The 72089-nt window shown below is 32.5% G+C and overlaps 3 protein-coding genes across 4 annotated transcripts; 1 reads left to right on the forward strand and 2 right to left on the reverse strand.

The window, feature by feature from the left end:
* Positions 1–6793: 6793 nt before the first annotated feature.
* LOC107937864 (aconitate hydratase, cytoplasmic) lies at positions 6794–15103 on the reverse strand. Its single transcript, XM_016870854.2, has 20 exons — positions 14536–15103; positions 14046–14150; positions 13740–13900; positions 13542–13634; positions 12730–12915; positions 12372–12533; positions 11771–11915; positions 11523–11665; positions 11380–11436; positions 11167–11246; positions 10968–11043; positions 10180–10365; positions 9905–9972; positions 9676–9794; positions 9407–9528; positions 9191–9289; positions 8611–9090; positions 8347–8445; positions 7853–8095; positions 6794–7074 (listed from the first exon to the last, which is right to left on the reverse strand). The coding sequence occupies exons 1-20, from the start codon at positions 14831–14833 to the stop codon at positions 7006–7008; spliced, it is 2991 nt and encodes a 996-aa protein (XP_016726343.1). The 5' UTR covers positions 14834–15103; the 3' UTR covers positions 6794–7005.
* A 14134-nt stretch (positions 15104–29237) lies between these two features.
* LOC107937852 (autophagy-related protein 8C-like) lies at positions 29238–31721 on the forward strand. The gene is made up of 6 exons (XM_016870842.2): positions 29238–29376; positions 29495–29542; positions 29834–29889; positions 30033–30085; positions 31160–31278; positions 31376–31721. Exons 2-6 carry the CDS (start codon positions 29506–29508, stop codon positions 31468–31470), a joined length of 360 nt encoding a protein of 119 aa, XP_016726331.1. The 5' UTR covers positions 29238–29376; positions 29495–29505; the 3' UTR covers positions 31471–31721.
* A 1276-nt stretch (positions 31722–32997) lies between these two features.
* On the reverse strand, positions 32998–58030 carry LOC107937861 (importin-9). 2 transcript variants are annotated; one of them, XM_016870850.2, is made up of 33 exons: positions 57700–58028; positions 56341–56402; positions 55843–55935; positions 53937–54108; positions 53231–53346; positions 52778–52864; positions 52564–52680; positions 52429–52492; positions 52193–52335; positions 51505–51552; positions 51345–51413; positions 50297–50372; positions 48951–49081; positions 48605–48664; positions 48412–48481; positions 48177–48241; positions 48030–48091; positions 47823–47946; positions 47683–47740; positions 47455–47567; positions 40437–40514; positions 40278–40340; positions 40051–40146; positions 39851–39960; positions 39093–39282; positions 35155–35269; positions 34429–34541; positions 34240–34317; positions 34079–34144; positions 33755–33883; positions 33602–33658; positions 33434–33514; positions 32998–33302 (listed from the first exon to the last, which is right to left on the reverse strand). In XM_016870850.2, the coding sequence occupies exons 1-33, from the start codon at positions 57824–57826 to the stop codon at positions 33252–33254; spliced, it is 3084 nt and encodes a 1027-aa protein (XP_016726339.1). In that variant the 5' UTR covers positions 57827–58028; the 3' UTR covers positions 32998–33251. The 2 variants fall into 2 exon arrangements, 1 of the variants encoding a protein (XP_016726339.1); XR_001694782.2 differs by lacking the exons at positions 32998–33302; positions 33434–33514; positions 33602–33658; positions 33755–33883 and having other exon boundaries at positions 34111–34144; positions 34240–34307; positions 57700–58030.
* Between the last annotated feature and the right edge of the window lie 14059 nt (positions 58031–72089).

Consider the following 72089-nt stretch of genomic DNA (forward strand, 5'->3'; position numbering starts at 1 on the left):
ATTTTTATATTAAAACGATAATCATAATTTCATAATAAATGTTCCAAATAAAACATTATATCATTTATAATTCAACATTTATCGATTGTAATCGGGCATGTGATCAATTTATACACGATTCATTCATATATTACTCCTCCTCCTCCTCCGCCTCTCCATCCACATCCTTAGTATAAATAACACACTTGTAAGTAATATTATCTATAATTTTTACTATTTACTTATATGAATATTCAAGCTGTCCATCTGTGTCATAGTCACTAAATTATTTTTATCTTGAGCTACAGAACTCAAAATTAAGATCCGGTAATTTTCCCTGAAACTAGACTTACGTATCTTCTTACCATAAAATTTTCAGAATTTTTGGTTTAACCAATAAGTACAGTTTATTCTTTAAAGGTGCCCCTGTTTTGTTGTTTGACAGTTCTGACCCTTCTTCACTAAAAATTAATTATCTCCTCGTACAGGATTCGAACAATATTCTCATTTCTTTCTCTTGAAAATAAACTCATTCAGGATTCTAAACATATGAATTTAAGCCCCTAATTATTTTTATCCAATTTTTTATGATTTTATAAATTAAAAACAGGGGAACCCGAAATCATTTTGACCTTGTCTCACAAAATTTATTTATATTTCATGATTTACAATTCCATTGCTTACATCGTTTCTTCTATAAGAAAATAGACTCAATAAGCTTTAATTTCATATTTTATTTATCCTCTAATTAGATTTATTTAATTTTTGGTGATTTTTCAAAGTTAGACTACTGCTGCTGTCCAAAACAGTTTTAGTGGAATATGTTGATTTCCATTTTGCCCGAAATTTCACAGTTCATACAATTCAGTCCTTGCTCAATTAACCCCTCAATTGAGATAATTTTTCTCAATTAATACTTTATTATATCATTTTAAACTACTTCATAACCCTTGAAAATTATAATTTTAGCACTAGACTTTATTTCCAAACTCTTTCACAATTAGGTCCTAAAATCAATTTCCATCAATTGTACTTAATAAAATCATCATATATCAAAATTTAAGCTTCAATTATATGTTTATTCATCATATAATTCCAGCACTCATCCATAAAAACTTTAAAAATTAGCCATGGAATCAAAAACTAATGAAATAGTAAGCTGGACCCAATTGTAAAAGTCCAAAAACATAAAAATTTCAAGGAGAAAGCAAGAATTGAACTTACATGAAGCTAGAGTATGAAAACCAGCCTGAACCCTCCTCCATGGCTATTTTTCAGCTGATGAATATGAAGAGAAATGAAGAGAATTCTAGATATTCCAATTTAGTCCCATTTTTATTTAGCTAATTTTGGTAATTTTCCAAATTTGCTCTTATTTCACTCATTTCCTGATTTTTCTCAGCTATTGCCGCCCAAAATATCTCCTTTGGGCTTATTTTCACTTTAGGTCCTTCCTCATTTGACAATTGAGCTATTTAATCATTTTAGCAACTTTTACACATTTTCTAATTTAGTCCTTTTTATTTAATTAACCATCCAAACGTCAAAATTTTCTAACGAAATTTTAATACTATTTTTTTGACACTTCGTAAATATTCATAAAAATATTTATGGCTCAGTTTATAACACCGAGATCTCGGTACCTCTTTTTCTCAATTTCTTGACCAAATAAATCTTTATAAAACACAATTTACTATTTCAAAAATCTTTTAAAAACCACATTTGACTCGTAAATATTAAATAATATAATCTACGAGTTCATTTGTCGAATTTGATGGTCTTGAACTCCTATTTTCGACATTGCTGAAATTCGGGCTATTACAAAGTCCTTTTCTCATAAAATGGGGAATTTACACTTTAGCCACTATACTTTCCACCACTATTCAAATTAGTCCATACTTTAATTTTCCAACTTCACACATCAATACATATTCATGTAAAAATCATAAAATTATTTATTCAATTTCACCTCCTTTCAAAAAAAGTCAATGCACTTTAATCCTTCAACTTTTACAAATTTTTAACTTAGTCCTTACTAAATTATACTTTCCCTTCAAACACTTAATTCATTCTTAAAATAATTATCTTTTCTCAAAGCCTAAAATTTTGGATTATTACATAAACGGTATTATATTTCAATATAATCAGATGTTATATATAATGTATTGTTCACTTAATATATTTAAGTTTTGAGGGGGAAGTTACATAAACGATCACAGTTGCAATTGCAAATAATGCATTTGAATAACTATAACTAGAATTGATCATTGTGAAGCATGATCAGATTGATAATTAGAATATTTCCAAACCTTTACCATAATAAATATGTAAAATGTCGACATATAGTAGGACATAAACCAGAATAAATATAAATCAAGAACCTACACATGGTTTTATATAGAGTGAAACTCGAACCTAGGATCTTAAAGTTCTCATGACTTTAACTTTTCCATTAAGCTAAGGCCTTGTTAAAAGATGCCAACTTTATCAGGAGAAGTCTGCAAAGTGTTATTTGTTGGGAGATGACAAACCCCTAAGCGAGTTTATATTATTTTTGGTGGGGGGTTATCTCTCGACTCTAATGAGAACTTGAGTGCTTGAAGAACAACGAGTTTACAGAAAGAGAGCGCTTCATCAAGTGCCCAATAAGAAAATATAACATTAACTTTTAAGATAATTCTTTTACTATTATATCTTAATCAAATTTTCTATTAGAATCTTCTTAATAAATAATTTAATAAAGGTTAATATATAATCGAATTAAATATAATTTAAAATATTTAATTTTGATTGAATTGAAATATAATTCTTATGAAAGAAGCAAACTATATTTAATTATACATCATTTCAATATGCAGTTAAATTTTCATTATTTTGACGTTAAAATAGATAGGAAATATATAAATAAATAATAACAAATGGCATAATTATTTTTATTTAAAATTTGCTTAATAAATAGATTTAAAGGAGTAATGAGATTTTATTTAATCATAAGTAGAAAATTTTTAAACCATAGAGATAAATGTATTTTACTTGAGAAGGTAAGTGTCTTTTACCCTTAATTTATATTTATTTTAAGTGTTTTAATGAGTTTGTATCACGAATCAATCGAACACTAATTCAATTATAAAATTATTAAAATATTTTTTTATATGCAAATTAACTTTTATTTTATAAGAGTATTTTTATCTCTTTATATAATAAATCAATAAAAATTAATTATAATAAAATTTGAATTTAAAACACAATACATGATAGATAATTAACTTTATTATAACTAAAGCATCAATTAACTATATATGGAATTTTATTAAATATATTAGTTCATAAATATTTTTCACCCATATTATTTCTGTATGATAAAATCATTAAAACCATGATATTATTCTACAATTAATATAAAATTACTTTAGATAATCATGCCTCAAAGAGTATTCTTAGATTTGTACATGGGTCGGACCACCTGACTCAAGCCAAATGCCAGCTCTAAAAGTTGGAGAGTTTGGGCAAAAATATAGGTCCGAAAAATGGGCTTGGACAAAAAAAAGAGGTCTATTTAGAAAACGGGCAGAGTCTCGGGTAAGGTTTTTTTGGCTCGGGCCTAGCTTAGCCCGCCCGAATTTTGAAAAAAGAAAAACTATTGTTTTGCTACGTTTTTCTATTATTTTCCTGCTGTTTTGTTGTCATTTTACTATTATGTTCTACTATTATGTTGTTATTATTAGATATTTTATAATTCTTGTATTATTGTTAATTTTGCTATTATTTTAGAGATATTTATTTGTTAAATTGCATACCAATCTTAGTATTATTTAAATATAAAGACTTTTTTTAAATTTATTTCAATTTATCAGGAAATATTTATTTTAATGTTCTTAGTGTTTTTGATGAATTATATTTTAAATTTTTTATATAAAAAATAAAATAAAAAAATTTAATATAGGTGGGTCGAGCCAAGCTCGGGTTTTAACATTTTTATCAAGCTTGGACAAAAATTTTAAATTTATTTTTAGATAAAATTAGGTCCAAACCTATCAGTCGAGGTTAAATTTTTATTAAGATCCGTATCAAAATGGGAAATTTTATCAAGTAGGTATCGCTAACTACAAAATGTTTAGGAATATACAATTTCCGTTTAAAAAAAATCAAAAGTCAAATACATAAATAAATGATGCAAGAGTAATGATTTTCCTGTTGAAGTCAATGCTGAAGTTTATTGATGGACAACTCCATAATAATTATGCTATTTAATAGCTTAAAGTCTTCTCTATTATAAAAATGAAAAAAATCATTTTTATTATATTTATATTTTATAATTTGTTTTAAGGTATTTAATATTTATAAAAATTATATATTAGTAATTTATATTATAATACCTTAGAAATAATTTATATTATAATTTTGATATATTTATATATTTATATAATGACTTTTGATATCTATCCAATTCAATTATAAATTAAATAAAAAAATAAAAAAGTTGAATGGTGCTATTTAAAAGGGGATGGTGTTTCACACTTTTTTTTTTTAATTTTAATTTTTCAAGATATTCATGTGTGTTTGGTGATTAATTTTTTGCTTTCTAGTGACTCTTAATGGTTGACTTTTTTTTTCTTCTTAAATTAAAAAAAAAAACACCAGTGCACAACTATTTAAGTAGTTTTTTTTCTTTTGGTAAAAGATATTCATCTGAAGTGCACTTATTCCTATAGTTTTAAGAATTTCCTTTTATCCATTAGGTTTGAATAAAATTTCATAAATCACTTAAAATTTGTTTATTAAACAAATTTCAAATATAATTATGCCATTATTATTTGTTTATATGTTTCCTATTTTTATTCATTTTTAGTAATTTTAATTACAATAAAATAAAAAATTAATTACATATTATAGCGCTATAAAATTAAATTTATTTACTTTTTTCATAAAAAAATATATTTAATTTCAATTAAAATTAAGTATTTTAAATTTATATTTAATTCAATTATAGATTAGCATCGAGATGAATTCAATTTATTTTATCTAAAATTAGTCAGTTTTTATTATTTAGAATGTTTTATGGAAAAAAATTTATTAAAAACATTATAATATAAAAATTATCTCAAAGTTAATATACAATTAAATTAAAATTTAAATAGCTAAATCTATTTACATAAAAATTATTAAAAAGAAAAAAAGTAAAGAGAAAAACAAAATATAATTATCATTGACCACTTTATGTTTTTTTAAATAAACTTACAATCAATGAGACCGCAACTTAATGGTAGGGTCAATGCCTTAAGAACTTTAAGATACTAAGTTCGAGTTTCACTTGTATAAATCATGTATGTGTTCTCAGTCCATATTTATTCTTATTTATATTCCATCATATTTAGATATTATATAGATTTATTTTAGTTTAATCATTATAGTTATTCGAATTTATTCATTGTAATTACAATCTAACCATACCTGTAACTTCAAAAAGGAAACTTACATATAATAATTTAAAAAAAAATATGTTATATTTAACACTATATTATACTAAAATATAATGTATTTATAATTTAATTAATAGTAATTAAAATATTTTTATAATTAATTAGAATTTTTTATTATTTTCAATTGAAAATACATGTATAGATTTATTATGGTCTGTCTAATTGAATTTTATGATAATTAATTATGATTATATTTATTCAAATGTATTATTACTAATTATAATGTGATTGTACTTATTTAATATATGATAATATTAAAATATAATGAAATTTATAATTTAATAGTAATTAAAATATTTTTATAATAATTATATTTTTATTATTTTCAATTGAAAATTATCTATTATATATATAAAACCCTAAACCATTATGATCTTTATTCTTCATTATATTAATTGTTATTTTAAACTATTATTTATAAGACTTATCATATATATGAATAGATAATTCTAATTTTATTAAATTTTTAAATATTTGATTAAATAAATTTATTTAATAAAAAAAATTATCACACTTATAAATAAGAATTCCGATTATATTAAAAGACTTTTGTTAATAATTTTTTAATAAAAAATAAAAAATTAAAATTTATATTGAATTATTTATCTTTATAGTAAAAAATAAGAAGTAAAAGTAAAAATTATATTACCTGAGTTTTAAATATCAAAATTTAATAATTCATATAATAAGTAATTATATATTCCATATATAAAATTTTATAAATAAAAAGTTTATATGCTCCAACATAATATATTCTATTTATATTAATTATATATTATATATCAATTCATTCACTATCAAAAATAGAAAATCAAGAACCAAGAGGTATCAATTTTTAAGTATGATAGTCAATTAGGGAATTGAATATGGATGCCAATTCCAATTGTGTGGCCTTTGCCATATACTCAACTGAAAAATCACGTTGCTGTGGATGTCCTTTCGGCCTTTTCTCCATCTACTATGATTCTTTTCTTCTTCTTTTTTCAATTATTATTTAAATGTTTGCAGAATGCATTATTTCCAGCTTTTTAATTAAACGTCTGGTAATATAGTATCGGGTCAGTTTGCTTTACTTTTTCGCTGCATACAAGTACACTATGCCAGAAGTCTTCAAAACATAAGAATAATCTCCACCATGTGCAACCCAATGAACGAACAGCCACTCCAATCTCAAAAATCCAATCATGGTTGACATCAAATTTGTGCAGTAAGATGATCAGTTATCTCGAGAGTTTAAATTCATGAAAACAACATCATTATTATATTTAAATTTCAACATCCTTATTATGTGCAAACTAGAAGATTGGTTAATGATTTTGTGTGCAATATCAATATGCCGATGGAAAAAATTGACTGCATTTCTCAAAATACTAATGTTGCTTCTTCACCAGCAGACACAGCCTGTCTGCAAAACTAAATTGAAGGGGGAAACTACCAAGTCCCGGTAATGGGAAATTTTCGGTTATTTGATAGCCTTATTTTTATTTGCATCTCACATTCTACATTTGATGGAAATCTTGGAAAGGCAGGCTCCCAACCCATGGATTTACTGCTTAATCAAGTTTCTGATAACATATGGAAGTATACCACCATTATTGAAGTAGGCCAATTCAACCTGCAGTTTCAATCACAAGGCTCAGTTTTAGTATTATAAAGTCCCAAAAAAAAACAAAAAACGTATAGCATATAAACTTTTTAAACTGTTCTCACTATGCTTACATGCAGTGGCGTTTGATGCAAGGAATACATCAGTTCAAGGGAATCACATCACATCCCAAGCATTAATTTGCTTGGAGTACAAGATAAATATGTACACTTTCCATCAGTAAGTTGCCAGGCATAAAGATACAAGGTATGTTATTTGGATTTCGATGTGCATTGCATGATTATGTGTCCTAAACAACTATGCTTTAAAAAAAAAAAAGTTTATCTATATATTTGGAAGGTCTTTGAAAGATCATATTCTGATATTCATATCTGAATGTATTGGACATGGATTTTGGATGGAAACTTCAAGAAAATAAAGAGTTGAAGCAACACAGCAAGATTGGAAATAAGTAAACTTTGATTTCTGTAGATAAACATGTCATGTAAGGACTAAGGAATTACCTTACTCGGACTAAAGGACAAGTATTAAATAGGTTGTTTCTTAGATGAACATATTTAACTTTTAATTTTTTTTATATATTAAAATATCTTATTTTCATATTCATGTCTGAATATTTGTCAAAACAGATGCTTAAAGAAAAAAAAAAAAAGAGAGTAACGTATATTTCAGACAAGGAAGAATGTTGAAATGTCCAGGCAGTGATAATCAGACAATAGCAGATTATAAAAGACATGTATGATGGATTACGTTTGTCATAAAAAATTATTGTGAAACCATTTATTACCTCAGTGTCGAAGCGGACAGTGCAGGTGAAAGACTTCCCATTGTCAGTTGTGACAGTCACATCTTGGCCGGGTCGTATTTCATCTATTTTGCGTGGGAGATCAATGGTGTAACGCTCGTGACCTGTTAAACCTAGTGTGTCCGCGTCCTCACCAGACTTGAAACAAAGTGGAATGATTCCCATTCCTACCAAATTACTGCGATGGATTCTCTCAAAACTTTTTGCAATTACCGCTTTTACTCCCTGTTCATACAAAACATTAACACGTTACTTGAATTCGGGACTAGTATCAGATATAGATAAATGCCTTATACAAGAATGTTCAGCTTTTCCTTTCGTAGATAACATCCCATACTTATATCGAAATATGTGCTGGACATGAATACATCATGAAAACTAAAAAGTCAGAGTAACATGGTTACTAGAGAGAAAAGGACAAGCACAAAAGTAAAGACCAATAAGAATTTCCTCATTGTGGCGAAATCAGGACTTACCAATAGCATTGGGCCTTTGGCAGCCCAATCTCGGGAGCTACCACTTCCATACTCAGCTCCAGCCAAAACAATGGTGTCGTGTCCTGCATCTTTATACCTCTGCAATTACATGCCAATCAAAACCAAAAATTTGATTGTAAAACTAACAAGAATGGACTAGTTTCTCTCTAATGAAAAACGGAAAATGATATGTAGTTGTTTCTATTGAAAAACAAATCGGTTTTATGTTAAATTGTGGTATACATTTAACATTGAAGAACTTACCATTGCTGCATCAAATACATATAGTTTCTCTCCTGTGGGGACATGTATTGTCTTAGGTCCAACTTCCCCATTCAACAGCTTATTCACAAGGCGAATGTTAGCAAAAGTTCCCCGAGCCATCACTTCATCGTTACCACGACGACTTCCATATGAATTGAAGTCCTTGCGCTCCACCCCACGGTTAAGTAAGAATTTTGCAGCAGGACTGTCCTTATGGATACTTCCTGCTGGCGAAATGTGATCTGTTGTGATGCTGTCACCAAAGTTCAGTAAGCAGTAGGCATCCTTTACACCATGGGCACCAGGTGGCTCCATAGTCATGTTCTTGAAGTATGGAGGCTCATGAATGTAAGTCGAGTGGGGGTCCCATGAGTACATAGTGGAAGAAGGCACTGATAGCTGATTCCACATGGGATTTCCCTTTGTAATAGCCTCATAAGTACTTTTGAACATATTCGGCAAGACACTGGATTGAACAGCCTAAACAGCAGAGAAGCCCTAAAATATCCTTAAAATATACACTCTTACCATCCTTATATGCATGGAAGTTGACATTTTATGCAAATTTTAGGGCGTATACCTCTGCAACTTCTTCAGTAGATGGCCAGATATCCTTAAAATATACACTCTTACCATCCTTCCCTGTTCCGATTGGCTCCTTATCGAAGTTAATATCAACCTGGATCATCACATTTTGAGTTGTCATCAGATTATTTGGATCATATAAAGAGAATATTAATCTTGATAAATATTTTACAAATAAAGACATCACTAATACTTATTAGATATTAAGTACCGTGCCAGCGAGGGCATAAGCAACCACTAGAGGAGGTGAAGCAAGGTAGTTGGCCCTTGTTAAGGCATGAACACGACCCTCAAAATTCCGGTTCCCAGAAAGCACAGCAACTGCTATAATGTCTGTATACCATTAAAATTAACTTCAATTAGTAAGTGGAAAAATGATCATTAAATTTGGAAAAGGAATACCGCTTAACACATTAGAACTAACACAATAGTTCAGTATTTACGAGCTTATATTATCCAAGTTAAATTTTATAATGGTACCATTTTCTGAAATAGCAGAGGCAACTGATTCATCTAAGTCTCCTGAATTTCCAATACATGTTGTGCAGCCATATCCAACAATATGAAATCCCTGCTTATTCAGATATTCTTGCAGCCCACTGGAACAAATCCAGAATTAGTTACCAATTATCTCATAATTATGTAGAAATATTCTACAAATGTTATCACTCTAAGTCAAGTTTAAACACATCTGGAAACTAAGGAATACCTCTGAAGTAAATATTTTGTAACAACTCCTGAACCTGGTGCAAGGCTCGTCTTTATCCAAGGTTTGACCTGAAGAATAATTATGTAAGGAAATTTTTATGCACATTTATATTAGCATTCGTGTAGTTCTACTGAAGAGGAAGAAAAAGAGAGAAAGGGAAGGGGGGGGGGGGGAGGAAGTAGAACTGGAACTGTAAGGGAGAAAATAAACGTGAGCAGGAGAGATCGATGAGAAGGAAAGAGTAGCAAAAACATATAAACAAAAATTTGGCATACCTGTAAACCAAGTTCACAAGCCTTCTTTGCAACAAGACCTGCCCCAAGCATGACACTAGGGTTTGATGTATTGGTGCAGCTTGTAATTGCAGCAATCACCACACTACCATGTTTAAGCTCTGCTGGCTGCCCGTGGAATGAAAATTTTGCTACTTTGCCCTGTGCCTCTTTTGGCACGGCAAAGCCCTACAACATGGTAAGACGTTCATCAGAGTGTTCAAACGTTTTAACCGAAGGTCATACTGTTAAATTTACATATGAAAGCAGAGTTCGGATTAAACTTGGATTATTTCACGTCCTTTCCTACCTAATCTTTTTTTTTTTTCCCCCTTATTTTTCTACCGAGTGGTTCACATTCTAATTGCTATAGTCACCAGATTTCTAGAAAAGCGGACTATAAAGTTCCAGAAGATAAGAGAGGCAAAAGTTCTAGAAAGAATGAAAAAAGAAAGAGAGAATTTAGCCATGTGAAGAATCAAGGTGGACATCTTGTTCTATGTCAGATTCGTGATAGAAGTTTGAGACCAATTACTAAGTTAGTCACATAAGGAAATTATCTTATATGGAAAGTTATATAAAAAACGCATCAATCAAAGATACTTAGTTTTCCTGATCATCATAGTTTATATCAACTTGTTACGTGCTTTGTTCAACTAACCCAGGGGAAGTTAGAGAAACAAACTATCAAGCAATACACAATAATTAATTTTGTAAGTAAAACAAGAAAATGTGCTCTAATCAAGACATAGATGATGAAAACTTGGATATGCACCCAGATCAAGACTCACCTTGAAACCAACTTTATTATTAAGACACGAATTCCAATCAGCCTTCATTTCTCTCAAAGGAACTCGATCATGAGGTCTGAAAAGATTAGAAGTAATTACCTCAAATTAGTACAACACATCAAATACCAAAGAAAAACAAAGTAGCTAATGCTCTGAACCTGAACGAAACAAATGAGAAACACTGGCACAGAAGGCAAACCTCTTAGGTCCCGAAATACAGGGTTCAACTTCCGCAAGGTTTAGTTCAAGATATGAAGAGTAAACTCTTTCTTGTTGGGGCTGAAGTTGGGAGAAAAAAAGAAAGAGAGAAAATAGTAGAAAAGAAGTGATTAGTTATATCCAAATACTAGTAGAAAAACTGGAAGCTGACAATCTTAAACAAGAAAAATTGAAGAAGAAGAAAAGTTCTTGCCTCGTCATAGTCAACAAACATATTATTTGCACGGAGATATGATTCTATCATTGCCACCTGAATTTAAGGAAAAGGAAGTCAGCTAGTGCTTCAAATTAATAAATGCAGATCAAGCCAGTAATATTATGTAGTAGAAGACTCACTGTTTCATCACTTCTGCCAGTCAATTTGAGATATTGCAGAGTGACGTGATCAACGGGGAAGAATCCCATGGTTGCACCGTACTCAGGAGACATATTAGCAATGGTAGCTCTGTCAGCCAATGATAGTTCACCCATACCATCCCCTACAAAATTGTACAAAATAGAGAAGTAAAACCTTATATAAAGAATTCGAGAGCCACACAAGCAAGGAAAAATAACTTCAGATTAGCCCCATGAGAAGTAATCACCATAAAACTCAACAAATTTGCCAACAACACCATGTTTCCTCAGCATTTGTGTCACAGTCAGAACCAAGTCAGTAGCTGTCACACCATTTCTTAGTTTTCCAGATAACTGGAATCCAACAACACCAGGCAAAACCATGCTCATCGGCTGTTAATTTCAAAATAGACTAATCAGAAAAAATGCAAATGATAGAGATTTATATTCAAGCAAATGAATAAGCACAAGAACAGCCTTTTTGAAAGAAAATAAAAATAAAAAGTTGGATATGTACAAGCATTCATAAAATGCAAATTGAAAGAAGCTAAAAAGAAGCCACTAAATAAAGGCTACAAAAAAGTAATCGAGACAAAGATCACATGCAGAAACAATCAAATTAATGAGGCAACTTGAGTTCAAAGAGACTTCACAACCCTGCAGTGAAAGTTTAGATTCACCTTTTAACCATTCATTTTAGCACTTCATACCGAAAAATTAATTTGTTGCCTTACTAAGCAAAAAGGAATCATGTTCTGCTTACAATTGAGGTGCAGACTTTAACTAGCAACGATCATCAACAGCTTTTTTCCAAGGGTAAAAATATTGGTGGCCTATGGCATTACCTACCTGACCAAGCATGGCGGCCTCAGCTTCAATACCTCCCACTCCCCAGCCAGCTACTCCTAGCCCATCTATCATGGTTGTATGAGAATCAGTTCCAACCACACTATCAGGATAGAGAATGCCATCGGTGTTGAACACGAGCCGACCAAGATATTCAAGATTAACCTGAAATGTTACAGTGTCAGCTCACTTGGCCACCATATTCACGTGATTTAATGTCCACAGAAAATTCAACATAAAGAAAATTGTAAACTTCTTTGTTTATGACTTATATGCATGCAATAAATGAGGATATGTTCACCATTATGTCAAAAGCATTTATTGCATATTGTACACTAATTATCAAATTAACAAACCATACCTGATGCACGATACCAGAACCAGGAGGAACAACAAGCATGTTACGGAAGGCAGAAGATCCCCATTTAAGGAATGAAAATCTTTCCTTGTTTCGCTGAAACTCAAGCTCCATATTTGCTTGCACAGCATTTTCTGATCTTGTTACATCAACTTGAACTGAATGATCGATAACAAGATCTACAGGAACCTGAATACTAGATATTTTCAGCAAAACATAATAAAGATAGAGTAGACATACAAACTATTACAAAATTCCCAGGCATGTTGTAATTGAACATTGGGCATTTAAAACTACATATCATTGAACTGATATCAGTTAGAAATTTCTACATAACGGCCTATAGATGATATACACAGCAATAAGAATCAAAAAGGAAAAACAAGATGTCTCGTATTAATAAGCTTATGTTTCCCGAAGTCAAAGGGGAATGTCAAATACGGGTGCATTTGACATGGGTAGGCTCAATTTTTTCTATATATTTTCATATATTCGGAGGATTATACTGCTCGATTATGTGTCAGACACAGGAGCCGATAGGGGTACTATAGGGAAAATGAAAAATCTAAATAGAATAGCTAAGAACATGATAAAAAGCAGTAGGAAATGCTTGCACACTAACTAGAAATTTGATTTGTAAAAGTTTTCTCAATATTGACACCCTTAATACCTTATTAAGCCAAAAATATGTAAAGATTGCAACCTTAACCTATATAACCTAGAAATTGCTCATCCCTCACAAAATAGAAAATGGTAGACCGAATTTTCAGCACTCTTTGAGTAAACATTCATGCAAATGATATAAACAAACACACCAGAGGATTAATCTTGCTTGTATCACTGCCAAGCTTGTGCATAGCATCACGCATACAAGCAAGGTCGACCACGGCTGGCACTCCGGTAAAATCCTGGCAACAAAGCAGAATGGATAAGAGATATAACAAACATTATTTATTTCTTTTAATGAAATAAGTATATGCATATATATATATATAAATAGGTTAAACAAATACCTGTAAGAGAACACGAGCAGGCTTGAAGGGGATCTCGACTTGCTTTGGTGCAGTATTTTCCCAATCAATTATTTTCTCAACATCTTCCTTCTTTACTTGGAAGTTATCACAATTACGAATTGCAGATTCAAGCAAGATTCGGATAGAGTAAGGCAGTTTATCTATTATATGTACAACAGAAACAAGGAACACATATGATCAGTCACACAACTAACCGAAACTGCTAGACTGGACACAGGCATGAATTAGTATATCAGTCATCAAGTGAATCAATATTATATGTATAAGCTGTACGAGAAAATTTACCAATCCTTGGGTCGTTGAGCGCAGGCAAGCTATAGAACTTTCCAAACTCACCGCCACTAGGCTTGGGAAGACTTGTCAAAACTGCCTTAAACGGATGTTCAGCGGCTGGAAATAATAAAAAAAGTTCATTAAATAAACACTCTCAGCTGATCAATTTTCAACTTAATTATCAGTTTTAAGATACTTCATAAGATTAAAATCTGGTAAAAATGATGCTAGATAAATATCCTTTAACAATCGTTATGCTGATACAAATTGTCCTTTTGATCCTTAAAGTATGAGTGATAATTTAATTATTATTCGGCTAAAAAACTATTCAATTTTTTTAAAATTTGAGACTTCTCATTATTGGAACTTAAGAGGTTGACAGAGACCTTAACTAATCGAGTTAAATTAATAAATCATATACTAAGCAGTTCAATGGAAGCTAAATATGGGATTCAAAAATCAAGCAAAAGAAACAAACTCCGAAAGTCTGGGAGAGTAGTACCCATGGTAGCAAACTTCCTCTGTAACTGTTCAATGATGGGGTTAAATGCTCTGATCTCAGAACGGAGGTTAAGAGGAGATCTCCAATCGAGACGGTGGCTCCACCGCGGAACAGAGCAGTGGAAGGAGCGAACGGCGGTTGAGGTAAGAGATCGTCGGTGGTGGTTGATAACAGAAAGAGAGGCCTGATTGGTGGAAGTGAGATTCCGAAAGGAAGAACGAAAGAAGAGAGTTGGAGAGTAAGCGGAAGCAGCTCTTAAGAGAGATGAAGAAGGTGAAGATGAGGCCGTTACATACATGACGTCGAAAGATCAATATCACACGGTTTAACGGGCACGAATTCACTTAAAAATGGCAGTAATCAGGAGCAGAAGATAAGGAGATGATTCAATGAATGTAAGGAACCAAACAGAAATTCATGGCCGTTTCTGGCTTTATATCGTTAAAACATGAATCAATGAGAAAGGTAACAGCGTGTGGAGAGAGAGAATGAGGAAAGAGTCAACATGTAAAATCGAGCCGAGCCGAGGTGCCGGTGTTCAAATCCAAATTTGGGGCTCAAAAAGCGATTTCTAATTAAAATTTTATTTCTGCATGGAAAAATAAGTTTGACCCTTTTTTTTTTTTAAGCTCTCAAATTTGAGTAATTCAAAACTCTTTACAATTAAAAAGGCTTTATGTATGAGCATATTTAGAATATCTCAATTTTTATTATAATTAAGGAAATATATTATTTATTTTTTGTCTATAATTATAATTGTTTTTTATATAATGATGATGGCTAATTTTGGGATAAATGAACATTATTTATTATTTATTTAAACTTTTACAAATATATTTGATGCATAAATACAATTATAATTTTAAAAGTAATTATGAAACATATTCGAATAAAGGGACGGACCTTGAGCTGCGTGCCCACTTTCTAGAACTGATCTGGCCAGTTCAGATGCAAGCTCCTCCTGAATTTCTGGTCAAGAATTAATCAGCTGCAGTAATGTTTAGGAACGGTTAGCACCAACAAATTTGATTGTACCAATCATACAACAATACCAAACAATGCGATGATCTGATGGTTGTCCATCTAGTTACTGTAGGGCGGACGTATATGCAAGTGGAGCCAATGTTTGAGAATTATTGAACTTTCAAATCAACGTTTACGATTCGCCATTAAGGACATTTGGCTTCTTTATTAAAAAGGAAAATCTGGTCGTGTAAATGGACCTTTTAGGTTGGGAGGGACCAATCGCAGTGGACAATTCTTGTTTTCTCCCTTTCCCACTGCAGCTGTTTATCTTTTTCAAATTTACAGGCTTAATTCACAATTTCACTTCTAAAATATATTTGTTTTTTTAATTTAGTATTTAAATTTTTTTATTCAAATTGATACTTAAAATGTACTTACTTCTCAGTTTAGTATTTAAAAGTTATATTTTTTAGTCAATTTTTTTTATAGACGTTAAAAAAAATTTATAGCCAATCACAAAGTATCATGTGGCGTCTTTATGTAAAAAACAAATATTTACTTTTATTAAATGCAATTGCACATTAAAAAATATATAAAAATAGAAAAATATATATAAAAATTCAGAATAAATATAAAATATAGAAAAAATATATAAATTTATAGAATATAAGATAAAATTTACAAAAGATACAATAATTAAAAAGAAATTACTTGAAATTAATAATATTATTACAAACAATGTAATCCTAATTGCCACATGTCATTTTCTTCATTGGTCAAAACATGCCACGTGGTACTTTTCCATTGGTCAGGGTTGCCTAATAGATTTTGTTTAATGTCCGTTACAAAATTGACCAAAATAGAAAAAATTGATATTTTAAGTATCAATTTTAGACAAAAAGAAAATTAAGTACGAAAAGGAGAAAATGAATATACTTCAAAGGTTAAATTGTGAATTAAGCCTAAAATTATAAAGTATTTTTTATATAATTTTTAAGAATAATTTAAAGTAGTTTTGTACTTTTATATATATATATATATACTCGCGGCCAAGGGTTAAATCAAATTATGAAAAAATTTATCAAAATAATATTAAAAAAACAATTTAGGAAATGAAATGATTCTAAATTACATACGATAATGGTATGCTTTTACAATAAATCGCACCAAGGAGGGGACACCCTCCAAATCCAAACCCTTACAATTCACGTGGGCGAGGAGGGAAATCTTAGATAAATTAGAGATATTTGTTATTTAGGTCCCTCAATTTTAAACTTTATTTTAATTCCAAAGTTACTTTGTAGTTTTAATTTTTTATTTAGTCTTTTTTAAAATTTTTTTTATTTAGTTGACATCATATTTTTTTTAGTTATTAATGCGTACAATTAATCTATATTCAAAGAGACAAATAAATAGACATAACTAAAAATATGTATAAGGCAAATTGAATCTTCACCCTATAGGCATTAATTATTAAAAAACTATACAATATGTAAACTAAATTCAAAAATATTAAAAGAAAGGACAAAATAAAAAAATATTAAAACTATTAACTAAGGTTAAAATTAAAATAAATTTTAAAATTAAGGGACCTAAATAACAAATATGTCAAAATCATATAGAATTGGAAAGGTATGGATATGGAGGGTGTCGCCTGTTCTTGGTGCGCCACCCTTATTGATAATAATTAATTTGGATGGTATAGTTCTTGGGATGTGCGACACTGTTTTTTTTTTTTATAAAAAAAACCATATTATTTTTACATCTAATTTTTTTACATTATTTTAATAAATTTCTCTCAAATTATGGTTGAAGTTGATCCTAATTCTATACATAAATTCTGATTTTTAAAATATTAATTATTGAATAATAGTATTTAAAAAGTATTGCAATCGTAACTCTAAATCCAATATTTAAAATCTTAGCTTGTTGTCTTTTTAGTTATAGGTTTCTAATAGAACCCTCCTAGAAGCTAATTCTATGAAAATATGGTTCCTCAAAAATTTATAATTTTCTTTCAACGAAACACGAACTTGCTCCGGGAGTGGTCCTAGTGGACCAGCGGATGGGAGTAGCCGAAGCAGGCCTCGCCAGTCCATCGGCCTTAGGCCTCAGGCCTCAGGCCTCAGGCCTCTTAGCTAAGCCCTAAACTGGCGCCTGCGGACCATCTCTTTCAAAACCCCGTTCCCTCCCTTATTTTCCCGCTCCCTCATTCCTTAATAATCAATCAATCCACCCACCCTAATCTTTCCAAACGGCCAAACCCTATCTCTCTCTCCTCAACAACAGTCGCCATACCAACACCCTCCGTTTTCGCTATCTCTTAACCCTCCGTCTCCAATCATGAATCGTAGGAGTCGGTCCTTAGCCAGGCATCCCCTGCCTCGATCCGAACCCTTCCTTAAATTTCTCAAACCAGGCGCCCTAGCTCGCCTACGGGACTCGCGAATCAGCGCCAGATCGCACCGCTCCACCTCCCTCTTTCAGGTCTCTCCGTCTTTTCCGCCTTTTAACGGAGGTCAGCCTTTCTCCACAGCCATGGACGGCTTTCCTTGCTTTGTGCCAACACCGACAGTCTACGGGCCCCGTTGTCCCCAGAGGAAGAAGCTAATCGCAACCAAGGGAATGCTATTTCTGAGTTCAACACAGTCAGCTCCGGATTTGCCAGATCCGGTTGTGGATTTGTTAACTAGTGAATGAAACTAGTTTAATCTGTGAATTTGAGCTCTTTCTTTTGCCCTAGGCTTGTAGATTCAGTTACACTTCTCTTGTTTAATGATTGAGAAATTAAATTAATAACAGCTGTAATCAATTTTCAATTTTCCCTTTTGAATCTGTTATTTGCAATTTTAGACAGCTTTCCGATATGGTTTAGGAAATCAAATCTGAGTTCCATGTTTAATTAATTAATGAAAAAAAGGAAAAAGCTGTTTGATAAATGTTCTGATGAATTGGTTAAGTAAATTTATTACTTGGTCTATTTAGTCATGTTAGCGTTAATTAGGGTTCTGATCAATTAAATCTATTGTTCTTTCAAGGATTAACTGCTTTCGTGCTTGTCAGCGTTGCGTCCAACGTAGGTACATTGTTGCGAAAACTGTGCTTAGATTGTGAATATTACCGATCACATCACTGTTGATAACCTTTCCGCTTATCATTTGCAGGATTAAAACCAGATTTTCACTGGAAGTACGCGAGTTGGCTTAGCCAAATATGAACAATTGGCTTTTGGGTTTAAAATTGCTGTAGAAAAGTGATTTTCTACTCGCACCCAGAAGTTGAGGATATAGGTGTTTTTAATTTTTATTGCTATTAACTATACAAATGTATCTAAAAGATTGGATTAATTTATAATTTATTATATTAAATTATTTAAATTTATATTTAAGTTTTTAAAATATTTTTTGTATTATTAATTTTACAAATAATTTATATTAATTGGTTAAATTACTATTATATTAAATTATTTAAATATCATATAACTTAATTAATTTTTAACTTTTCACTATCATGTTTAAAAAACATGTTTTAACTTCCGATAATTTTTGGCAATAATGAAAAATATTAAAATTTAACAAACTATATTTTTTATAAAACTTTTCAAACGCATTTAAAAAAAGAAACTTTTGGAAATCACATTTTAACCGAAACATCAATGGAGAACTTGCTTTTAATATACAAAAGTATTAAAGTGATGTGCTTAGCCAAAGTAATATTTACAGGTTAGAGCAGCTGCTGAAACCTTTAGAGACAGTATGATATGCATTGACATCCATGCTTTTTCAGATTGTGGCAAGTTTCTGGTGATGCCATTCACCCTTAGTTGAAGTCAATTATTACATAAATGATATCCTTTTGCTTGCATTTATGTCCATATTTTAGCAACTCTTGTTGAGTGTAATGATAATGAGTCCAAATCTTATATTTGGGTAATAGGGAGTTCTGATAGGAACATCGGCTTTTGGGAAACCGTATCACGTCCGGGAGAGAGGTTATAAATATTCCATAGCTTTATTTGTTTTGAATGTAGATGAGAGAAAGTTGAAGCACTTTTAAGTTGTTTTTCTTTTGGTTGTGGATTGTAGAACTAGTTTCAACAAGGTATGGAAGTGCTGGTATGCCTTGGAAGTACTGGTTTGATCTCCTGAAAGAAGAACAATGAAATTAAGCCTTTTGGTAGGAGTGAATGAGCTACACGGTATTCATCCATGAGAAAGGAGCTCCAATAATTGACTATTGAGTATGCCACAAAATGGTCAAGTTAAAATAGTAATTAATTATTTAAAAGCATAATTCGAAGAATTTCATATTCAATAAACTTATTTACTCGGGTTCAAAATTTTTAAATAACAAAATTAAACATAATTTCATTAAATTAAATATTTTATTAGTCTTTTATAATATATTAATGTCATACTTTAATCTTAGTGACAAAGATTAAAACATTTAACCCAATGGCATGGGTCGAAAACCATGTCATTGAGTTAAAAGCTACGATTAACCCCACTACAAACCACTATTATAAACAAGTTGCACAATCAGTTGACTTTTATCACAAAATGCATATATGACCAATATTTAACCTCCGCTAGTAGGGCCACAGTCACAACATAGTCATACTATGAGACAAAATAAAACATAGATGGTCAGTCATCTCTATAAATTATAACAGTCTAAGTTTTTTGTAAAATTGATTTTTTATATTTTAGTTTTACTCTTTATTAAATAAGTTCTCTATGATAACCTATTATATCAAATTTTAGTAAATTAATTCTATTCCAAGTGAAATAAAAATAATAAATTTTAGTTAAAATATTATTTTAATAAAAAGTTTTAAATTTTATATAAAATATATTAATCAAATTTTATTAAATGAAAATAAAATTTAATAAATGAAATTACATTTGAAATTTTTTAATAAATATTCGATTTAAATCTCACTAATTAATAATATCATTAACATATTATAGTAATTTAATTTGAAATTTTAAAAAAAATTCAACATGATCTAAATCTCAAATGTTTTTGTTGGTGTATAACAATCACCTCTCTAAATATTTAAAATATAGACAAACAAATAAGACTATTATATAGAAAGTTAATTATATTCTCGGATTACTCAACATTGCAACATTACAAAAAAATGGTAACATTTTATTCAAAATAAATCTATTTAAAAATCCAATAGCATTTCATGTTTTGTTTCAAATTAAATTACATAGAAAATCAATTTTTATATAAACAATTTACTTAAAACTGAATAAAAACCACATTTAAAAATTAAATATTAAAAACAAAAATCATGTTGTAAAGTTCATAACAAATTATTTTTGAATGAATTAATAACATATTTGAAAACTCAATTTTAAAAGAGAACTATACATTCTAAAATTTCATATAAGAATATATCACATACATAATTTGGATGCTTAATCTAATTTATGAAACCAAATAACAAAACATATATATACACACACAGAATCTAAGAAATATTAAATTGATTTTTAACGTGTTAAAACATCAAAGGGATATCGAACCACTTACTTGAACTGAAACCAAAAATCAAAAATTATTTTTTCTGAAATTCCTTCTTTCCAACAACTTAAGATTACCAAAAGAACTTATTCAAAATCATAGGCATTCTATAAACTAATCACCCAAAGTAACTCAAATCCTTATAGACAATAGCTTTGCTAACTTGCATAAGATTTACTGAATTAATCATATCTTAATATACAAAACTTGAAATTTTGAATATTTAAAAACAAGACTTAACGAAATTTCATATATATAAAATCTCAGTAGTATTCAGACCAAAATCCATATTTCTTGTCTCTTAATCAATAGAAATCAAAAGAGAGGATTTACTTACTTTAATAATTTCATTGGAAGAATAAAGCGTTAATCTTCATCCTTCTTCTCCTCTTTTAGGGTTTTTCCGCTGCTTAGGTTTCTTTTTTTTCTTTTTTCTGTTGCACTTGTGGGCTACACCGGTTTATAGGCTTTTGAGCTCAACATTACGACTTAACTAAAATCAGTTTAAATGTGCTTGAACAACTCCACCAATTGAAGAAGTTAAATTTTGAGTATGTTAATTTATGACTCGAGTAATTCGTAAATTTATTGCAACATTTTTTAATATATATTTATTTTTTATTACTATAAATTTGAGCTCAAATAAAAATAATTATCGAGATTGATTACTGTAACAGTAATATATATGTTTGAATTTAAATGTTGCGGTGATGTTATATTAAAACAAAAGATGATCATTATAGAAATTAATTTATAATATATTTATAATACAATAAATAATTAAATTTATATTTATATTAAATAATATAACATAAACTAAAACTATATTTTATAAAATTTAAATATTTTTAAATTATATTCAAAATAAAATATATTTAACTTATTTTATATTAAATAATAATTTTATATATTTATTAGATTGTTATAAAAAATTATATAATAATATTTACTTTCTAACCGTTAATTAATTACCAAACTTCTATATTTTTGCATTATGTAATATATATTTTTTGACCAATCAAAACTCTAATTCTTTTGCCTTCTCCTCCCTTAATACACCTTCAACCTCGTGTCCACCATCCAGTCGTTTTCCACCAATCCTTAGCCTTGTGCACTGTCGCCCAAGCTCCTAGACCAGCCACCATTTTAGCATACCCTTTTTTGTGGCAACCATCAACAATTGTTTCTAATGCTGCTAAGAAGGGTTTAATGGTGAAAAAAATATCCTTACCGGAGGTATTTTTCTCAACTGGATCTTAATCACAGCTGCAGTGCGATAGAAATGCTTTGACTAAATCAAAACATTGTTATTCAAACATATAATTGCGGTGCCTTTGCACAAAAATCAAGAAAAATCTCACCTCACCGGAACTAAACGGGCATCCAAAGGTAGAGGTGAGAATTAAACTTTTTCTTTACTTATTGAACGAGGTTAAATAAGCGTAATCAAATTAGTTCCAACGCATACTTACCATGTTTACGATGGAGTCCCTCTCAAAGTAAGGAAATTAGCATATTTGTAGGCCAGGTGATAGGAATAAAATTCATCGGCTGAGGGGAAGTTGAGTAGGATTTGTGGACGGCTACTTTCTAACACGTAACTTCCTGCCACCACATTAGCACCCAGCTGCCACCCACCCATTGTTTTAGCTTTGAGGGTCAATTTGTAAGTTACTGTCCAATAAAAAGCATTGCTCTTTACAGCAACTCTACAAACTTCAAAGAAGCACACGGTTAAATAGAATGATTGACTATCTTAAAAGCGTAAATTGATAGATAATAATAATAATAACAACAACAACAAAAGCTAAGAATCCTCGTGCTTATGCCAGCATAGGAGCATTATAGCACATCTCCATAGTATGTAAAATCTTGATTTCTGCTCCTTAGCCTTTGCCAAACAGCTGTTTTTGTAGCTAGAAATCTCTTTAAAGCTTCGACCCATGCTTTCTTTTATTTTCTTCCTCTCGAGTCTGGTTATGTCTTAGGTTGTCTTAGTTCAGCTCCAAAGATATAGGCGTTTATATAAAGTAAGAAGTAGAGAGAGAGCAAAGAAGTAAGAGATACAACAAAAAAGAAGTGGTCGAAACAATAACTTGGAAGGTTCTGAGACCTGCAGGAGAAACGAAAGAGTTGGGTCAAAACAAAATGGGCCAGAAGTGAAGATGGGTCGCTCTTGGAGAAGTGACTAAACCTCGAAGGAACGCACCAGTTGGACCCATTGCTGGTTTCCAGAGAATGCTCCTTCATTAGTCGATGTGCGCCTAGAGACGTTACCAAACTCTAACCGCACGTCTGGCTGCTTCCAATCCCCTCCCCCTGATGCTGATTTGTTATTATTCAAATGTTAATGTAATTTTTTATCTCCCAATTAGGCAATTTGGTCCCTTTTTATTTTTAAATTTTATTTCAAGTTCTTTTTTTGGATAATAACTTTTTTTCCTTTTTTATCAAGTTGATACTTCAGCAACTGTTACACACATTACCTAAAAACTAATGTCATTAATATTTACTGATTTGATATTATTAACCAACCAAATTATATTACAAATTTAATCAAATTATTCCATGTGTATTAAAAAATAGATTGAATTTTTTTTATTCTTTTGAATTCCTTTTAATTTTCATTAACTAAAACGTATTAATTAATTTCTAATTCTCCCTCTTCTCTCAAATCCCAAATCCCTTCCCATCATTGCTCTTTCCCTATCCTTCTTCTTTTTCTTCTTCCAAATCGTGGCCACTTTTGGTGTGTCTAGAAAATGCAGCTCAAGTATGAACCAAGAAACGAGAATCAAAGAAGAATGCAGAATTGAAAAGAAATCTTGAAGAAGCCAAAGCCAAAGTCAAAGCCATATTCAAGTAAATTGGGAGGGTTGATTAAAAGTATTGTAATTCTTTATTGGTTCAAGTTCGTCGGAGAAGGCTAGGCGACTTATCCATTTATGTTGTCGCCTTTCACCTATCATCTTCTGCCTTCGATTTTATCATTCCATTCTTCTATCTTTGTTTCTTTTATTTAATTATGAAAATTCGTGATTTTTAATTTGTTTAAGGTTTATTGAAGGTTCAAAAATCCTTATTGTCGAGGTTTTCTTATTTTCGAAGAAAACTTGTTTTATTATTTTTCATTCGGTTTACTTACCAAAAGATTGACGGCGAGAAAAAAATCCTACCCAAAAATTTTTGAGAGTCCTTAAAACTTGTTTCTTCTTTGAAACACTAGAACAACCAAAGTCCTTCAAAAGTAAAGCAATTTATAGAAGAAGGGGTAAAGTGTAAGGGTGTGCATACTTCTGTCAAAACTAAATCAGTCCAATTAATCGGTCTGCCATCAAAATTAATTCGTAAAAGTTTGATTATCAATTAATTCCATTCAAAAGCAGATAATTAATTGATGATATATCAACCCAATATATATATATATAAACCCAATGACTTATAGCTATTGATATAATGAGCCGAAGAAAAAAAAATACTATGAAAAGTAATATTAATGTAATATTTTAATTTAATGTTTCAATGAATATTGTTTTTAATGTAATGTTTGTTATTATTTTTTAACTGTAATATTTTTGTAACACTTCACATGATTTGATTGTTAGATTTGAGTATGAAATGTCACATACAACTCATACTAAACATTCATGTCATTTCATATAATTAAACCACATAAATAGATATGAAGCACAATTTAATTATTTTGGGTTTAAATGAGGTTTAATACGAGATTATGAATCAAATACAAACTCTTTTTGTCAAGTTTTAACAGCATGTCTCGAGACAGGCCTAATCATAAATTTTTAAAATTTTGCTTCGATGTTTACATGTCACGAGACAATAAAGTTCATGTCTCAAAACAATGGTTCTCAAGTTTGGATGTTGAGTCTCGAGACAAGCCTCCATTGTCTTCCTATTTTAACTTCGATGTTTGCATGTCTTGAGATAAGGGGTTCTTGTCTCGAGACCTGGAGCAGGGAAAAAATTATTTAGCTTCAATATGCCCTTGTCTCGAGACTTAGATGAGTTTGTCTCGAGACCAAATTGACATGTCTTGAGACATTAAGTGATTGAATGCATGATAAGGTAAGTTTTTGTTCTAACGATCTTGAAATATGCTCTTGTTGTCTCGAGACTTAATAGTCAAATGCTAAATCACCACATTAACACATGTAAACACAATCAACCAACATCAAATCCTAATATCCAATGCATTAAGGTTTAACCTATTAATTAACACATTCAAACTTATATAAACAAACATAAATAGTCATAAATCAAAAGATAAAGCTTAACCTTTTAAACTTTATAGGTCATAATACCAAACGAACCAAATATTAACTTAAGAACATACCAACTGACTTAAGATACATATTATACGACCTAAAACACGTATATACATACAAAATAGTAACAAGATTACTTCTAAATTGAGTGTGAGAAATTGGATGCTTGACCTCAAGTCTACTAAGCTCTTATCTTATGCCCATGCATCAGAAACAAAAAAAACCATACGCTAAGTAATAGGGTTTAGTGGTGCTAACATGATTCAAAACAATAATAAATTATAACCAAAATAACATGTACGCCTAATATGAATTTCAACGATAACTTAAATTATGTTTACATTTTTCTCTCTCATGCTTTTAATATCATGTTTTCATGCTTACATTCATGTCACATATCAATATTTGAAATAATCTATAATGCCATCTCAATTACATGTAAATTAAGGCATCTCATATGGACAATTCATTTTCTCATTTCATTCTTGAATCCATTGATTCATTTATATTCGTATCGACCCTCAGGACTCGAAATAACCGAATTGTATGGCCTCTCACATGCTATCATTAATGTTTATATACAATTTGGAATTCATCATTCAATATTTTAATATCATTAACCAATTTGCATGTTTTATAATCTCTATTAACCGGACACAGATTCAAGATGGATACATGAATCAACCAACCATCACACCAATATAACTATCACTCAGTGCATCATCGGAACGTCTGAAGTATCTCATTGGTATAAATCGAAATAATATATATAAATATGCCTAGCACCTCATCAGTATGTTTGAAATATAATGTGCACTCCACGCTTCATTGATATAAACCGAAGTAAACCCCGTACACAAATCCTATGGCATACCAACTATACCTAATTCTATTCAAGACCGTTAATAAAATATTCAATGTTCAAAACATATATAATTCACATGTTAAAAGACATTATGTAACAATTTCTAATCACATTCAAATCATTATATACCATTACATAAAATCACATAACATTATCATGCCTTGTGATACTATTTGTGACATTCATTTTCTACTCAAATCTTTGCATCAAAACATCATATCCATATCATCATATATATATATTTATATATATGAAATCATAAGAAAGCATATAAACACTACCTCGGTCAAATTAACACTTATCAAACTATATATATATATATTGAAATCAAATCATGAAAACACAAATAAGAATAGACTACTTGTCTATGGCTTTCATCTTTCCTTTATTTTGAGACGACCTAATGTTGTCTTTAGTTATGTATGATAAATATGATAATAAAAATAATATTAATTTCACACAAACACATGGAAACACTACAATTTAACATAATTTATTTTTATTCATTTTAGTTCTTATATATGAAATGCTTTATCTTTTAATATTTAACATTTAATCAAAATCTAATTTTATATTTATTCACTAGGAACATTATGCTTTTAATCCATAGTATAATCTCTTAATAACTTTTAATTTATTCAATTTGATTCCTAATTTCAACCATAATTAATCTCACAATTCAACTTTTTTTTTTAAGCTTAATTCACTATTTCTACCGCATATCTAACGTGTTGTTACCAAAAACTAATTAAAATCTCACATGCATAATTTAACTACTAATGTCATATTTCTCTAAAATTTTCCAAACAATAGAACTTAATCCAAAACCATTAATTCAATAATCTAACATTCGGGCTAGCTTAATCTAATGTTATATGCTAAAATTTTCATCCGGAAAAAAATATATATAGAAGCTCACATGTTGAGGTTAATTTGAATCCGCAATGAGAAGAAAACTAAAAAGGTTTTGTTCTTTCTTTTATGTAGAAAGATGGAGAAGATGTTTTCCACCTTCTCCCCCCCCCCACTAAAATGGCTTAGCATGATTAATAAAATAATTTAATTAATCTGATCTTAATCCATTACTAATTATAAGTATTATTATTTAATGCTAATGATGAAGAAAGTCATCAATTCCCACTTTCATTTTTTTAATATGGAATAATTAATTCTAAGGACTTGTGAAATTTTCTAATAATTTTCTATCCTTTTAATCACTTTACAATTTAATCCTCATACTATTTTTACAAACTCAATCAATTTAATTATTAACTAATTCTACTTTCTATTTCCTTGTTTAACCTATAACTTCCTCATCTCAACTTAAAAATTTTCGTCCATAGTTAACTTTTCCAACACCACAAAAATCTAGTTGTTACAATTTTTAACTTAGTGTTGTCATTGTTATTTGTTGTTTTATCTTATTTTAAACTTATTTTTACAAACCTTGTCATTAATCGAAATTAATTCGGTTCAATTATTGAATTTAAAATAAAAAATCAGTTCGATTAATAGTAAAGAGGTTTAGAACTTTGATTAATTCAAGTCATGATAGTTTGGTTCAAATCATAACTAAAACGACTATTTGAACAACCCTAGTAAAGTGTATGAAGGAAGTTTAAAATGAAACAACTTCCAAGGACCGATACCATTATGCTATGTCACGCACAATTATGACATGCCGACTCCCCTTCCTATTTCAAGCAAATGCATGTACTCCCCATTTGTTGGTGAAATATCAACAGGCGTCCTTTTCAAATTCAAATAAAACAGTAACACGTCTTCATCTGCATACGCGCTACCTTCCTATCAAGCATGTATCACACAAATGATCACTTTTACCTATCACAAAAGGTAAATTGTCTCAAGAAATGTCACTTTATAACCTTGCCATCGACTGGAGGCAATTGTTATAGATACATCACCTATAGACTTCATTGTCACAACCTTATCACATAACAATTGTGAACACCTAAACCTCGTCAAGGGCAACACTTTGTCAAGGTCAGGCTCCATGAACATACATATGCTTAACACATGGAGCTCCTTTATCCTACCGTGCCAAAGTTAGGTGTTAGGCCTTTTTCAGTAAGTCTCACATGAGGGACCTTGTCTAGCCTGTCCCTATTCCATCATCACCCACCTAGAATTCTAAAGTGTCGCCCAAGTGGCCGACCATGATATGACCTATGCCATAGGCATGACTAAAGCCCAAGTTAAGAGAGTCACTTTCACTTACAAATACCTCTTTGACCACATGTGAGAAAATCTTTTTATTTTTCTTTTTCAATCTCTCCTTCTAGAGACTTACTTTAACCATTCACATTTCAACCTCCCACATCTCTTCATATATGATTATATGAGTTGTCACCAAACCTGCAACCGTTTTTAGTCCCCGCTAAAATTTGAAAGTTAAATTTTTGTTGTTGTTATACCTTGTGATTAAAACTCTAAAAACTTTTATTCTCAACATAAAAATAGGCAGTGATAAGATTTTTCCATATCAATGAAATAAATTAGCTACATTTAGTTTGACATCATAGTAAATTATTAAAAAATAACTTAATTTGGTGAATATTTAAAGCTAAACCTTTTTCTGTTAAAATGTAATGAAAACACAAAAATAATAATTAAAATTTATTGAATTGGTACATTGAATAAAATTAAAAAATAGTTGATTTATAAACATATTTTTTAAAATTTTCAAAAACTCAGCATTAGTAATTTCATTGACAAAAAGAAAATTCATTATTCTTATTTTAACAGTGTTGTATCTAAAATTCAAAAGAATAAGAGCATAATTAAGGGTAAAATTAAAAAAAATATATAGAGGAGCCAAAATTACGATAGTAAATGCAATTTCTCTATTTTAATAGTTTATATTTTTATAATTTTTAAAAGATTAAAAAAATTATTACTTTTTAAAATAAAAAAATATTTTTATTAATTTAAAAAAATTAAGTGAAAATTTTTCGATTTTAGGGTGTACCCTGAGTAGAATATGTCATACGTGCAGATGTTGAAATGTTAATTTTTAGTATAGTGTTAAATTGAAGTGAAAGTAGAATGGGTTTTGGAAGAGCGGCCGTCACACGTGTAAAGGAAACAACTTCTTTCATAATAAAATCAAAAGATATTTGTATTGTTTTCTTCAATCCCTTAGACCACTCACTCTCCCCCTCCGGATCGGTATGTAACATTCTCCCTGTCTCTATATTTCCTCTTTCCTTTTTAACTAATCATATTAATTAGTTTTGGTCGATTTATCTATTGAATTTTTCTTTTGCTTTTTCTTTTTGGTTTGTAGATTTTGTTTCTATGGCCAAGAGCTCCTTTAAGTTGGAACACCCTCTCGGTTCGTCTTCATCATCCCTTTTTTATCCGATGTTGCTCCTGTTCATCTTATGACGCCCCAATTTTAATATTTTCCCCTATTAATTTACTCTAACCCTTGAAATTTTTCTTCTTTTGCCTGGTCATTTCATTTTTTTTAATTGTTGCAATATTTCCCAGTGATAGAATCAATTTTGGAACACCCGACTTAGAGATAATAATAATCAGACAAATAATAATGGGTTTGGAAAAAGGAACAATTTATCATGTTATATTTATAATGTTGAAGCGTTTGTTGTTTGTTTTGTGCCAGAAAGGAGGCAAGCTGAAGCTGCACGCATTAGGGAAAAGTATCCGGACAGAATCCCAGTATGTCATATTTGATTTATATGTATTTGAATGCAACTTTAGACTTGATATTTTATATTTCTATCACTTTCAATACACTAATAATAATTTGTGTGATATAAATTTTGAGATAATTAACGTTGGTGTTTGATTGTTTGGTGTAGGTTATTGTTGAAAGGGCCGAAAAGAGCGATGTGCCTGATATTGATAAGAAAAAGTCAGTTATTCTTTCTCTACTTGTTCTTATGTGGGCGTGGGTTCTAACTAATGTGGATAAATATTTCCTAGTTAAAAAGGTTATATAACTAGCAGTGTATACAAGACAAGTTAAAAAGGTTATATAACTTAGGTTTGGCTTGTTATTCATGATTATCAAGTCGAGCTCGAGCAAGCCAACTTAGATGTCCTAATGCTAGATTCTAGTAGGTTGCAAGTGTAATCCATCTCCTTTTTTTTTTTTCAGAAGAATGTAAGAGAGATATATATTTATTTTTAATTAATATTGAATTTTTTTCAATTTTAACTCAAGCTTGAGCACAAATAATTGTGCTTGAAGTTGTGCATGAGGATCAAAATCATTTTTACTAGATAAACGAGCTTAATCAAGCCAAACTCAGTGAGCTTAAATAGTTTGGTCTTTATCTCAAATTGAGCTTGAGCTAAGTTTTTAACCTCAAATTTCTCAAGTTGAGCTCAAGCTTTTTACAGCATGAGTTTTGACTTGGCTCGATTATATGCCCTAGGTCTAACCATTTGGAGATGGGGTTGCTCTAGAAGGAAAGGTATCATAGTAAGAACTTATTAGGAGCATGAACTTGTATGCTTTCACTGTGATGTATTTGCCTGGTCTAATTTTCTTGAATTAATATTCGTGCATGTTGGATATTGCCCCAGCATGAGCAGGAAGTTTAAATATATTCTGTTACTTAGGGCAGCCACTGAATATAAATATGTTATTGATGTTGTTGATGTTTATTAGGTAATTTTTAATCTGAGTTGACATTATTCTGTTTGTTAGGTCAGATGGTGTTTCTAGTATGATACTTGGTTGTTCCTGTTGAAACATGATATTAATTTTTTAGCACTGGTTTCTTTTTATTTTATTCGGATTTTGGTCCGAGCATAGAATATGAGTATATGTCCGGAACAGGTATGCTTCATTATTTGGAAGGTCGTATCTGTGTATCCAATCACAGGTGTCAAAAATGAAGAGCCGGAGCAACATTGTTCTCTGTTCCTATTCCTATCCCGAATTTCACTTCTTTTGAAGCTAAAGGTTCTCCTAATGCAGATATCTGGTTCCTGCTGATCTAACTGTTGGTCAATTCGTTTATGTTGTCCGGAAGAGGATCAAGCTTGGTCCTGAGAAGGCTATATTCATTTTTGTGAAGAACATTCTACCACCAACTGGTGAGATTTAACGCTTTAGATCTTACAACCCACTTTTGTTGCATTTTCTGTATTAACAGTTTTTTTAACAAATGGTGTATCGACAATGTTGGTGCAGCCGCTATGATGTCTGCCATATATGATGAAAACCATGATGAAGATGGTTTCCTTTATATGACTTACAGTGGTGAAAACACATTTGGGATTCATTGAGGCATGTCGTCAAGGGATATCCATGTGAATATGGTTTGCAAAAGAATATAAAATTAGTTTAAGATGTACATTCTTTATTGCTCTCTGGTAGGTCTAGGTGGATGTGTTATTCGTAGTCGGATGAGTGTTGAATGTGTGTGTCCAACATGGTTATGTAAAATTATGTTCAAGTTTCTCATGTATTTGGTAAGTCTTTCAAGGATCTAATTATAAAGTGCTATTATTAATCCAGTCCACCATTCTCAAGCAAATTATCTTCTCTTACAATTTAATTTAATAGTGGTAACTTGTTTATATTTGCTAAGCTAAGTTTGCTTTGATATGGATGTTTGCTACGTTGGTTTGATTATAAACATTTCTTTGGATTTTCAAAGATTTATTGGGATTAAGCTCAGACCATTATCTATGTTCATCAATCATCCCATAAAGGTGTATATATGTACTTGACTTTTACATTTTATAATTATGTGTGAAATATGTAATATCTATACAAGTTTTACTTTTATAATTTACATTAAAGAAATGGCTTAAATGCAAATTTAACTCTCAAGCTATAACTTTTTCTCACTTAGGTAAGTTCTTGTTTTTGTCAAAAATAGTATTTAAACTATAATTTGATGTCCCAACTTTTTTCTCTCTTCCTCTCTTATTCGCCAATCAGAAAAATCGACGAGTAAATACAATCTCTCATTTACTTTTCACCTTCCTTTTTAATTCAATATCATCCATTCCCATGAAGACGCGAGCATCAATCAGTCATTTAATTCAATGTCATCCGTTCCCATGAAGATGAGGGCATCGATCAAAGTTAAAAAAATTAAAAAGAAACCAAATAAATAGATAACAAAAATAAAGAAAGAGAATAAGCATTTTTATAATTAATTATAATTTTTATAACTAATGCAATTTAATAATAATTATATACTTCGTTTTTTTTTTAAATGCCACATGCTACAATATAATTAGGATGAAAGAATTTTTTTAATAGAGCACACGATTGAAATGTTTTATGTAAAAAAAAAAAATCATACTCTAGGCATATTTAGGAAAAAAAAAACACACCTTTTATGCATGTGAAAAAAAAACACTATAATTAGAAGCCAATTTTCATCTAAGCCTGTATAAATATTTATAACAGTATGAACAATATGTTCATCTCGTGTTACTCATTTTTTATTTTTTATTTTGCCACACCAACTTCATCCATGCATTTCAACTATTTCGAACTATACTTTGAATTTCATTACTCCATTTATTATTACCAAAATCCGCCTAAGGTGAAAACTCACTATTTTCTTCTTTATGTGAAATCTATTTTTGTTTCATTTTGGCAAGGGAAAGGTATTATTCGAACCTTAAAGCTGTTGTCAACCAAACTTCAAATCGACAATAAAGTTTGGTCACTAAAACAATGAGTTGGTAGGCGAAATCATTTTATTTTGTTTCCCAATTAAAAATAATTCTATCCTCTAATAGTTTCATTCATTGTCATTTTTTATATACAAGAGAAGTTATCACATTTTAAGATATATGAACTCATATTTCAATCAGATTTGAGGACAAAAATATATATAACAAACTCGGATTTGGAGCTCTGCTTCACACAAATCAACCAACAAAAAAACAAGGCTCCTATAATAGAAAAACCAACCCCAATTTCAATATATCTTTTCATACGGTACTATGAACAAAGAAGACGAACTTTCAGCTTTAAAGCTCGATGATTAATGGACTTACCGTACTCGACATCAACAATTGAGAAGTAAAACCAGATAAGTACCTCATCGATTTAAAGCAATCTTAATAGCATCTTGTTGAGCCCGTGTCAAACACTGCAATTTTCATGAAAAAGAATATGCATTCCTTCAAAGTTATTGTCCGGAAAGAGATTAAGCGCGTGCATACACACACATATCAATTACTTAACAGGTACTGGATTTAAATGCTTGACAAGAAACCAAACCTGACAAAGATTATCAAATAGTTGTCGGTCACTTTGAGAGAACTTTGATAAGAAGTCAGCGAGATAATTTGCCAAGTTGAGCTGCAAGATTGATCAGTAGAATTTGGCGTTTATATAAAATTTTAAAATGTTGAGCATGTAAATAAATTTAGTGGTAAAGAATTTCACCTCGTTAAGGGGATCTGTAACACTTAATATGTTGTCTTCATACTCGTCCTCTTGATTCTTCAAATTCATGATCAAGAGTTAAGATTAATAATGCCGAAGAAAAAAAAACCACAGAAGAAGAGAGAATTCATTGTTATTTCTATTCAATCAAACCTCGTTAAATGCTTTTGCCATTGCTTCAAGATGTTCATGTCCGGACCTGCCAAATGGCGTGGCAACAGCTGAGGATAACAAATCTTTGTCAGAGTCCATGTCTCCATGAATTTCTTCCCAATCACTATCCTGCAAAAAAAAAAAAAACAAAAAAGGTTCAGAGCCTAAACATCCATTGTCGGTCAATAGTATCATTATTTGGGGAAGTGGGACTATTAAACTTGGGGATTAACCCACTGGTAATACAGGAAACCTGGATTTCAGGACAGAAACTGGAAATACCCCTCAAGAACGTAAGAATTAATAGAAAAGGACAAAAACTACCTCATCCTCTGCCTCCCGAACTTGTTCTTGTATTTCAATCAATGCATCCGCCAGTAGAGCCAATATCTGCAGTACTAAGCTAGTCAGACTATTATTTTTTGTGTTCAATATTGGCATGTTAATCCCACTCTCAGTTGTATTTCGGAATAACCTAGAAATACCTTTGCTGGAAGTGGCACTATAGTCCACTGATCTGGGGCAGATTTAGCTTTCGAACGAGTGGTTATTCCTGAGATAGACTTTTTTTAAGAGAAGGAACAGAAAAAAAATATATATATATATCAAGTTACTTCCTCGTAAGCATAACCAAGAGACAATGATGTTCAACCATTTAAGAAAATATCATGAACCTTAATTAGATGGCCTTGGACATTAAAATTTGTTAATTCAGGATGCCTAGTGGATAGCAGTAGGGCCAAAGCACTGGTGGTAACTTTGATTTGATATGCCCCCTGAATCTCCCCTGCACTCCAAAGGATGTATGAGAAGAAATATCAAATGCAAGCTTACTTTCTTGCAAGAATGAACAGTCCATTTTCTCTTTCATAAATATTGGATTTGGTTCATAATCACAAATAATTAACAAGAGACAAAAGATTACACATCCTTCTCATACACTGTAAATCATGGAAATTGCAGAAGCAAAAGAGCTTGACACCGTAAGACAATATAGTCCAGCAAAGATATTGTTAAGAGAAAACAAATCATGCAACTTATACTAAAGAGAAATAAAATTAGGTCACAATTTTGTCTAAGACAATCAATTCAACCCCTCATATTAGAATTTAGACATGCCAAATTAGACTGGGAGGGCAAGCTCCTTGAATTTTGTTTTTATGTTTTATCTTGTTGAATTGAATTAGAACCAGTCCTAGGACAGCTTACGAACACTAGTGACTGCTTCCAGCATTCATAGGTGCTAGGTCCAAAGAAAATGTAATAAATACCGTGAAATTTCACAAACAATTGATTTGTTTGCATCAAATGAGCACCCAAACAGACATTGACATAACATATTACCACTTTACATTACTTTTTTCCTTTGCTTAAAAGTAGGAATGCATACAGAAACTTGCCTTGTTGTTTGGTCCACTCTGACATAACATAAACAAAGGCATTTTGATAGCCTTCAGCCGGGATAGTCATCAGCAGATTAATAAATTGTTCAACATTTGGAGCACTCAAATGAATCTGCATATAAAGAAATGCAATGGTTATCCATGAAAAAGAAGAAGAGGGGAGACTGACATTGTAGGAATATTCTGTAAATATTTTAGGAATATTTTGTAGATATTTTTTTTATTAAAATCCCTTAGTTTAAGGGATCATATCTCCTATTTAGTATCTTTCCTAACTTAGAGTTTCCTAAAGTAGTGTCATAGGTTGTATATAAAAACTCTGATTTATGTTCTATTTAATATAAAATACTCTGATTTCTACATGGTATCAGAGCAGTGCAAGTCTGTGGACAATTTACTAACAGAGATGAGATTGCACGCCAGATTTGGTACAAAGAGAACATTTTTAAGTGCAATCTGTTCATTGAGAATAACAGTGCCATGTCCCTCTATTTTGCACAAGGTACCATCAGCCGTTTTGACAGCTTTACCAAAGGTATGGAAAAAATTGTGAAACAATGCCTTGTTACCAGTCATATGATCCGTAGCACCAGAATCAAGGATCCAATTAGGAGTCAACTGGGAGGAGAAAAATGCAGTAGAAGAAAGGTTACCTTCTGGATCTTTTATGACCAGATTACCTTCACAAGACCCTTGAAACTTTCCAAATAGTTTTTGAAGTTCAGCAATCTGTTCTTTAGTGAAACTAGTGACAGAGGTGGCAACGACAAGGCTTGATTTATTATCTCGAGAGTGCTTGGACTTCCAGTCCTGAGGCTTACCATGAAGCTTCCAACACTTCTCCTTAGAGTGGCCGGGCTTTTTGCAATGATCACACCAAGGTCTCCCCCGTTTGGAAGAGGGAGATGATTGATGGGTCACTATGGATATAACATTTTATGAGCAGGATTCCTATTTCACTCAGGCTGAAATTCAGGGGGAAACATGGAGTGATTTTCAGCCACAACAGGTATCTCCTTCTAATCTTCATTCTCAACCTTCAGAATTGCCATCTTGTTCGCCATTACCTGCAGATCTGTCACCTGTGAATGCTCCCATTGATTCTCCTGTAGTACCTATGACTAATTCACCTACACCCACTTTAAACACTCTTCCTGAAAATACACCTACTCCAATTGACAGTCTTCAAAAAACACCATCACCCAAACAGCTTCGTGTCTACACAAGAAAAAGAAGACATATCCCTGAGACTGTTTTGCAATCTGATTCTTGCCGAGAATTGGATTTGGGTCCAGCTGCCGAAATGGAAGAAGAAATCAGTAAGTCCACTACTCTAGATGACTTTCCTATTGCTATTAGAAAAGGGGTTAGACAGTGCACTAAGCATCCTATTGAAAAATTTACTGGTTATAATTCATTGATGCCGTCTTTTCAAGCATTTACAGCAACTTTGGATAAAGAACAGGTTCCCACAAGCATAGCTGAAGCTCTAAAGGATCCAAAATGGAGAAGGGCTGTTGAAGAGGAAATTTGTGCACTAGAGAAAAATGCTACTTGGACCATTACAGACCTTCCTCAAGGAAAAAAGGCTGTCGGCTGTAAATGGATCTTTGCTGTAAAGTATAACTCCAATGGCAGTATCCAACGATACAAAGCTAGACTAGTGGCCAGAGGTTTCACGCAAACATATGGGATAGACTTCACAGAAACTTTTGCACCTGTGGCAAAGCTTAACACTATTCGAGTACTCCTAAGTTTGGCTGTAAATTGCGATTGGAAATTACACCAACTTGATGTAAAAAACGCATTTCTTAATGGCAAGCTTGAGGAAGAAGTCTATATGCAATTGCCACCTGGCTCAAAGTCTATTGAAGGTAGCAACAAGGTTTGCAAGCTCAACAAGTCTCTATACGGGTTAAAACAATCACCCAGAGCTTGGTTCGAGAGGTTCACTAAAGTCATTCTTCAAAATGGCTACAAGCAGTCCCTTGCCGATCATACGCTTTTCATCAAGGTAACTTCTACAAATAAGAAAGCTATCCTAATTGTGTATGTGGATGACATCATTCTTACTGGAGATGATGAGGAAGAGATTAGCAATTTGAAGAAGTTGTTAAACAGGGAATTCGAAACCAAGGACTTGGGAAAGCTAAGGTATTTCCTAGGAATGGAGGTGGCAAGATCAAAAGAAGGACTTGTGATCAACCAGAGAAAGTATGTACTTGATTTACTCAAAGAAACTGGTTTTCTTGGCTGTAAGCCGGCTGATACACCAATGGAGGCAAACTTGAGATTCAATAAAGAAGATGAGTCCTTAGTAGACAGAGAGAAATTTCAAAGGTTAGTTGGGAAACTAATCTACTTATCCTTGACAAGGCCAGATATAGCTTTTCCCGTAAATGTGATAAGTCAACACATGACTAATCCTACTGAAGAGCATATGGCAGCAGCAAATAGAATTCTCAAGTACTTGAAGAAAACTCCAGGACACGGCTTAATGTTTAAGAAGACACAAGACAGAACTGTTAAGATTTTTACAAACTCTAGTTGGGCTGGAGATCTCACTGAAAGAAGATCCACTAGTGGGTACTGCACTTTTGTTTGGGGTAACCTTACAACTTGGAGAAGTAAGAAACAATCTGTTGTTTCAAGAAGTAGTGCTGAAGCTGAATTTAGAGCACTAGCTTTGGGGATATGCGAAGGAATTTGGCTACTTAAATTACTAAAAGAACTTGGCACAAATCAGGAGGATCACTTTGAAGTTTTGTGTGATAATCAATCTGCCATTCAGATTGCCAAGAACCCAGTTCAACATGACCGAACAAAGCATGTTGAAATTGATAGGCATTTTATTGCTGATCAAGTCAACAAAAAGACAGCCACTCTTTCTTACATTCCTTCAGAAGGACAGATTGCAGACATTCTTACCAAGGCTTTGCCAAAACCTGTGTTCAATAAATTCCTATTCAAGCTGGGATTATACAATGTATATTCTCCAGCTTGAGGGGGAGTGTAGGAATATTCTGTAAATATTTTAGGAATATTTTGTAGATATTTTTTTTATTAAAATCCCTTATTTTAAGGGATCATATCTCCTATTTAGTATCTTTCCTAACTTAGAGTTTCCTAAAGTAGTGTCATAGGTTGTATATAAGAACTCTGATTTATGTTCTATTTAATATAAAATACTCTGATTTCTACAGACATCTAATCATAAACCTGTAAGAACTGGGAAAACGGCGAAGATAGCAGAACATTAGGACTTAAAATAATAAGAACTATAATAAGGATTACTGTTCTGTTCCAGAAATAAATGATGGAAACAAGTTCTAGGAAAGGTTCTTCTATGCAATATATATTTTGGAATGCCTCAGATTGTTTTGAAATAATAACTTAAAAAACAATATTAATCAAAAGTTACAAATATAAGCAATAAAAATTGTCAATCCTACTTTAATAGTTAGCTTCTTGTTATTCATTTTTCACAAAAAAGGAATTGTAATTGTTCTGCTTAACAATCCAGAAGACGTTAAAAATTTTACTCTGTTGAATCTATAAGGTAGCGTTTGGGAACTAGGATTTTAGAATTTAGATTTGAATTTCAAAAATAGTGTAAATTGAGTAATAAACTATTTAGAAATATAACACTCATGATACTTTCTCAAACCCATGGATTTGTTAGGTGCCTATTCAGTAATAAATTTGAAATTCTTAAAATATTTTTGGATTTAACAAATCCATGTTTTTAACCTTTTCTAACATTTCTTGTATTGGAATCTCAACTAATTTGCTCATAATATATGCATCCTATTCTTACCATTTACATAATAAATGAAATCCAAATCCAAAATTTGAAATCCATATTCCCAAACAGAGCATAAAAGTTGACAAGGAATTAGATTAATCAAGATGAAGTTGAAACGTAGACACAATACCAATCTGGCAAAAATAAGTAGCAATGAGCTTCTCAATCCTTCTATTGAAGCCGATTGCATACGCCGAACAAGAGCAAAAATCAAGTTTTGAATGTGCTGCCCCATTTGTGAGGGAAGATGCAATATAAGTTGAAGGATATAGCTGCCAACAAAAAGAGACCCAGAGCTTTCTAGATCAGGGTCAAGAAGCCTGCAAATCAGACTGCACAAAATAAGCATCCAAAAACATGGACATGAGAAAACTTTACTACTAGAGTTTAGCTAGAACAATTTGCAGAAATTTGAATTCACTACAGGTATCTTGTATTTTATAAAGTTATTTCCAAATCAGTAGATTATACAAGAAACACCCCCCTAAGCCCTCATAAAATTTTTTTGGTGTACCGATACTTTGAACAAGATTTCAAATATAGCTTGGCACTATTCTATGAATATGCAACAATTTAACTAACACTGACAAGCAAATCAATTGGCTATCATCAAACATGCAATCCTTGTACCATGATCCCAGTTCAATTCTGAGAGCTGATGATAAAGCTTAACAAGAGAACCTTGGGTACATTGAAGAATAACAACTCTATGTAAAATTACTTTTCTTTTAGTTATTGGTATTCGTAGCGGAACTATAAACACCTTACTAACTCACAAATTCCCACGCAGTAAAAACAAAAGCAAAGATAAAAAAGAGCTTAGAAGGAGGAAAAAAGGTCGGGCTGTGTGGGTGCAGGAAGTAAAGAATCAAGACAAGAATAAGTAACCTTGAAGCTGCATCAAGCAAACTCCGCATTGTAAATCCGGAATCACTACCCCAAGAAAGAAGTTCTTGTCTTCCACCAGATACAAAAGATGCCAAACATTCTGTTGCATTCTGATCAATGTAGCAGAAAGCGGCACTTATGTTCACATTATAGATAGCCAATTACCATTAAAGAAAAAGAAACATAAGTGAACATTATACCTGCATTTCACTGTGGTCATCACTTTCAAGAACTATCCGGATAATAGCATCAAAACAAACATCATATGCTGCTTTTATCACATCAGTAGGAGCATTCTGTACAATGCTATCACAAACTGTAATTAGCAAAACATATAATACAATTATAACATTTTTGAAATAAAAAAAAAAAATCTAAACTCAACAAAAGAGGTACATATGACATTTTCCATCCAAGTACCACTTGCCTTCAATAGCATAGTTAGCAGATCCAATGACCCAGCCACTAGTCCATTAGGCTGTTGTTGGGGCTGGAAATTTGCCATCAAAAGATGTATTAATAACAAATAATTTTTGAACTTTATTTCAAATAACCATTAACAAAAAAGTAACTTGAAAAGTCATACTTTGTTCAATACTGGACCAATATATGGTAAAATTCGGGAAGCCAAAGGAAGAAAACAACCCGGAGTATTTTTGATTGCCTGAGTGAAATTTTTAAAATAGAAATATCAGAACTAAATTACATCCCAAAAAATATTAAAGAAACACAGAACTAATTAAGAATGTCCGGAAAAGTATAAAAAGGAAAAACTATACATCTCAGATGATTATAGATGAAAAAAAACGTGCATAATTCAATCCCATAAATTAGTCCAATAAAAAATTCATAATAATAACAAAGAAAAAACTATCAAGGGAATTAAGGTTAAATAATGTAAAAATTATCAAGGGAATTAAGGTTAGATAATGTACAGAAACATATTTCCACAAAACTGTTTGCCCAAGAATGAAGGCAGAAATTTAGGCTATCACTAGCTTTCAAAACAAGATATTAAACTTTCAATCAACACAGTCCCATGACTCTTTTACTCAATGAAAAATGACATTATAACATAGCCTAATGATACCGGGACTCAGATGTGTCTGGCACCTAGCAACATATAATGATGTTCAAACTTGCAAAACTTGTTAACAATATAATTTTAAAGCAAAACATTCTCAAACTGTTTATACTCATAGCACTATTCTGCTAGGCCTTAAGAGTTGCAATTCAAGTAAAATTCTGTAAAACCATGTATATAAGTTTTCTAGAGGTACTTGGGTATAAACTGCAAATTTTGAAGGTGCTCAGATAGTATTAGCAATGCTTTACAAGGGTTTCATATTTTTTTTCTGTAGACATGAATGAATACTTCAAAAGTTCTAGCAACTGGAAGTATTCAAAACCTAAAAGATATGGAAGACAATTAACAGCTGGCATATCAGGTATCTTATATCTCAAAGTTATGATGTTAAAAAATAAACGGACAAATATGCATTTAAAAACAATGGTCACTAAAACAAGTTGCAAAAGCGAAATATGAAGATCTTAGCTGCCACAGTGTAAGAGCAAAATAACAACAAATTAAATAGTTACTATGCAGTATATCATAGTGGTACTGTGAAGCAACCCTACTGCTACCATCCACATTACTATGGTAGTTTTTCTTTGGCATAAAAACAAATTTAGCCCCTAACGTTTATGCATTTTGTCAAAGTGACAAAATGTTAAAATTTATCATAATTCTTCTTTTTTTTCACTGTCCCTCAAACTTCAAAATTTAGTCAAATAGCTTTGTTTCCGATAAAAACCTAACTAAAATGTTAAAATTTTAATGGTATAGATGTGACAGCCGGCATGACAATCTACATGTACTTTATTATTCATGTGGACAATTTTCTGAAAAAATTATGATTTTTTAATAACTTTTTTGAAGTATAAATGGACTTTCACATAAGCTGCCACATAAGTGTTGTTAAAATTTTAATGATCCAATTAACTTTTCCATCTTAAAAAAAAAAAGCAATTTGACTAAATTTTGAAGGCTGAAAGCCCAAGTGATCCATAAAAAATAAAAGAATCATAGCTAAAGCGACAAAGAAGCAAACATTAGGGGCTAAATTTATCATTATGCCTTTTTCTTTTTGGATAATTTGTTGGAATTCCTAAGATTAAGGACAGAAAACTTACCTTATTACTAGGAGTTCCCTTGTAAATAGAAACTAATCTCAGTCATTGATTCTTAGGAAGTTACTGTTTTTTAGGGATTGTTTTCCTTGTTTGTGTGAATTCCTCTCTTTATAGGTGTAACCTAATTAGCAGAATGAATAATAATCTTTTTCTAAGTTTCTTCATGGTATCAAGAGCTTTAGGATTCATTCGATCCTGCTCATTCGTCTCTAATCTCACTTCCTAAAAATCCCTCCGGTTTAGTCCTCCTCCCATGGGTGACTTCAATGAAACTCTGTCTGAAACTGAGACTTCACAAATAACTCAGAATGTCAATCAGGGAATCACTCAAGGTGAACTTAATTCCTCCCTTATAATCACCAATCATCGGCTAGATGGGAAGAACTTCTTGCAATGGTCTCAATCGGTCCTTATGGTGATTCGTGGTCGTGGCAAATTAGGATACATCAATGGAGAAATTCCACGGCCAACCATAGCTGACCCGACTTATGCCACTTGGGAACTCAACAACTCGATTGTAATGGCTTGGCTAATTAATTCGATGGAAGGCCATATAAGCCGCACCTATCTCTTTTTCAAAACTGCAAAAGACATGTGGGATGCAGTCAAAGAAAACTACTCGGATCTTGGAAACGCCTCCCAAGTATTTGAGATCAAGTTTAAGTTAAAGGATATCCGACAAGGGACACTCGAAGTAACTCACAACTACAACAATCTAAAAATTTTGTGGCAGGAACTGGATATGTACTATGAGGCAGATTGGGGTGAAGGCTTGGAACACACCAAGTTTATGACTCACCTCAACAATGAACGTCTTTATGAGTTTCTAGTAGGACTGAACCGTGAGTTAGATGAGGTCCATGGCCGAATTTTGGGCAGATCACCTCTACCAACCATCGGTGAAGCATTTGCAGAAGTTAGAAAAGAAGAAAAGCGCCGTCTTGTCATGATGGGAGACTCAAAGGAACCTAAACATGTGACAAATCTTGGCAATTGGTCTACTGAGACCTCTGCCCTCATCTCCAGAGGTCCACAGCCACAAAAACCACGTGCTAGAAATGATTCTAGATCAACTAGGCCATGGTGTAACCACTGCAACCGTGTTAGTCATACAAAGGAAAAGTGCTTCAAACTCCATGGCTATCTTGAAAAAAAACAGAAGGATAATAAGACTGCCCTGTTATCCTCCACTGCTGCAGATGATGTTCTCGATGTTCACCTAACCAAAACCCAACTTGAGACTCTCCATAAGATACTTGGTACTTCCACTGCTCATAGATCTCTAGCCACCCAAGGTACTGCCCTCAATATTGCCTTTGAATCAAATAATCAATCCTCTTGGATACTCGATTCGAGTGCCTCCGATCACATGACAGGTAACTCCATTTTGTTTCACACCTACACCCCTTGTCATGACAAGTCCCGAATCCGCATAGCTGATGGTTCTTACTCACCTGTGGTTGGAGTAGGAGAAGTACAAATAACAGAGAGATTTTCTCTCAATAAAGTCCATGTCCCAAACTTGTCCTGCAATTTACTTTCAATCAGTAAACTTACTAAGGATGAAAAACTTCTTGCTGAATTTTCTGCAATTGGTTGTGTGATACAGGAACAGAAATCGGGGAGGATGATTGGCACTGCTAAAGTTGATAATGGACTATATGTTTGGAATAAAGACAGCACACAAGGAGGATTGGCTCTATCCACTTCAAAAGAGGACACGATTATGTTATGGCACCGTAGATTAGGGCATCCAAACTTTTTGTATTTGAAGAAACATCTTCCGCTATTATTTCGAAATAAAAGTATTAATTCCTTGAAGTGTGAAATTTGCCAATTATCCAAACATACCCGTGTGCCATACCCATTAAAACCATATATCCAATCCCAACCATTTTCATTAATCCACAGTGATCTATGGGGAGGCAGCCGAGTGAAAAATATTACAGGGGCTAGGTGGTTTATAACATTCATTGATGATCACACTAGGGTATGTTGGGTCTATCTCCTCAAAGAAAAATCTGAAACACCCAAAGGATTCCAAAATTTTCACTCAATGGTTCGAACCCAGTTCAACTCTACCATACATACTCTCCACACTGACAATGGGAGAGAATACTTTAACTCTGTCCTAAGCCCATACCTTTCTGACCAAGGCATCATACACCAAAGCTCTTGTCCTGACACTCTTCAACAAAACGGGATCTCTAAGAGAAAAAATCGACATCTCCTTGCTGTAGCTCGAGCCATAATGTTCACCATGAATGTTCCAAAATACTTGTGGGGAGAGGCTGTCCTCACTACCTGTCATCTCATAAACCGAATGCCATCAAAGGTCCTCAATTTCCAAACACCTCTAAATACCCTTCTAAAGTCCTTTCCTCTATTTCGTGTTCCTAATCTTCCAGCCAAAATATTCAGTTGCAAAGTTTTTGTCCATAACCATCAACCAAATCAATCCAAACTTGATCCTCGAGCCCACACCTACATCTTCATTGGATATTCCCCACACAAAAAGGCTATAAGTGTTACTCACCAACCTTGCGCCGAATGTTTTGTCTCTCGGGATGTTACCTTCTTTGAAAATGAACCATACTTTGCAGCATCTCATCTTCAGAGGGAGACTTTCAATGAAGATGAGACCCTTAATACTCTCCTCATTATACCCCATGATCCTACAACTACTATCACAAACAAGCCTAACAGCCAAAGTGCTATGGTAATCCCAGATTTAGAGACTGTTTCCTTGTGCAGCAAGAAATTAGCCCAATCCTTCCCAATAACAATACCACCACCGAAGTACAACAGCCCTCTGATCAAGGAAAACAACAAAAACAGGTTCCCGAAATACAGGTTTACTCTCAACTCGTTCTCCTGAAACTAATACAGCAGTGCCAATTGCATCCCCGACCGAGGACTGTTCTGAAACAGAAGTCTCACCTCTGTCATCATCCATCTATCTTCCAATTACAGTTCGAAAGGGCACAAGGAGCTACACTTAACACTCTATTTCTCAGTTTGTATCCTATGGAAATTTATCTAAGTCTTACAAAGCTTTTGTGACTAATGTTGATTCTGTAAAAACTCCAAAAAATATAGAAGAGGCTCTTGAATCAGCTAAGTGGAGACAAGCTATGATGGAAGAAATGAAGGCCCTCAAAAACAATGAAACATGGGAAGTCTCGGATCTACCTAAGGGAAAAAAAATAGTAGGATGCAAATGGATCTTCACTATGAAATTTAAACCCGATGGCCGTATTGACCGATACAAGGCTCGACTTGTGGCTAAGGACTTCACTCAAACTTATGGTCTTGACTACGACGAGACGTTTGCACCGGTTGCCAAGCTAAACACCATTCGAGTCCTCCTATCTCTTGCTGCCAACCTTGATTGGCACTTGACTCAATTGGATGTAAAAAATGCTTTCCTCAACGGAGAATTAAGTGAGGAAGTGTACATGGATTTCCCACCCGGGTTTGAAGAAAGCAAGGGCCAAGTGTGTAAGTTGAAGAAGTCCTTGTATGGGCTGAAACAATCTCCACGGGCATGGTTCAGCCGATTTGCAGAAGCTATGACCAACAGAAATTACATTCAAGGGCAGGCAGACCACACCATGTTCTACAAGCACTCGGAAAAGGGAAAATGCTGCATCCTCATCGTTTATGTGGACGATATAATATTAACAGGAGATGACTCAAGCGAAATTGTGAGGTTGAAAGAATTCCTTGGTACAGAGTTCGAGCTTAAAGACTTGGGGAATCTTAAATACTTTCTTGGTATGGAGGTAGCAAGGTCCCAAACAGGTATTTCCATCTCCCAAAGGAAATATGTTCTTGATCTACTGTCAGAAGTTGGTTTAATGGGCTGCAAACCAACTGAAACACCTATGGAATTTAACTTTAAATTGGGAACTGATGAGGATGGAGAAGAAATCGAAAGGGGGAGATATCAACGACTAGTAGGAAGACTCATCTACCTATCTCACACCCGTCCAGACATAGCCTTCAATGTAAGTGTTATCAGTCAGTACATGCATGCCTCGAGGGAGAAGCACCTGGAAGCTGCATATAGAATATTAAGGTATCTGAAAGGGACTCCTGGTAAAGGCCTGCATTTCAAGAAAACTGCCAACCAGAATGTGGAAGTCTACACTGATGCAGACTGGGCAGGTTCTGTTAACGATAGACGCTCTACAAGTGGCTATTGTAGTTATGTTTGGGGTAACCTCGTGACGTGGAGAAGCAAAAAACAGTCTGTTGTAGCACGCAGCAGTGCAGAGGCAGAGTATCGAGCACTATCTCATGGTATATGCGAAGGAGTTTGGATACAAAGACTTATGGGGGAACTAAAAGTGCCTTACACCAGGCCTATGAAGATGTATTGTGACAACCAGGCAGCTGTCAGCATAGCACATAATCCTGTGCATCATGATCGCACCAAACATGTGGAAATGGATCGCCACTTTATAAAAGAAAAAATACACTCAGGAGAAGTGTGCATCACCTACCTACCTACTAGACAACAAGTTGCAGACGTATTAACTAAAAGTTTGAACAGAAACATGTTTGAAGAACTTATTGGCAAGCTGGGTTTGATAAACATCTACACTCCAGCTTGAGCGGGAGTGTTGGAATTCCTAAGATTAAGGACAGAAAACTTACCTTATTACTAGGAGTTCCCTTGTAAATAGAAACTAATCTCAGTCACTGATTCTTAGGAAGTTACTATTTTTTAGGGATTGTTTTCCTTGTTTGTGTGAATTCCTCTCTTTATAGGTGTAAACTAATTAGTAGAATGAATAATAATCTTTTTCTAAGTTTCTTCATAATTACTACAGAAACTTTTATATTATAGGTTTTCGTGTCCTTTTCTGCTCTTCTTCAATTATTAGTACAGTTGGGACCAAGAATAATTTTGAAAGCTAGACTTATTTTCATATAGCTTTGTACTCTGTTTAGTAACATAAAGTACTCCTCTTCAACGTGGCCAAATTTTATTGGCAATAACATTCAAGAAAGAATCTATCAACTCCCTAACCTTAGAGTAAGAAACCAGGAGTGAGCCATTTAAATGAGTTTTGATCCCTATTGTTCTTCCTCATGAGTCTCTTTATTCTCCTTAAACTAGAATTCTAATTTGGAATTCTGCCTACAATTATGAAATGAAATATTTAATCTCTGTTCAAGTACTATAATTTTAATCAACGTGAGATCAAAGGATATATTACCATCGCAAATTGACACATGAAAATATAATCTCTCCTAACACATATAAACTAAATAACCAGACTTGAGGAATGGAAGCCAAGCATAAAGTGGACAATTCTAAAAATTAAAAAATGGAATATTAAGAACAAAAAGACACTAAGTTACTGCTTATTATATACTGTTAACAGCATTTGCATTACTACCTCTAGAACCTCAATTGCATCAATACAAATGAAAGGATCCGAAATGTGCAAGACCCACATATTGAGGATTATAGGAGAAATAATAGGCTCTGCAGACGCTGATGACTCATGACCTACAGCAAATAAAAATGAAACATAGAAGTACTGTAATGTAAAAGAAAACACCTAAATATATCATGGAGATGAAAATAATTCATGAATTATATATCCAACTAAATCTAAACTCACCAGCTTTAATTGCTGCTTGCAGTGTTTCAAGTACCAGGTGTAATGTCTCATCAGAAGCCTGAAATCAGAATCAGAATACAGCCATTAGACGTATTGTCACTTCAACAACTGCTTTCAAGAATTACACAGTTGTACATTACCCGATGAAGAAGATCAGTCAGTGATGACAATAATCCCATCATCTGAGACTCAATGGTACTCTTGTTTGCTTCAGGAAGCAGCTGTGAAAGTGCTCGACAGGCACCTACTTTCACAGCTGGAGGGCTGCCAATAGAAAAACTCAACATAAGATTTTATGCTATTAATTACCCGGTGGAGAGATATCAAAATGCGGTAGGTACACTTACACGTCCATGCCAATTGTCTTCATAGCAGCAAGAAGAAAGTGTTCAAGAATTCCACTGCTCATCTGAACATGTTAAAAATTGAATTAGATCTTTCTGAAAGGAAATAACCATAAGATAACCTCAAAAATAGGGAGAGGACATCCTTACCACAGAGGAAAACTTAGCAACTGATATGAACATACGAGCATAAAGAAAGGGATATTCATGTACACCTGAAAAACAAAAATGGCAAGACTTTCAGGCTCATGTGACGTTTAGGTACTGCAGAAGAAAAAAAACAGCAAAATCTGATCCAATTTATCATAATTGACAAGATGTGTCCACTGAATCTATGATATACTATAACTATAAAACACAATAAAATAAAAAACCAAGTGAATACCAATTCCCATATCTTCAGTAATCATGTGCTCTAAAAGGTTCCCTATGCTCACTTTTGTAAGTCCAGAAACCTGCTACCATAAATTCAATACAACATTAAAGTTGAAACCTGTGATAAGTCCTTGGACATCATGCCTCAGGCCTAAGGAGAAAGTGATTACTCATAATTGAAAATTATCATGGAAAGAACAAACCTCTGCCTCAAGTAATTGCTCAGACAAGGAAGCCAAAGCAAACAAAGTAGCCTCTTTCATCTATAAAATTTACCATTCAAAAATGAGTTTTTGAGGAGGTCTTAAAAAAATAAATAAAGAAAACAAAAAGAGAGATTGCATGAAGAAAAAGGTATTCCATTAAAATGATTTAGAACAGGATCTTCCACATGATTATGAAAAAACCAAGCTCACTAAACAAGTAATGCACAGAGAGAGGAAGAAATTTAAAGAAAAAGTTGAAAGGAGACTCCAGCGAGACAAATGCTTAGAGCCCAAACCATAAATCCTTCATAAATGGTAGGCCACAAGAGGAAATTCTACTTACCCTCCACCAAACCACAGAACCAACAGCTTTTTCTTGTTGAGACTCGCTGAATCTTTTGCTTGCAGCATTTATAATAGCATCAATGCCATCTCCCCCACAACAAGTTGCCACCTCCTCTAGTAAAAGGGCACCTACAGAAAGTAAATTTTTATAGGAAATTACTTTTTCATAAGGTCAAGGAAGTCTTGATTTCTTTGAGATGGGCAAATGTAAGAAAGAGATGCTATCAGATCCATAAACAGGTTTGAAGACTTAAAATGGCAGCATTATGGAAATGCAATCAAAGATTTGTCAGAGACAAAGGCAACTGGGTTGAAGCTGGGCTGAGCTTGAGAACAAAAAAGAGGATAGATGAAGATAGACAGAGAATGATGTTTTGGAACTACAGACTGCTGACTGTTGACAATTAATATGATAATTGCACCTCATGAACAAACCAACTAGGATTCAATGGACTGTTGTTTCCTTCTTTCAAGTTTCATCAGGAGGCATAAGAAAACCTAAGTTGAGATTATTAGTGACCAAAGGCCTTTCTGTCTCTTAATCTTAATCAAGCATATCAATTTGAGACAAAATCAATAGTTTTTACAACTCTGTTTTATCTTTAATTTGTATAGTAAACATAGTGATAAGAATACACTGCCACCGCCTCTATTGGCTTATTCTAGAAAGAGGGCATGCAAGAAAATGGATGACCAGCATCTTGGCTTAATACAAATGTCTCAACCGTCTAGCACCTGTGACACCATGGATGAAGCAGTCAAGGGAGGCCTGCACCTACTTTCCCATAAATTTCTGGTGCACTAGACCCACTTCGCCTCTATATTACCTCCACCAGTTCTATTTCTTTGAAGTTTGTTTAATTGTTTCTGAATAACACACAGGGTTCTCAGTATATATATATGTCCTGCTAGAAATTGTCTAGATCCTATTTGAATATTTTGAGTACTTGTTTAGGAGTTTTGTAGCTTCCATAAGTTCAAGATTCTTGAGCTATTTTCAGCCAATAAAACTTCTTAATTCTTTTCCATTTTTCATTTGTTCTTTTCCATTGTTGCTGCTCCTATCACATAGTTTACATGATGAATTTCCTGGAGTCAGGTTCTTTGCAACAGATATTCTAAAGGTGCTATCATCATTTGAACCATTTTCACTTAATATGGAAAAAGGACAAACTATCGGTTTCCACCATGACCAAAAGAATGTCCTAGTAAACACATAGATGCATGGAATACATGCTTCAAGAGAAACACAACATCCATATATAACAGCACTAAGGAATTCCAATTAGTCTGGGTGCCAATAGAAATATCCGATCACAAGTTACCAACGTACAAGCTACTTACCAGACACACGGCAGCTATAAGTGACATCATCCTCATCAGCTACAAATTGATTAGCATCCATTGACCATGTATGTACCTAGAAAGGATTCAAACATAAACATAAGAAAGGGGAAAGTGTGGAAAACGAATCTTAGAAGAAATAAATTTAAAGGGAATCAAAGGTTATGATAAGAGGAGCATTCAAAAGATTTAAAGTTTTTACTGCAAAAATGAGAAAGAGGCAGATAAAAATTGCATGTCTAGGTCCTCTGAAACATAAGGAAGGAAATGAAGGTATAAGAGGAGCTTCCTTTGGTTGTAATTGATGATTGAATGAAGAGATTCAACTGCTGTTACGAATCAATCTTTGCCACAAGAAGTCACACTGATGAAACTCGAGCATATTTTAAGATAGTTAACTAGATAAAATTAAGTTTGAAGTTCTTGTACAATGTTTTGATTGTATATAATTCTCATCTGCAAGTGCTAAGCTATTGTACAGTTATTTAAAGATGAACCACCATGATGAACTGCAGTCAATGGCATGAGGTCAATGACTAGTGTGAGTAATAAGTTTGCAGCAGTTAACATATCAGGCAAGTGATTCGTATAATTTTTCGAAGTAACTCACCACAATGGTTTAATTGATTTTACCAACATTGAATGATCAGTAGGCTTGCATGTCCACTAGTTTCATAGAGAGTGAGAAAAGTAGTGATATCAGGATGTAATGCAGGAGAGGGACTGCACAGATTGGATTGGAATATGCATTCCAAGAAAAGGAAGACTTAATAGGCATGTCAGTCACGCTGAATATGTAAACGACTATGACAGCATTGTTGAGATGATTAACAAAATGCTGCAGGTAAAACTCCATTTTATTTAGCTTCAAAGATAAAAGAGTGGCAAAGGAAGCACAACGAAGGGTTACTTTAAAATTGTGCAAGGAATTGGATTCAGTTAAGATGAATAAAGGATGAATAAAGTCCCTATGTTCTCAGTTCTCAAGATGGCAGACCAATAAGATATAGGTCAAAGTCCACTCTGACATCAAATAACGAATAGTTACCTGTTGTTCTGTCACTTGCAGAAAAGCAATAGTGTAATATACCAAGTCTGCAATATTATTTGCAACAACCTACATGATCAATTTTATAATAAATTATTATAATAAATCATTATAAAATAGAAATAGTAATTAAAAATGATATAGAGTCTTCTAACTTTACCTGTACAAATTTTGTGCTACCGACAATAGTCAAAAGGAACTCAAACAACTGCAAGTTCAAAGTCAAACACAAAAAATGGAGAGGAAAGATCAATTAAACGAGAAACTACTGATATTTGTGCACTTGACAGAAAACCACAGTTTTAGGAGAACCCAAAACTATATACAAGAACAAGCCTGCTACCACTTTCTTCAAATAAAATCAACAATTGAAGTTTAAAACATTCACTGCAGCTTTTTATCACAGCCATCTACCTCCTTATTGCCAAACCAGGGATAATTCATTTTCACTTTCCAAATGTTTTTGGAATAACTTCAAGAAAAATTAACCTGTTGACACCCTAACCTAACCATAAGAAGATTGCTACTTTACATTCAGCTTCTCCCAACTTTGAACAAATACCATAGCATTCAACCAACTCAGAATCCAACTCTACTTATATAAATTGATTTATAATCTGTAGCAAACCCTTTTATCTCAACCTTCTATAGGTTAAACACTTCCAAGTTTATCACCAAAAGTTGATTAGAAAGCATCTGAATGTGCACATGTCAGTCCCACTCTTGGAGAAAAACCAAATTAGAAAAAAGATCAGGATCTACTTCTACCTATATTGTTGTGTATCAAATAAACAAGCATTTTTGTACTTAAATTTAAAATTACCTTTTCTTTTGGCCACTAATATTACCTGAATAACAAAGGAATCAAGGCTTTTCTCTGCACCATCAGAGTCATAACTGCCTTCATAGGGATCCTCTGTACCCTCTATTGATGATCGAGTATATACACTCAGAGATGATACAAATGTCTGCCATAGTGGCCCCACAATAACTGCAAAAATGGAACCTCAGGAAGGCACCATTAGTAATAAGACATCAAAACTAAAATTCAGAAAATATGTATGCAGAGATAAGGCCAACTAACCCATAAATAGGCTCTCATTGAAGCTAGGAAAGTTCTGAACAAACTGATTTAAGCATTTTAAAACCTGGGAAATTTGAGTTGTAAGCAAAAAGTACAAAACATGGCAATGGAAAGAGATGAAAGCATAATACCAACCTCCATTCTGATGCTCCAATCATCGGTATCTTCAGGCTGTACAGGATGTTCCAAGATAAAAGAGAACTGATCTAACCATGGTTTAAGCATTGGTTCCATCAATGCATTAGTTTCTACCTGAACATGAATATCTTAGTTCTGTTAATTAACAACAAAATTAAACTGACAAAATATCAAGATCCAGCACAACAAAAAATAGATCGCATGAGAGTACCTGATATACACCACTCATAGTCCCCAACATGGAAGTGCAAGCATAAACAACAGAGAGAGCTTTTGTGCGCAAATATTTGTTATAGGTCTGCAAAAGGAAGTCTTATCAACATGTTAGGAGTTTCTATTTTATATATGTGACACTCATAACAAAGGAATTTGGAGACTGCCCAAATCACTAATTTTGGGCAAATACAATAAAATTACATGCTTGAAAATTGTTAAATACTTAAATTTGTGGTTAGATTACACATATAAAGCTTTCTTCAGACAGCATCTGCACCATGTGCAGTCATACATGAACACATGCACAGCTACACCAATACCACACATCCCAAAATCATCATCTCCAGAAAATAAGATTCAAAATCATATGAAATTAAACACACACACACCAACACCGCCAACAAAAACAGACCTACTTAAAGCTATATCAAAGCAAAAGAAAACTGACCTGAGAAGATGACACAATGTTATACAAGCAAGGGAAGAGGACAGGTACTAATGTTGGAATCATCATGTCGTCTAGATCCCCAGAGAGAAGTGCTAAGCACCTAAGACCACCATGCACTTCAAAAATTGGGAATGCTTTAATCCAATGAATCCAAAGGATAAAATTTACAATGGCAAAAAGCTTAAAGGCAACTAAAAATACTCAACACTTTACTAATATGGATAACCATGAGAAATAAGAATGTATTAAGGCATGATGATAGGCCAGAAAAGAATCAAAATGAATAAATCAAGGACCCAGGAAAATAGAAGGAAAAAGGTTCCTACCACAAAGGAACTTTGATATCAAAGAGTTAAAAAAGAAAAAAATATATAAGGGAAAAATAATAGATAACCAGATGAGAAGATTTATATCTACACAAACCTCCTTAATAACAACAAAAACATAAATAAGCAATGAATCCTTCACCAGAAACCAAATTCTCAGAGTATACTAATAATAACACACTTAAATACAAATAGAACTTTATGGAAAAGGTTAGAAAGAATAGCCATCAATCATTCAAAACTAAGTTATTACAAAAAAAGGCATCTACGTAAGCCATCTAGGACGGCTATCAAACCACAGAAACATGAAGAGAAAATGTTCAAGATCAGGAAACAAAAAGCAATAGTATTAATTAGAGCACGAATGCTATATTTCTTACCTCCATTCATGCTAGTTTGATCACCAATCAACTTTAGGAGGAACGGCAACAAGTCTGGCCAACTTTCTGGCCAGTCGTAGACTGCAATAGCTGCTACAGCCATACTGATTGCTGTGCAAAGTTTTCTATTAGGATCATCCAAAGTTGATAAAAGTAGTCCGCGGATAACTGCCTGAAAATATAATCATGATTGATTTAATATGGAGGTGGACAGGGTATATTAAACACAAGATGTTTACAACTTGTTGATTACTAGCTACATTTAGAGGTGGAAAACCCATTCATATGTTTCATCTCAAAATTTAAAGTGAAAATTAAGATAGAGAAAGAAAGCCAAAAGATATGTGTATGTTTGTGTCTAGAGTAGCTCAATAGAAGGTATTAACAAGAGGAAAAACATTTTTGAACACTTATTGGTAACCATGTATAGATAAGGAACCAATAAAAAGCATGGCTAAATGTTTCATCCAAGCCATAACTGTTCAATAGAAGTAGAACTGCAGAAAAACAAAAACATACAAAGGCATATTTAGAACTATGCAAAGAAGCATTGAGGCTTCATACAGTAACCAATGCCAGAAGTATACAACAAGAATGAATTAAAAGCCAACAAAAGTAGCACAGAAAGAAGCTGTCAAATGCCCTCAAGCCAAAGCTTCCTAATATTTATTAGATATGCATGTACTTCAGCAACTATTCAGCAAGGCACAGCTTTTATTGTAATGAATTTCAAGCAAACAGTTAGCTAATTTCATCATAATCGCCACCAAAATTCGGGGTTTACTTAAAAAAGGAAAAACTCAAAGCTTTGACTTTGCATTTAAAACTGATGAACATTTTGCTAAATTAAATAGTGAACAGATTTTAATGCAGTTTTACAGAAGACAAACTCGTAAATTATATGAGAAATTTTACATATACACATATATATGTGTGTGTGTGTTTGTGTGAAATTTTACAGATTTTGTAATCAAATAACAGTAACATGATGAAATAAAATTTTGATAATTATAGAGGTGATAGAGTCAATAAAAATAAAAGGATTTAAAACCATATTCTATTAAGAGTATCACAATCTTAAAGACAAACTAAAAGATCAATAGATCAAATCATTCAAAAGTTTAATTCTCAATACTTTACTGGTTTATCTACTATCAAGAAAACCCTAGCTAAAGTTTTGTAGCTTAGCTCAAAGATTTATATGTAAAAGAAAGGGCCAAAAACCAAAAAATGAATTCTATTAGCAAGAAATATCATGAAAACCTCTTATCAAACAACTGATGAAGATTAGAAGCCTTTATCCACAAAAAACTATTACCTGGAAGATAATTCCCATTGTCTAGTAAGCACAAAGAAAACTTGATAATATAAAATTATTTTGTCAGTGAAGTAAAAATACAAAATTTAAAATAGAACTTCGCAAATGATTTTCCTATTATGAAGTTATCTAATTAGATTGACCCACTAACTAAAGAGTACAATATGCTTTTCAACTAGCTTGCAAGACACATTCGAGGAAATTGTTTGCCACAAAAGGAATTCCATCAAAAAGCTTTCTTAGACCAACCAAATGAGGCCTAGAATCAAAACCAAAATTATGAAGTACACAACAAATGAAGAGCTAGAAAAAATTCATATTCCTTTAAAAATGCAAAGAAATAGGTCTAAAACACACATGTATAGATTATTTTTGAGGAAAATGCTTTCCACAAAAATTTCATCAAGAGGTTATAACTTGCCAACCAAATGAGGCCTAAAAATATGTAAAGATACAGCAGTAAAGTACACAAAAAGCATACAACAACAAAGAGAAAAAAGAGGCCCATATGAATTTTAAATATGCAAAGAAAAAGTTTACAGAGTAGGAAATAAAATTGAACTATTAGTGTCATATTTCATTATGTACCTTCTCGTCGCTTGAAACAGCAGGAGGTTGAAATGATTCATCACCCTCCTGCCAGTGTTTTCTGATGAACTGCTTCAAAATGAGAGCAGCTAGGTAGAAGATGTTAAAGCTTCACAAAACTAAAAGCCTCACATTGTATTAATATACAAGACAATCCAGTGATGGCCAAGAAAGTTTTTCTTTCAAGTAATCAGCAGAAAGATGGAAACAGCAAAACAGCATTTTTCTCTGTTTCTTCTAATTGTATGAAGGAAATAAGATGTTCATAAATATAACATGCAGACAGAGGATTGCTTTTCCTCAAATAAAACAATAAGAAAGAATAATAAAATTCAAGAGACTAAAGAAACATTTGACAGATTCTTTCTGAGTAATAGATGAGCCGTAAGTGAATCTATCAACAGGAAATCAAATGGGAATATCATTGGAACTCATTAACAAATAATACAACAGGAAATTAAGAATGAATTAAGTGAATCAACTTTCAAAAAAGGATATCTGACGCAATCCAAATGGAAGGTCTCTGTTTGCGGCAACCTGTGACAATCCCCTGCCAAAGCCTTCAGAAGAAGACAAGAAAAGATGGGGATGATAACCATATAAGACACAAGTGAAATAATATGATTAAAAGGGAAAACTAAAAAGGATTTGATATTATCTATGACTATTATTTCATCTCTATAAAACATGCCATTACTCTCTAGATTAAAAACAAATCAAAGCTGCTAGGCTGCTAATGTACACTTGATTTTCTAAAAAAGAGTATAGCAAAGAGGAATTAAACACACATAGGCGCACATATATGTAAACCTGACACCTTAGCTGTCACTTTGAGGGGCAGAAATAGAAACTTTTACATAAACCAAGCTTCAAGTCAAATGATAATAAAAGTGTATATAGAAACAAAGTGTTGTCATTTTGTGTTCCTAAGCATAACTCCTCTCCAGCTCTCAAATATTCAGCTGATATTTCTCTGATTCTAAAAGCAAAATGAAAAATTGCTTGTCGTTGTTCCTCTTATCCAAGGTTGCTTTTTTTTCTTAGAAGGATGTTTGCTTAGACATATGGAGGAGAGGCTTTACAAAAAACAAGTTATCATTTATTCTTTTTGTAGTTTATTCTTTGTTTTGCAGTTAATTTTTTATTTTTTGCTTTTCACTTTCTATTAAAGAAAAATAAACAAAAGCACCAACAAAATCAGAGCCTTCATTGCTTGAGCATGAAAGCATTGTGGTTACTTCATTTGTTTAAAGAAATTTCTCTTCAATATCTATTTGTGTCCTTGAAATCTTTAGTGACTGCACAATATTCTCAACCCCTTTCAACTTATATTTAGAGGAAAGAAAAACAAAAACAATAATCATACAAATAAAGATTACTAGTTGTCAGTTACTTTTGTTAGAAGTAGCTTTCTAGTGTCTATTCGTCCCGAATGTTTTTTATTGAATATTTTATGAGTTATGTTAAAAATTACTATTTAAATACACTTTTTTATGAATTATTTATTTTTTCAACAAGTTTGACAATTAAGTTTCCATTTCCTCGATACTTTTGCTTCTTAAAATCTCGCTATAAAGTAAACCTAAAAAAAGTTGCGATTGATTAAAAATGAAAAAAAAATTCAAAATGTAACACTAAAAGTAATATCATGCAATTTGTTATCTATCAATGTTTATTTAATAATACTTCAAAAACACTGTTTCTCTTGTTAATCTAAACGCGTACAGCAGACCAACTAGTTACCATTAGTAAGTTTTAAAATTACGATCAAAGCAGGCGAGTATGAGACTAACATTTCAAAGGAAAATAATTTAGAAAAAGAAAGAAGGAAATTGTAAAGAGAGAAATGAGAGGAACCTGGTTGAAGAGAGGCTTGGTCAAGGGACGCTTCAGCGAAAGAACGAACCTCCTGGTTAGGGTCCAGAGAAGCAGATAAGCAATTCATTAGCCATTGTTGATCTTTATCCACTGCTACATTCGCCATCACTCGAAGAAAAAAACACAAAACCCCTAACTTTACGCTTTTCTGATGTTTTTTGAGCTCCTACTCTTCGTTTCCCGCTCTTTGAAACAAAGAGATGAAAAGAAGACAGGAAAAAACACTGACTCAGGTACGAATAGTGGCAAATTTGAAAATTCCTTCCATGTTTGATGCTCTCCCGCAGAGATATTTTAGGGTTTGGGTTTTTCATTTTTTTTTTAAATTGAAAAAACAATTATATTTTGTTTGCTATCCCCAGGCCTAGCCCATATTTCAAGAATATAAATACTCCCCTTCAGCTACAGTCCAATAGTGTCCAATCTATTTGGGCCTATATTCGGTTGTAATTTAAGTTTGATCCAATTATATATTAATTTTGATTTAATGTGTAATTGTATACGTGAATTTTAATTTGATCTAATTATACAGGTGAAACGCTAATTTTGGTTCAAATGTATACTTAAAGCTTTAATTTTGATTTAATTATACACATTTAAATAAATAAATATATCAATTTATTTTTATATTGGATAAATATAATTATTTATATATGTAATATATAAATATAAAATGATATTATATCAATAATTATGTCAATAATTTACAAGAATTAGATCAAATCAAAATTTTATATATACAATTGCACATTGAACCATAGTCCATGTATAGTTTTGAGATTTATCCCTTTTAGAAATAGTCGTTTATGTATGGTTTAAATTACGTTTTGGTTATCAAACTTTAATTTGTTATGAAATTGTAACTAATATTGCCAATTTGTAACATTTTAATCATTGAGACATTACCCGCAATAATGGAAAATAACGTGACACATTAAATTATCAGTTCAAACAAAAATTTTAGGCCAAATTGCACATGTACTTTTTATACTTTTTCTTTTTGAGCAATTTAGTATTTTTTCCTTTTTTCTCTTCTTTTAAGTTTCCTTTTTTTTCCCTTTTTCCTTTTTACTTCTTTATTTTACCCTTTCTTTTTTTATATAAACAAATAAGAAGCAAATGAAATAAGCTTAATTTGTCAATTAATATTATTGCATTTTAGTTTGATACTTTTTCCTTGGGTTTATGTTGTAATACTTTTACTGATTCTCTTATGACATTTTAATTTTTCTTTTCTGACATTGAGATTAGATACTATAGCGACATTGTAACGTAAGACAAAAAAAAACTAAATGCATCGCACTGGACATAATCATCCATTCAAATGGCCCTAAGTTATTCAGGTACTCTTTTTAGGCATTCAATACTGACAAGAATAGGGTAATCTCTTGAATTTTATTGATATACCTCAGAGGCATATATATTTATACAATAGTAGTTACGCAGGAATCAAATTGCTAAAAGATAATATGCCATAATAATATCCTATAATATCCTATTAGAAATCAAATTGCTAATAAATAATATCTCATAACAATATCTCATAATATCCTATTAGGAATCAAATTGCTAAAAGATAATATCCCATAATAATATTCTAACACCCCCTCAAGTTGGACTATACAGATCATAAATGCCCAACTTGTTAAGAAGATATTCAAATCGCAGTTTACCAAATGCCTTTGTAAATATGTCAGACAACTTAATAGAAGTTAAAACATAAGAAGGTGCAATCAACCCATATTGGATTACATCCCTAACAAAGTGACAATCCACTTCAATATGTTTGGTACGCTTATGAAATACGAGATTCTTACAATATGGAACGCATATTGACTATCACAAAATAAATGAATTGCTTTAAGATGATGAACACCTAAGCTCAATAGCAAGGCATTCATCCACTTGAGCTCGCAAGTAGCGGGAGCCATAAACCTATACTTAGCCTTAATAGAAGAACAGGAAACAATATGTTGTTCCTTAGTTTTCTCGAAAATAAGAGATTGTCCCAAAAAACAAGTTAGTCAGTAAGCGAATCTTAGGTTAATGGACAAGTAGCCCAATCTGAAACACGCCACCCTTTCAAGGGCAAATCACTAGCAGATCTCAAAAGAATCCATTGGCCAAGTTAGCCTTTCAAGTATTAGAAAACACACAACATCATGTCCCAGTGCTCTTACCTTGGCTCATGCATAAACTGGGATAAGACATGAACTGAGTATGCCAAATCAGGCTTGGTCACTGTAACAGCCCAATTTCAGTGAAATCGAAACAGTGGTTTCAGGACCACAAATCCGATCCAAAAATAAAATTTATTTTAATTTTATTACATGGTCCATAATATGTTAGAAATGTCATGTGAAAATTCTGATAATAAAATTTTATTGATTAAGTGCTTAATTACGGGATGGACTAAATCACATAAAATGTAAAAGTTGAATTTTAGTGGCTAGAAGGATTAAATAGCTATGGAATTTAAAACTTGAGGTCCTGATATGGTAATTAGACCATTAAAGAAAACTATATAGATATTTTAGTGACTCATCCATGGAAATTTAGAAAAAGGGAAAGGACTAAATTGGAAATTGACTTAACTTAATTAATTAAAAGATGATAAAAGAATTATCATCTTATTTTCTCATCATCTTCGTCCAAAATACATACAAACCCTAGGAGAGGGAGAGAAGAAACTTTCATGGCTTAATTGGGTAAGTTTTCTTGTTCCGTTTTTAGTAATTTTGATATTTTTGAAACTGAGATAGCTTAATCTATCTATTTGGAGGATCAATTTGAAAAGTTACCAAGGTATGGAAATTAGATCATGGATGAATATGCTGAAAATTTAAAATTTATGGTAGAAAATGAAAGGTTGTTGATAAATAAACAACTTTTACAAAGTGATTTTTGATGAAAACATTATTTAGGGACTAAAATATAAAGTTGTGAAAATTGATAAAAAATTATAAAATTTACAGAAAATATGTGCTGTAAATTTCATGTTGAAATTTCGGTTAGGCTTGAAATAGGGAGTAAATTGCATGAATTTCATTTTCTGAGCCTAAGGACGAAATTCGAATTTATGGAAAAATTGAGGGCAGAATGGTAATTTTGCCTAAGATGTAAATTGAGTCCAAATGAATACAAAATGTGTGAAATTGATGATTAAAGTTATTTATATAGATCTGAACAACACAAATTTGAGGTTAGATCGAGGAAAATGAAAGGTTTCGAATTAGTAGATTATTTAAGCAAACAAGTGTCGAGGTAAGTTCGTGTAACTTAATCTAGCATGTAAATATGTTAACTTGAATGCTATGATTGTATGCAATACGATTTATATTTATGTGAATATTATAAATGTGTGAAATGTTTACATGTTCGAAAATGTTGGAAAAAGGGTAAAATCTTGTTTGAATATTAAATTCCGATGAATATATGTGATTTCCTAAAATGAATGAGGTCCTGCATTTTTTGCTGAGGATTTAGCTCGGGCGAGTAATCCTATTGATCTCATTATAGAAAGGGTTTAGTCGGACGGGTAATCCTGATATAATTCCTCTCGAGCATATGTTAGAATTAGGATTTAGTCTGGACTGGTAATCTTAATTGAGCTCTTCTGAGCATACGTTACATAAAGGATTTAGCCTGGACTGGTAATCCTGTAATTACAATATGTGGCTCGAGAGTGTGTTCTCTTGACTAAGAATTTACGAGTTATTGAATTGTACACCTTGAGTGTACTACTTGAAGATCCATCAGAATTTCAATGATTCAACGGACAAGACTCTTGGCATGATGAGGGAATTATGAGATGAAATGAATAATTTCTTGAAATGATATTGCACGATGAGCTCATCTACGTTTACTTGATGTATATGAAAATTTTGTGACTAACATGTTTGATTGAATGCATGTTTTTAGGCAATTTTGCCAAGTTGATAGAAAACATGATATTGTATGCTTAGATTTAATAAACGGGATTGGTAAGTTTAGTTTCCGTTATACGAACTTACTAAGCATGTAATGCTTATAATATTTTATTTTCCCTGTTTTATAGTGCTCGGAAGCTCGCGAGGTTAGAGATCATTGGAGCATCATCACACTATCCACTAACTTATTTTGGGCATAGAGTAAAATCATTTTGGTATAATAGCATGTATAGGCTAACTTGGCCATAGATGACTTAAATATGTGGTTTGTAATCTAGCCATTGGAATGGCTAGTAATGGTTGTTTTTGATATACTTGTAATGTCATACTATGGTAGCTACATACATGTTAATGGTCGTTCAAATTATGCCTAACATATGGAATATACCAAGGTAAGATTATAAACATGTATGCATATAATGATATGCCATGTTGAATGATAGAGTTTGCTTAATTTTGAATGCTTGAAATGGTTGATATTTGGATGTGAGTTAAGTACAGGTCATTGGTGATTTTGGGTGAGAAATGAAGCTAGAAATGACTTCATTTTGTTCACACGGGCAGACACATGGGCATGTGTCTAGACCGTGTGTGACACACGGCCTGGTACATAGGCGTGTGGTTAAGCTGTGTATCCCCTGCACCTTTAATTTGAGAAACAAAATGTTCAGAATTGAGCATACGGACAGAGACACGGGCGTGTATCTCAACCGTATGCTACACGGCCTAGAACATGGGCGTGTGTCTTGGCTTTGTGAAACCTGCATCTAATTTCAAAGAAAATTAATTAACCACACAGCCTAACACACGGGCATGTGGCTGGCCGTGTGGCACAAGTCAGAGAGTTACACGAGGTCGAACACGACCTGCAACATGGACGTGTGAGCCCTGTACCTTGGAAAATTTTTGAAATGTCACGAAAAATTCTTAGAGTTTTCGATTAAGTCCTGACTCGATTCCATTGCTCATATTAGGCCTCGAGGCTCTATTTAAGGGACGTTACGAATAATTTCAAAGGATGAATAGTAATTGACATAAATTATCTGTAAAAGTTCTGAAAGCTCTAGTAATGCTCTATAACCCTGTTCCAGCGATGGATACGAGTTAGGGGTGTTATAATCATTGCTAAATAAATCAAACGACCCATTAACTGCCTATACGACTCAAGATCAGACAAAACCATATAACATTAGTTATTTTACGATTTTGCTCTATTAACGGTCTTACATGATTTGTTACCAAAAGACACGGCCCAAAATTATATCAAGTGCATATTTCTTTTGACAATGAAATAACCCTAAAGAGCTAGAGCTACCTCTATCCCCAATAAATATTTCAAAACACCAAGATCCTTATATGAAAGCAAGAACTGAGATACCCTTTAAAATTTTTCAAAGCTGCGGAATCGTTCCCCTCTCCAAAAAAAAAACAAATCATCAACATAAACTAGCACATTAATGCGTACAGATCCCTTAGTTTATGTAAAGAGAGAATAATTAGAATATGATTGAAGAAATCTATGCCCTTTCAGTGCAGTAATAAGCTTCGTAAACCAATACAGAGGAACCTGTTTCAACCCATACAAAGACTTGTGCAAACGACAAACCATTCCACGCTTATCAGGAGCAAAAACTGGAAGAAGCTTCATGTAAACCTCTTCATCAATATCACCGTGAAGAAAGGCATTATAGACATCAATCTGATGTAATTCTTAACTTTTCGAAGTTGTAATAGCTAAAAAACTCGAATAGTCACCATTTTCGCCATAGGTGTGAAAGTTTCATCATAGTCAATACTTTATACTTGATGATTATCAAAAACAACAAGACGAGCTTTAAGTCTCTCGATACTTTCATCAAAGTTATATTTAATCTTGTACATCCACTTATTACCTAGTGCTTTCTTTCCAAGAGGAAGTGTTTCTATAAACCAAATATCATTATCCTCTAGAGCATAAATATCCTTTTATATAGCATCACGCCATCCTGCATCCTTCACAGCCTCTTTAAAATATCGTGGTTCAACCCCTTCAGTAATAGCTGCAAGAAAATTTTAGTGCTTCACAGTAAATTTGTTATAATTAACATAATGAGTTATAGGAAATGGAGTACCTAAGGAAGGCTCTAAAGTAGGTGAGGTGGGAGATAAATTTTTCTTCATGACGGTATGAGTGTTAGAATTTCGAAGCTTCACACACACTCCCCCCAAAAAAGATATAGGCAAATTTCCCTGGAGATGCAAAACACGAGTTACATTAAAAATATGTTGATATTTTCTCTCCACTTTCCCATTTTGTTGAGGAGTACTAGCATAAGATGTTTGAAAAATAATGTCATTTACAATAAAATAATCTCGGAGACAATTAAATTTCGTCCCATTATCACTTCTAACACACTTTATTTGTTGAGAAAATTGACGATCAACCATAGTAATGAATGACATAAAAACTTTGAAAACCTCTTTTTTTTTAACCAATAGATATACCCATAAAACACGAAAGAAATCATCAACCAATGTCAAAAAGTAATGAGATCCACAACATGAATGGGTATTACAAAACCTCCATAAATCATAATAACTTAAAAATACGAGTGACTTTCTATTCACTAATTGGAAAGTTATTTCTAATCTACTTAGCACGATAACAAATTTCACATGTTGAATTCAGATGATCTCTAGAGTTACTAACATAAGGAAGTAACTTTACTATTTTCTTGGAAGGGTGACCCAATATTTTATGCCAAAGTTCCAAAGATGATGAAGCTTCAATTGAAACTGCTTTGACCGTTGAAATCTACTGAAAGTAGTAAAGTTCATCCCATCTCTCACCCGCTCCAATGAGCTCCCTCGAATGAAGGTCCTAAATAGTACATATATTAGTAGAAAATTGGACAAAACAATTCATATCATCATTCAAATAGAAAACCAAAATTAAATTGCAATTAATTTAGAAACGTAAAGAACGTGTTTTAAGTGAATTTTGCCCGCCAATTTAACCATTCCTACATTCTTAGGTAGCCACCACTGTTTGGCCATAAGGGAGTCGCACGAAACATGCTACAACATCTCTCACATTCGTCAAACACATAAGATCACCAATAACATGATTTGAACACTTCGTATCAGTAATCCAATTATTATTGGACTTACTATTCTGGAAGTTGATTGTTTATTACCGAACACTGCTAGAAGAGACTGCCATTGCTCAACAGTAAAACCAGTAAGTGTCGCCCCTGGACCTGGTGGTGATGGAGGAGGAGAAGACTCATTGCCAGCCATTTAGGATGATGAAATAGCTTTTTTTTGTCAAAAACCTTGCTCAGATGCCATGACAAGAATAGAGTAATCCCTTGAATAGTAATTACGTATGAATCAAATTGTTAAAAGATAATATCCCATAATAATACCCTATTATAAATCAAGATGCTAAGAAATATACATGAAGTATATAATGGATTTATTTCATAAAACCAATATACATGAAGCTCATATTGTCAACACACCTATGACAGTGTCTCGAAAGTTGTCAAAGGTTGTTGGCTGCCTTATTGAGGATTTTTAAGACTATAGAAGTGTGGTTGGTGCTCTCTAACGAAACCCCTTTTTTTTAAATTGACTTTTATTTTAGAAACAAAAATGCAGTCGCCACCAATCCTTTTTATTTAGGTGTGATTGGATCACCTCCAAACTTGGTCATTTTAATAAAGTGTTAGATTTATTAAAATGATAATTTTCGGTCTATAAAATTTAGGAAATAGGTTCGGGAGTCAGTTACGTATGAGGAAGGGTTAACACCCTCATAACGCCCAAAATTGGTACCTAATTGATTACTTAATGTTTTAGTGTCAATAATTGAAAATTCAAGGAAAATTTAAGATACGATCCCCTTCTTGCATGATTGCAAACTAAATTGAATTTTATGGAAAAAGACTTCTTATTTCGAGTCAATCGAGAAAAAGATCATGTCCAGTAAGTTAGGACACGATATCTCGAATTCTCGAAAATAAGGATTCTCATTATTTGATTATTACCTAAATCTTATATATTTTGAAATTTTAAAAGGATGCTTGTTTATCTTGGTTCAAAGAGAAAGTCATGCCCCGTAAGTTAGGGTATTATTTCTCGAATCCCTAAATAAAGAAACATTGCCTCGGTTTTAAAAAAATTTCCTTTTTATGCGTCGGGTAAAAATTAATATAACATTTAATGCAATATGTGATTAAATTATTAAAGTGTTGGTACAAAAATAAACGAATATTTAAACATGTTGCATATTATGAAAATGACAAAAATAGTATATAATGGTTACGTAGTCAAAAAAATGATAACAAAATAATAACAAGTGGTAGTTGTAATAAATTGTAGCCGATTAATAATACTATTTAATAATGGCAATAATAGTAAAATAATAAGTAGAACACTAGTAATGACAAAAAATGGTAAAATAATAAAAAAAATTAAGATAATGCTATGATCATGGTTGTGTAATATTAATGCAGACAAAATAAAATATTGATTCGCAAAAATAATCGTTTAACAATAACATCAACTTTAAAAAATATAAAACAATAAAAACTAAAATGAGATGATTAAGAAACTTAAAGATAAAAATGCAAGTTATGTAAATTAGAGGATAAAATATAAATAGGGAATTAAACATGCTGAAAATTAAATAAATAAAAAAGGCAAGATTAAATGAAAAAGATTAAATCGAAACCATAATAAAATTTTAGGGGATAAAATAATAAAAACAGCAAATAAAGAGGCAAAATTAAATAAATGAAAGATTAACTTGAAACTTAAACAGAACTTAAAGCATAAATTGAAAATAAATAAGAGAATGGGAAATAAAGGACTAAATTGAAAATATAACAAAATTTAGCGTATAATTTATGAGCAAATAGAACACAAATGATTAAACTAAAATAGAATAGAATAGTTTAGGACCCAAAGGGAAATTATCCCAACCCCATGTTATTTTCTTAGTTCAATAGTGGGTCAATGGACCGATTTGCAGGGAAATTAAAATTATAGGGTAAATTTTTTAAAAAGGAATAGGACGAAAATAAAAAGGAGCAAAAAAGTGAAGGACTAAAATGCTAATTAAACCATTCCTTTGAAAACACGCGGATCAGAGATGGATCCGAATCGGATCATCGAGTTGGTTCCAAAATGACGTCGTTTTGTGCGTCTTAAGCCAAGCCCAAAATGACGTCGTTTTAAAGGGAAATATAAAATAGAAAAAACAAAAAAAATCATTTGAATAAGTTTAAAGAAATGCTTTCCCTTTTATTTTTTCTCTAAAGCCTTCTTTTCTTTTGGTAACAGGGCCACCGCACACCGCCACAGCCACCAATCATCAACGCCAGCAACCACATCCTCTGGTGGCTGAAAAATTCCCAAAGTTCCCATTTTTTCCCCTTTTCACTCATGGATTCCCAATCTAGGATTTAAATCCCCAAAAATCCGATCAAACTCAACAAAACGAACAAGAAACTTTTTGGTTTCTCTCCTTCCGACGAAGCCTTGGACGGATCCCAAAAGGTTCAGAGGCCCTTTTAATGCCAAAAGAGGCCACCTACGATGGTGGTGAAGCAAGGTAAAACAAAGCTTAAACCTCTTTATTGTTTTTTTTATGTTTTCTTCAAAAATAAAAATAAAATAAAATAACCACCTTTTTGAACTCTGTTGTTTTTTTTTTCCATTTATCTTCTGTAAAAAGTTACATGTGTTTACTAAGCTTTTATAGCCAAATTGATTACATATTTTGTCTTGTTTTTCTGTTTCTACTTTGTTTCTTTTTTCTTTACAGGTTGTGGTAGAGGGTTAACGGTGACTATGGGAATGTGTGCCCTTAGCCATTTCAGTGAAATGATGGCAGAGCGCTCAGGTCTCGAGGTGTGGGTGCTTTTGGGAGAAGTGCCTACTGACGTGGCAATAAGCGGCGGCTGGAAGCCTTAGGGTGGCTAAGGTTTTCTAAAATTTTTAAGGTTTTGAGCTTTAATTGATTGGGCTTTTAGGGTTTTGTATTGGTTTAGATCTGTAATTTGGGTTTTATTTATTTTATTTTTATTTTGTTTTTGTTTGGGTTTATGTATTGGGCCGGGAAAAATTGGGTTACTACAGCTACCCCTCTTTGCTCGTTACGGGAATGGAGAAAAGACTTTAAGAAAGATCAATTTTGTCTAGTCCTACCGAATCTTGACTTCTTTGGTACTCCTGTTTTTCAAGTAGCTTATCATTTCCATTCACTGGTTACTTTACTTTACCGCATCTATTTCACTGTAACTTTAGGAAGGCAAGATTTAGTATCATTGCTTCATATTGAGATAAGATTTGTTGTTATAGCTTTATACCAACCCACTGCAACTTCATGGGTATAGGAATTGTAGCTTCAACTTGCTCCACTGCAATTTCAGGAAGATAAGATTCGCTATTGTAGCTTCATTCAACCCCTTACAACTTCAAGGGTATAGAGTTTGTAGCTTTATCTTACTCCACTGTAACTTCCAGGATATAAGATTCGCTATGGTAGATGTAACACCCCTATCCCGTAACCATCGCCGGAATAAGTAAGGGGCATTACCGGACTTGTAACTTTTTTTTTAAGATCATTCATTTGGATAAACACTAAACACAGCCAGGGATAAAATGTAAACTTCTATAAGTAACCATTCAAAAGATGTCATTTTCGCATGGCTTATATACAATAACCAAATTATTCTTTCGCTACTAGTCTATTCTATACATGCCATAAGATAATCCAATCTCATGGCTACGTAATGGTAGATAGTGTGATGAAGTGCTGACGATCCCCGAGCTAATAGTCAGAATCCACAACCTACAGACCAAAAACATGAACGAACAGAGTAAGCTTTCGTAAGCTTAGTAAGTTTTAAGCAAAACAATAATTTTGTTGAATCAATGACATTTTTCACATATACTTAATCTAGATAAAATCTCATTTGACCCATATACCTAACCAAAATTTCACATAATTTAATTCGCCTTTCTTTAGCCTTGAGCTTTAAGTCGCAAAGTGTTTTCATTCAATATCTTTGGTCATTCATTTCAACTGTTCGATGAAGTTAATCTAGAGCTTCATCTCGAACTATAATATCAATAAACGCATCACTTAACTCTCACATATATATACTTTCGTACAATAGTGACCTAGATGGTCGAATATTTCCAAAGCACATTCTTCATCAACTGAAGATGGATTCACATGGTAAGCACATTTTTCATCAATTTACAACTTTCAATAATCCTTTCCACTTGTTCATAATCACATCCATATTTTCAAGTATTTCAACATGGCAAGTACTATATTACTGTAGGCACCTAAAGAACCAAACATATTCCTTATTACATATACGTAAGTTTACAGAATATAATCCTTACCTTGTACTGGCACATCTAGCTGAACCCAACCCGTACTCAAATCATAAGGCCTTTGGGCAGAATATGCACTAGTACATAAGAATATTTCATCCCATACTTCATTATACAAGCATACCATTACCAATTAGATCATTCTCATATTTGAAGTTATAATATTGATCACATTTACATACCTTTTTGATACTAATAATTCACTTTGAAATCAATCCACCGACGAGTAAGTAATACGTACCTGAACATCTTTAAATACGTAATACTTATTTGATGGTAACTTAGTGCGGATACTCAATATCAAAGTCTTACTTGAATCTTCAGGTCTTCAAAACCCGGATATAGTACGAGCACGAAGCCTACGGACATTAATTCAGAATAATATTCCCGCATAAAGCCTGTGGGATCTTAACCCGGATATAGTACTGGCACAAATGCCCTTCGGGACTTATCACATTTATACACTTTCACATCCATCACATTGGCCATTCGGCCTTATCACATATATACACCTTCACATCCATCACATCGGCCATTAGGTCTTATCTCATATATACACTTTCACATTCATCACATTGGCCATTCGGCCTTATCACATATATACACTTTCACATTCATCACATCGGCCATTAGTCTTATCTCATATATACACTTTCACATTCATCACATTGGCCATTAGGTCTTATCTCATATATACACTTCACATCATCACATTGGCCATTCGGCCTTATCACATATATACACTTTCACATTCATCACATTGGCCATTAGGCTTTATCACATATATACACTTTCACATTCATCACATCGGCCATTAGGTCTTATCTCATATATACACTTTTACATTCATCACATTGGCCATTCGGCCTTATCACATATATACACTTTCACATTCATCACATTGGCCATTCGACCTTATCACATATATACACTTTCACATTCATCACATCGGCCATTAGGTCTTATCTCATATATACACTTTCACATTCATCACATTGGCCATTCGGCCTTATCACATATATACACTTTCACATTCATCACATTGGCCATTCGGCCTTATCACATATATACACTTTCACATTCATCACATTGGCCATTAGGCTTTATCACATATATACACTTTCACATTCATCACATTGGCCATTCGGCCTTATCACATATACATATCTTGTACATCAATTTCATCATAACAAAATTGACTAGGTATACTAGTCATTTACGGCTTATAGCTTCACTTTAATACGGATTTGGTACTTTGATTACCAATTTTTGATCGATAGCTTATAAGCAGCTCAAATAGTTTTATTAAGGTTTACAACATAATCACAAATTCAGCACAAGCTGTTTTTCCTGAACAACAGTCATTAAATTATTCGTAAATGGAGCTACGAAACTCCAAATGAAGTACCATTAATTTTCCATGAAAATAGACTCATATATATTTTATCCAACAAATTTCAGAATTTTTGGTTTGGCCAATCAATACCAGATTTTTCTTAAAGTTTCCCCTATTTCACTATTTGACTATTCTGACCACTCTTCACTACGAATCAAATTTCTCATTGTACAAAATTCAAAATATGTTCTAGTTTATTTCATTTGAAACTAGACTCACTAAGGAATCTAGCATATAAATTTTGTCTTTTAAAAATTTTTGTACAATTTATAATGATTTTCTAAAACAGAACAGAGGATTACAGTGTCATTCTGCACTGTCTCACACAACTTTAAATATCTCATTATCGGAAATTCCTTTGCTTACACGGTTTCTTTTATAAGAAACTAGACTCATTAAGCTTTAATTTCATGTTTTATTCAGCCTCTAATTCAAGTCCATAAATTTATGGTGATTTTCTAAAGTCACGTTACTGCTGCTGTCCTAAGCAGATTATTTCAAATTACACTTAAATTTCCAAGCTCAAACACTTAAGAACTTACCATTTGAGCTTAGAACATATCATGGCCCATCATATCTTATTAAATCAACTCAATATGTTCTATTATGATTGAATTTACTCAACGTTTAATCACTTAAAACTTACCTCGGAAGTGGTCGACGACTAGATATCCACGGCTATTCGTTTACTTTCTCTTTTCCCTTATCCGACTTTGATCCTCTTTGCTCTTAAGCTTAAGTGAAACAATAGATTGGCTTAGGTACTTAACTAATATTATTCACTTGACAATCACATTTGGCAATCACATATCATTTTCAATATGTATTAATTAATAAAACATGCCATGACTCGATTTCATGCTTATTTAATTATATCTAATTCACATTCACAAGCAAAGAGTCACTTAATTTATCATTCTTTCTTATACAAGAATTTAATCATATTGCCAAATGTCCTTATGTGTACATGGTACATACATAAGGCATATACATACATAATTCATATTCATTCAACACTTTCACTAAGTGTAGCCCAATATCTTATTCAACAACTAATTCGGATAACACATAAAGAACATCTCAATTTATATTCATTCAAAATCAAGCTAAAACTAAATTTAATTACTCAACTTAACATGCGACATTTATCTACCAATTCAAATGACAAGTTGAATTCATGGTCGAATGCAACAATCAACCCAATTACATAATCAATTTATCACTTAGGTGCTAATTTGAATAATTCTCATACAACTATTATCAATACACATTAATTTTGTATAAGCCCCCACATTGCCGATTTTCACAATCAACATAGTCACAAGGGCTCACCCTATCCACTCAAAGTTCAATTCACCAATTAAGCAAATACTATTAATGCTAAGAAATTTTTTTTTTACAGTTATCCTAGTTTGCCGAAAGAAATTATGCCCTAATTCATGAACTTAAACAACATTGGCCAACTTTCCAAGATCATTTGAGCCATCGAGCACATTTAGTTTGTTCATACTCAACTAGAATCAATTATCCTCCCAAAATCATCAAACATACAAAATATACCCCATTAAGCTCATGACCGATTGCTACATGCTTCATGAACACAAAAATTTCACATGGGTCTTGTTGCAAGCTTCAAAACCAACCAAAAT

Source organism: Gossypium hirsutum, chromosome A12 (assembly GCF_007990345.1).
Source record: "Gossypium hirsutum isolate 1008001.06 chromosome A12, Gossypium_hirsutum_v2.1, whole genome shotgun sequence".
NCBI lineage: Eukaryota > Viridiplantae > Streptophyta > Magnoliopsida > Malvales > Malvaceae > Gossypium > Gossypium hirsutum.

Coding starts and splice junctions, on each gene's coding strand:
- LOC107937864 (XM_016870854.2), bottom strand. CDS start 14,833: ATGTATGTAACGGCCTCATCTTCACCTTCTTCATCTCTCTTAAGAGCT. Junction 11,916..12,371: donor AGGCCGCCATGCTTGGTCAG/GTAGGTAATGCC, acceptor TGAAATTAACAG/CCGATGAGCATGGTTTTGCC. Junction 9,973..10,179: donor CTTGTGAACTTGGTTTACAG/GTATGCCAAATT, acceptor ATTATTCTTCAG/GTCAAACCTTGGATAAAGAC.
- LOC107937852 (XM_016870842.2), top strand. CDS start 29,506: ATGGCCAAGAGCTCCTTTAAGTTGGAACACCCTCTCG. Junction 29,543..29,833: donor TAAGTTGGAACACCCTCTCG/GTTCGTCTTCAT, acceptor GTTTTGTGCCAG/AAAGGAGGCAAGCTGAAGCT. Junction 29,890..30,032: donor AGTATCCGGACAGAATCCCA/GTATGTCATATT, acceptor TGTTTGGTGTAG/GTTATTGTTGAAAGGGCCGA.
- LOC107937861 (XM_016870850.2), bottom strand. CDS start 57,826: ATGGCGAATGTAGCAGTGGATAAAGATCAACAATGGCTAATGAATTGC. Junction 52,493..52,563: donor ATTGGAGCATCAGAATGGAG/GTTGGTATTATG, acceptor CAAATTTCCCAG/GTTTTAAAATGCTTAAATCA. Junction 33,659..33,754: donor TGGCAAAAGCATTTAACGAG/GTTTGATTGAAT, acceptor ATGAATTTGAAG/AATCAAGAGGACGAGTATGA.